The sequence below is a fragment of the Phacochoerus africanus genome, chromosome 6 (genome assembly GCF_016906955.1).
Source record: "Phacochoerus africanus isolate WHEZ1 chromosome 6, ROS_Pafr_v1, whole genome shotgun sequence".
Classification (NCBI taxonomy): domain Eukaryota; kingdom Metazoa; phylum Chordata; class Mammalia; order Artiodactyla; family Suidae; genus Phacochoerus; species Phacochoerus africanus.
In genome coordinates this window covers 98187430-98256654 of record NC_062549.1, presented here as the reverse complement: position 1 = coordinate 98256654, position 69225 = coordinate 98187430, and the positions used below count along the sequence as shown (strand labels likewise).

The 69225-nt window shown below is 49.0% G+C and overlaps 3 protein-coding genes across 12 annotated transcripts; 1 reads left to right on the top strand and 2 right to left on the bottom strand.

The window, feature by feature from the left end:
* The first annotated feature begins 9932 nt into the window (after positions 1 to 9932).
* Positions 9933 to 18685, top strand: ZNF687 (zinc finger protein 687). Of its 3 annotated transcripts, none has more exons than XM_047784664.1 (9): positions 9933 to 10075; positions 13088 to 15216; positions 15364 to 15542; positions 15940 to 16116; positions 16212 to 16374; positions 16526 to 16858; positions 16986 to 17098; positions 17310 to 17451; positions 17592 to 18685. In XM_047784664.1, the coding sequence occupies exons 2-9, from the start codon at positions 13105 to 13107 to the stop codon at positions 18087 to 18089; spliced, it is 3717 nt and encodes a 1238-aa protein (XP_047640620.1). In that variant the 5' UTR covers positions 9933 to 10075; positions 13088 to 13104; the 3' UTR covers positions 18090 to 18685. The 3 variants fall into 3 exon arrangements, with proteins under 3 accessions (XP_047640620.1, XP_047640619.1, XP_047640621.1); XM_047784663.1 differs by having other exon boundaries at positions 13085 to 15216; XM_047784665.1 differs by lacking the exon at positions 9933 to 10075 and adding an exon at positions 12956 to 12980.
* Positions 18686 to 18915: 230 nt separating this feature from the next.
* Positions 18916 to 50495, bottom strand: PI4KB (phosphatidylinositol 4-kinase beta). Of its 7 annotated transcripts, none has more exons than XM_047784669.1 (13): positions 50093 to 50495; positions 37818 to 38754; positions 32991 to 33035; positions 30302 to 30529; positions 29183 to 29410; positions 27203 to 27312; positions 26517 to 26621; positions 26247 to 26370; positions 24947 to 25212; positions 21267 to 21399; positions 20886 to 21006; positions 20192 to 20254; positions 18916 to 19789 (listed from the first exon to the last, which is right to left on the bottom strand). In XM_047784669.1, the coding sequence occupies exons 2-13, from the start codon at positions 38724 to 38726 to the stop codon at positions 19608 to 19610; spliced, it is 2514 nt and encodes an 837-aa protein (XP_047640625.1). In that variant the 5' UTR covers positions 38727 to 38754; positions 50093 to 50495; the 3' UTR covers positions 18916 to 19607. The 7 variants fall into 7 exon arrangements, with proteins under 7 accessions (XP_047640625.1, XP_047640622.1, XP_047640627.1 ...); XM_047784666.1 differs by lacking the exon at positions 50093 to 50495 and adding an exon at positions 47440 to 48068; XM_047784671.1 differs by lacking the exons at positions 29183 to 29410; positions 50093 to 50495 and adding an exon at positions 47440 to 48085.
* Positions 50496 to 60151: 9656 nt separating this feature from the next.
* On the bottom strand, positions 60152 to 66470 carry RFX5 (regulatory factor X5). 2 transcript variants are annotated; one of them, XM_047784660.1, is made up of 10 exons: positions 66319 to 66470; positions 65314 to 65442; positions 65031 to 65064; positions 64507 to 64589; positions 64126 to 64245; positions 63842 to 63961; positions 63623 to 63704; positions 63116 to 63317; positions 62785 to 62885; positions 60152 to 62635 (listed from the first exon to the last, which is right to left on the bottom strand). In XM_047784660.1, the coding sequence occupies exons 1-10, from the start codon at positions 66450 to 66452 to the stop codon at positions 61634 to 61636; spliced, it is 2007 nt and encodes a 668-aa protein (XP_047640616.1). In that variant the 5' UTR covers positions 66453 to 66470; the 3' UTR covers positions 60152 to 61633. The 2 variants fall into 2 exon arrangements, with proteins under 2 accessions (XP_047640616.1, XP_047640617.1); XM_047784661.1 differs by having other exon boundaries at positions 66259 to 66341.
* Between the last annotated feature and the right edge of the window lie 2755 nt (positions 66471 to 69225).

Sequence of the window (69225 nt, the reverse complement as noted above, 5' to 3'; positions counted from 1 at the left end):
TTGGAAGGGACTGTAGGAGAAGGCTCTACTCTGGGCTTCCATGAATGATTCTCAGAAGATGTCAGAACTAGACTACCTGTGAGGCTGCTATCTTTGCCGTGATCAGAAAGTTGGGAGGCTGACAGGAGGTTACTGCAACCATCCAGTTGAAGAACAGATACTACTCCATTGCCGCTCAGTCAGGGAAAGGATGGTCTTTTCAATAAATGATAAATATCCCTATGAAAGGGAAGATGAACTTTGATCCCTAAACTCACACCCTATACAAACATTAATTCATAATCGATGATGAACATAAAAGTGAAAAGTAAAACAAACAAGACTGCTAGAAAAAAAAAATCTCCTTGACTTTAACCAGGATACGAAAAGCACTAACCATAAAAGAAAGGTTGATAAATTGTACTTTATTAAAATTAAGAACTTCTGGAGTTCCCGTAGTGGCTCAGTGGTTAACGAATCCGATTAGGAACCATGAGGTTGCAGGTTCGATCCCTGGCCTTGCTCAGAGAGTTAAGGATCTATCATTGCCATGAGCTGTGGTGTAGGTTGCAGACATGGCTCGGATCTTGTGTTGCTGTGGCTGTGGTGTAGGCCGGCAGCTACAGCTCTGATTAGACCCCTAGCTTAGGAACCTCCATATACCACAGGAGCAGCCCCAGAAAAGACCAAAAAATAAAAAATAAAAAATAAATAAATAAAATAAAATTAAGAACTTCTTTGATCAATACGGAAAACATGCTAAGTGAAAGAAGCCAGACATAAAAGGTCATATATTATGTGATTCCATTTTTATGAAGTACCCAGGTAGTTAAATCTGTAGAACCAGAACAGAGGTTGGTGTTTCCCAGGGGCTGGCAGGGTGGGGAATGGGAGCAAATGCTTAATGCGTATAGTTTCCTTCTGGAGTGATGAAAATGTGTTGAAACTCGATAGACATGGTGGTTACACAACAATGGGAATATACTAAATGCCACTCCATTGTTCACTTTAAAATGTTAATTTTATGTTATGTGAAGTTGACCACAATAAAGAAAATTAAGGGAATTCCCAGGTGGCTTCATGGGTAAGGATCCCGTGGTGTCACTGTGGCAGCTCAGGTCACTGCTGTGGTGCAGGTTCAGTCCCTGGCCTGGGAATTTCTGTAGGCCATGGGCACAGCCAAAAACAAAAACAAAGCACCAAAAAAACCAAAAACAAAAATGAAAACAAAAAATATATATAGTATGTTTTAATTCATAAGAAGTTCAAAAACAAACAAAACAAGTCAACGGTGATAGAAGTAGTATAATAGTCATAATTGTGTGAAAAGGCTAAGAGGGTGCCTTTGGGGAACTAGAAATGCGTGTGTGCGCGCGCGCATGTGCGTGTGCACACACACACACACACACACGTTTATACCTCCCACCACCTTTCCTTGTTGCAGCCATCTGCTGCCCCCACCTCATTCTGTCACTCTCTCCTACACGACTCCTATTATAATTCTTGATTTCAATATCCTTGAGAGTGGGCCTTCCACCCCGCTGGCTGCTCAGTCTCCCAGTCCATTCCTCTCTCCTGAATGCCTGTTTCCTACCTTCTCCCTCCTCAAACCCTAGCTCCTTCATCTTCCTCATTCAGGGAATGATCTCATTTCTTTCTTTCTTTTTTTTTTTTTGTCTTTTGTCTTTTTTAGGGCCTCATCCCTGGCATATGGAGGTTCCCAGGCTAGGGGTCCAATTGGAGCTGTAGCTGCCAGCCTATGCCAGAGCCACAGCAACGCCAGATCTGAGTCCTATCTGTAACCTACACCACAGCTCACGGCAACACCAAGGATCCTTAACCCACTGAGCCCACTGAGCGAGCCCAGGGATCGAACCTGCAACCTCATGGTTCCTGGTCGGATTCGTTAACCACTGAGCCACGATGGGAACTCCCTCATTTCTTGCACTGTGACAGTAGAAGCAGCCAAAGAGACCTTCCCCTGCTCCCTCAAGGAGTCCACTTACTCTGCCTTCTCTCCTGTTGTTATGGTAAACTATCCATGTCCCTCTGTGAGCTTGATCCTACACTTTGCCTTTTGAAAGCACTTGGCTCCAGGGACTTTTCTCTGTCTCTCTGCTGCAACATCAGTTTTTCCCATATACTAACATGCTGCACTTTCTTCGTCTTTCCTGACCCCTCTTTCCCCTCCAGTCACCACCACATTTCACACCTTCCCTCCTTTGAAAGTATTATCTATAATCACTGTTTCCTTTTTTTCTTTTTTCTAGGGCCGTACCCACAACATATGGAGGTTCCCAGGCTAGGGGTCCAATTGGAGCTGTAGCCACCGGCCTACGCCACAGCCACAGCCACAGCCACAGCAATGCCGGATCAGAGCCGCGTCTGCGATCTACACCACAGCTCATGGCAATGCTGGATCCTTAACCTCCTGAGCCAGGCCAGGGATTGAACCCATGTCCTCATGGATGCTAGTTGGGTTCATTGACCACTGAGTCACGACGGTGCTCCACTCCTTCTGACTTACTTTGCTTAGTATGGTAATCTCTGGTTGTATCTTTGTTGTTGCAAATGGCATTACTTCATTCTTATTATGGCTAAGTAGTAATCCACTGTGTGTGTGTGTGTGTGTGTGTGTGTGTGTTACCACCTCTTCTTTATCCAATGGACATTTAGGTTGCTTCCACATCTTTGCCATTATAAATTGTGCTGCTATGAACACTGGGGTGCGTGTATCTTTTCAAATTATAGTTTTGTTCAAAAAAATTATAGTTTTGTTCAGTTATATGCCCAAGAGTGAGACTGATGGATCATATGGCAACTCTATTTTTAGTTTTGAGGAACCTCCATAATGTTCTCCATGGTGGCTGCACCAATTTACATTTCCACCAGCAGTGTAGGAGGGTTTCCTTTTCTCCACACTCTCCCCAGCATTTGTTATATAGACTTAAAATTTTTTTTATTAAAGTATAATTGATTCTCAATGTTGTGCTAATTCCTACTATAAAGCAAAGTGACTTTGTTATACACATGCATACATTCTTTTTAAAAATTTTTATTTATTTATTTATTTATTTATTTATTTATTTATTTATTTATTTATGTCTTTTTGCCATTTTCTTGGGCCACTCTCGTGGCATATGGAGGTTCCCAGGCTAGGGGTCGAATTGGAGCTGTAGCCGCTGGCCTACACCAGAGCCACAGCAACACCAGATCCTTAACCCACTGAGCAAGGCCAGGGATTGAACCTGCAACCTCATGGCTCCTAGTTGGATTTGTTAACCACTGCGCCACGACGGGAACTCCAATACATTCTTTTTTTTAAAATTCCTTTCTATGATGGTATTTCTCAGAAGACTTGATATAGTTCCCTGTGCTATACAGTAGGAACCTGTTGTCTATCCCTTCTAAATGTAATAGTTTGCATCTACTAACCCCAAATTCCCAGTATATACCCCCCCCCATCAACCACAAGTCTATTCTTATCTTTTTTCTTTTCTTTTCATTTCTTTTTGCTTTTTAGGGCCACACATGTGGCATATGGGAGTTCCCAGGCTAGGGGTCGAATCATAGATGTATCTGCTGGCCTACACACAGCCACAGCAACACAGGATCTGAGTAACGTCTACAACCTACACCACAGCTCACAGCAAAGCCGGATCCTTAACCCACTGAACAAGACCAGGGATTGAACCTCATCTTCATGAATACTAGTCGGGTTCTTAACCTGCTGAGCCACAGCAGTTATCTGTAGACTTATTAATGATGGCCAGTCTGACTGGTGTGAGGTGGTACCTCATTATCATTTTGATTTGCATTTCTCTAATAATTAGTAATGTTAAGCATCTTTTCATGTGCCTAGTGGCCATCTGTTTGTCTTCTTTGGAGAAATGTTTATTTCTTCTGCTGATTTTTGGTTGGGTTGTTTGTATTTTTGTTGTTGAGTTGTATGAGTTGTTTGTGTGTTTTGGAGATTAAGTCATTATATCATTTGCAAATATTTTCTCCCAGTCTGCATGTTGTCTTTTCGTGGGTTTTTTTTTTTTTAATGGTTTCCTTTGCTGTATGAAAGCTTGCAAGTTTAAGTCCCATTTGTTTATTTTTATTTTTATTTATTTATTTATTTATTATTAGGGCCATACCCGTAGCATATGGAAGTTCCTGGGCTAGGGGTTGAATTGGAGCTGCAGCTGCCAACTTTATCCACAGACACAACAATGTGGGATCTGAGCCACATCTGCCACCTATGTTGCAACTTGCAGCAATGCCAGATCCTTAACCTACTGAGGGAGGCCAGGGATCAAGCCTGCATCCTCATGGATACTGGTCAAGTTCTTAACCTGCTGAACCACAACCAGGACTCCCCACTTGTTTATTTTTGTTTTATTTCTATTGCCTTGGGAGACTGACCTAAGAAAACATTGGTATGATTTATGTCATGTCTTATATTTAAGTCTTTAAGACATTTGACTTTATTTTTGTGTATGTCATGAGGGTGTGTTCTAACTTTGTTGATTTATATGCAGCCGTCCAACTTTCCCAGGACCACTTGCTGAAGAAACTGTCTTTTCTCCACTGTATATTCTTGCCTCCTTTGTTGAAGATTAATTGACCATAGGTGAGTGGGTTTACTTCTGGGCTCTCTATTCTGTTCCATTGATCCATATGTCTGTCTTTGTGCCAGTATCATACTGTTTTGATTTCTGTAGCTTTGTAGTATTGTCTGAAGTCTGGGAGGGTTATGTCTCCAGCTTTGTTCTTTTTCCTCAGGATTGCTTTGGCAATTCTGGGTCTTTTATGGTTCCATAAAAATTTTAGGATTATTTGCTCTAGTTCTGTGAAAAATGTCATGAGTAATTTAATAGGGATCATATTATATCTGTAGGCTGCTTTGAGTAGTATGGCCATATTAACAATATTAATTCTTCTAATCCATGAGCATCTTTCCATTTCTTTGAGTTCTCTTCAATTTCCTTTATCAATGTTTTATAGTTCTCAGCATATGGCTTTTGGCTCCTTGGTCAGGCTTATTCCTAAGTATTTAATTTTTTTTTTTGCTACATCCATGGCATTTGGAAGTTTCCCAGGCCAGGGATTGAATCTGCCCCAGAGCAGCTCTCTAAGCCGCTGCAGTGAAAATGCTGGATCCTTAATCCACTGTGAATTCCAGTATTTAATTTTTTTGATGAAACTTAAAAATGGATTGGTTTTTTACTTTCTCTTTTTGATATTTCATTGTTAGTGTAAAGACCCAGATTTTAAATACTATCTATAAGCTGATGACACTCAAATTTACATCTCCCAAGTATGCATGTATGAGTGTGTGTATGTTTGTGTGTGCGTTGAGCTGCTGACCTTACCCCAGAACCTGCTTCTCCTGTAGCCTTTCAGCTCAGAAAATGTCAGTATCATTCTTCTACTTCCTCAGGCCCCAAATGTTTGAGTTTCAAGTTTCTTTTTTTCAGACCCCAGATCCAACCCTTTTAAAAGGTAAGTCAGGCCACCATGGCATTTGTTTCCTTCCCATCCCACTTTAAGGAAAAGCCAAAGTCCTCCCAGTAGTCCCCAAAGCATCTCATGATCTCATCCCCTCCTCCCTTCCCACTTACTTCTTTGGAAGACACTACCACCTCAAAACCTCGAATTTGTTCCCTCTTTCTGGTATGTTCTACCACCAGCTAGGTGCAGGCCTTACTCGCCAACCTTCAGCCTACACCTAAAGGCTATCTCCTCACAAAGGCCTTCACCGTTCACCTGATCTACAATTGCAACCCTTCCCACACTTCCTGTCCTCTTTCCCTGCTTTGCTTTTTCACATTTTTTTTTTAAATTGATAGACTTTATTTCTTAGAGCAGTTTTAGGTTTACAGAAAAACTGAGCAGAAATTAAAAGGGAGTTTCCATACACTTTCTTTTCTCCTAGTTTCTCCTGTTATTAACATCTTGTATTAGTGAGGTACATTTGTTACGATTAATGAACCAATATTGATACAGCATTATTTTTTAAATTTTTATTTATTTTGAATGATTTTTATTTTTTCCATTATAGTTGGTTTACAGTGTTGTGTCAGTTTTTTTTTACAGTGTTCTGTCAGTGTTCTGTCAATTTTCTACTGTACAGCAAAATGACCCAGTCACACATGTATACGTATATATATACACATACATGTATACACATATACCTTCTTTTTCTCACATTTTGCTCCATCACAAGTGGCTAGATATAGTTCCCAGTGCTATATAGAAGGATCTCATTGCTTATTCATTCCAAATGCAATAGTTTGCATCTATTAACCCCAGATTCCCAGTCCATCCCACTCCCTCCCCCTCCCCTGATACAGTATTATTAACTAAAGTCCATACCTTACTCTAGGGTTTTTGACAAATGTAAAATGTCATATATCCACTATTACAGTATCATAAAGAATAGTTTCACTACCCATTCAACGTGTGTTCCACCCATTCAAACTTCCCTTCATCTAACATTTAGCAACCACCTATCTTTTATTGTTTCCATCGTTTTGTCTTTCCCAGAATGTCACAACTTGGAATCATGCAGTACATAGCCCTTTCAGTTAGCAATGTCCATTTAAAGTTCTTCCATGTATTTTCATGGCTTGATAGCTTTGCTTTATTTTTCTCCTCAGCAATGAACAGTTCTAGCATGCTTCTATATGTTTCACTTATATATCATGTTTATTGTCTTCTCCACAGGAATGTAAGTGTCATGAGGATAGGGGTTCCTGTCTGCTTTGTTCACTGCTGTATCCCCAGTGCCCACAACAGTGTTTTACTTATTTGAAAGCAATTTTTTTTTTCTTTTTAGGGCTGCACTTGAGGCATATGGAAGTTCCCAGGCTGGGAGCTGAATCGGACCTGCAGCTTGCAGGCCTACAGCACAGCCACAGCAACACAGGATCTGAGACTTCTGCAACCGACACCATAGCTCATGGCAATGCTGGATTCTTAATCTACTGAGTGAGGCCAGGGATTGAACCTGCATCCTCATGGATGCTAGTTGGGTTCATTACTGCTGAGTCACAATAGGAACTCCCAATATTTCTTAAATACAGTTAGGGTATCTAACTGAAGAACAAACCTATCTAGAACCTTCCTAGCAAGGGAATATGTGAAAAACTAGTTAGCTTTCTGCTTTTTTTTTGGTCTTTTCTAGGGCCACTCCCTCGGCATAAGGAGGTTCCCAGGCTAGGGGTCTAATTGGAGCTGCAGCCGTTGGCCTACACCAGAGCCACAGCAATGCAGGATCTGAGCCTCGTCTGCAACCTACGCCACAGCTCACGGCAACGCCAGATCCTTAACCCAATGAGCAAGGCCAGGGATCGAACCTGCAACCTCATGATTCCTAGTCAGATTTGTTAACCGCTGTGCCACGACTGCAACTCCCTTAGCTTTCTGCTTTTTAGGGCCACACCTGCAGCATATGGAAGTTCCCAGGATAGGGGTTGAATTGGAGCTACAGCTGCCAGACTACACCACAGCCACAGCAACGTGGGATCAGAGATGCATCTGTAACCTACACCACAGCTCACATCAACCCCAGATCCTAAGCCCACTGAGTGAGGCCAGGGATTGAACCCTCATCCTCATGGGTACTAGTCGAGTGTGTTAACCACTGAGCCACGACGGGAACTCCCAGTATTTCTTAGTTAGGGTATCTAACTGAAGAACAAACCTATCTAGAACCTTCCTGGCAAAGGAATATGTGAAAAACTGTTTAGCTTCCTGGATTCTAAAAATCTGAACTCCACTGCCTTTAACCTTGGGCAAGTCACCAAACATAACCTGTCTGTGCCAGTTTCCTTCTCAGTGAAGTGGAGATAATAATAGTACTTTGGGGAGTTCCCGTGGTGGCGTAGTGGTTAATGAATCCGACTAGGAACCATGAGGTTGCGGGTTCGATCCCCGGCCTTGCTCAGTGGGTTAAGGATCTGGCGTTGCTGTGAGCTGTGGTGTAGGTCACAGACGTGGCTCAGATCCCATGTTGCTGTGGCTCTGGCATAGGCCTGTGGCTACAGCTCCGATTAGACCCCTAGCCTGGGAACCTCCATGTGCCACAGGAGCAGCCCTAGAAAAAGGCAAAAAGACAAAAAACAAAACAAAACAAAAACAAAAAAAAACAATAATAGTACTTTGGCAGTTCCTTGGTGGGTGAGTGGTAGGATCCAGTGTTGACACAGCTGTGGCTTGTGTTCCATTCCGGGCGGGGGGATTTTGCATGCCTCAGGTGTGGCCAAAAAAAAAGTACTTCCCTCTCAGTGTTTTGCTAAGTATTAAATGAGTTAACATGCATAAATTCTTGTAATAGGTCCCACACATAGTATGCATATATGAGTAGTAATTATGGTTCCATACAGGAGGACTCAGAGAGGGAGATGAGAATGGAATACCGGTTGACTACATCCAATATGCAATTTTAGTTAGTTGTTCAGAGATGAACGAGGCCCTGTGAACTTGAGCAACCACAGGCAACCTAGAGAAAGATGTGGTGAGAGGGGCACTAATCTCACTTGCCCATCACTTTACAAAGCGCTTTTACATTCTAAAGGTTTTTAATCCTTAGAAAAACACTCATGTCAGGTGGGCATTATAATCTCAGTATTACCCATGAGAAAAATGGTTCTGGGAGGTTGAGTAACTTGCCCCATGGAACCATAAGGTAAGTGGTGGCCCCAATATTCCTATCCAGAGGTTCTGATTTACACCTCAATACAGTCGCTATTGCCCATGCAAACTCTAAGGGTGCGCTGGAGAGTCCTGGGTCCAGGGGTTCAGGGACCCCTGGACAAGGTAGCAGAACCGCTTAAATAACTTCGTTCAGGTTCTCAGCAGCTGCAATCAAGGCAGGATGCGCAGGCTCGCCGGCATACTCGGGTGCGCGCAAGGTGGCGGCAAACTGGGTTTGCAAAAGAATTCTGCAAGGTCTTGATGATTAGAGAGTATGAAGAGAATTCATTTTCTGAGCATCCCTCCCCTTCCCCCGCCTCCAGGGGGCGGGGCAACAAAGCGCGGGAAAACCGGCCTGGGCTCCACCCCCATCCCGTGCTGGGGGCGGGGAACAGGAGCACTCTTAAATGGGAAATGGACACGGGGCACGTTTCCCCCCCCCCTGTGCTTAGGAAGCGTACCATAATGCTGTTTTAAGATACCTTTGGAAATGGCCCAGGCCACGCCAGCAGCCTAACGTCACCTCTTCCCTACTTCCGGTCTGCAAGCCCGTCCCAGGATTCAGGTGCTTGTTCCTTCCAAACTCCAAATCCCGCCCCGGCTACAAGCCCTCCTGCAGAGGGAGAGTAGTGGGTGACGCCATCGCCCAGGAACTAGCCTGTGCGAGGACCTCAACGGTACAGGTTATATGACTAGACACTGGGGAAAACCGTGAGGAAATGGTCAACTCGATGACGTAATGTTTTCGGTGACGTCTCTTCTGTGACTTCTGCATGGCATGACTGACATTGGGGTTTAGCTTGAGAAGCGAGCACAAATGGATCTACATACCCGGGCTCCACTCAGAGCCAAAGAGGTTCTCCTCAACGTGCCCACCAAATAAAAGCAGAGTTCTTTAAATTTGCATAAGTGAATTGCAGGCTTCAAAGATCGCGGCCAATAGGGAGTGAGGGGGCGGAGACGTACCTGGGATAGTCACCTCCTCCAGTAGGAAAGGAGGGAACCAGATTGGCTTTTTTCTAAGCGACAGTATCAGAGGCCAATCATGTATGAGATGCTCAGTGCAGGTGGGTCCCTGCGCAACCAATGGGGAGAAGCATCTCCAGAAGGACTAGGCTCCTTGCCCAATGAAGCCGGGAAGGCTGTGCAGACCTGGTTCCGAGCGGCAGTACTTAAGGCCAACCCAGTGCGGAGCTGGGCGGGGCGCAGTACTGAACGACAAGGGTGTTTACCAATGGCGAGTGCGAAAGCGGGCAGCCCAGACCGGGAACGCGAAGAGAGCTGAGGGAGGGGGAGGCTGAACGGGAGAGAAGCAGGAAGTAGCGGCGGTCGCGGGGAGGGCGGCGGCGGCGGCAGTGGCCGGAGTAGGGGAGAGACCGTCGGGTCTCGGCCCTCACTGGGAGCGGAACAGGTAAGCGTGCCCGGGGTAAATACCCGCCTTTGGCCCCGCCCCTGGGGGGGCGGGTAAATACCCCCGCCCCTCCCCCCACTTGGCTAACTAACCCCCTCCCCGCGCCGCCCCCCGGGATGGCTTCTTGGAGGGCCCTGAAGCCGCCCCCATTCTTTGGGGCGGATGGGCGAAAGTCCCTGCCTGTTGAAAGCACAGTCCCTAGAAGGGTAAACGTGTTGGGAGGGTCGGGGTCCCCAACTCCTGGCGCCCCCAGCCAGAGAGGCGTCCGGAGCGCGGCCAGGGGACTGGAAGCTGCGGGATGTCGCGACCTAAAATGGTGTCCGTGTCCGGGGGTGGGGGCGGGGGACCTGGGCCAGGCCGGAGCGGAGCCTGCACCCCGACTGGGCGCGGGTCAGCGTCCGGGCCCGGACGGGACTCAGGCTCGCGCTCCCGGCCTCCGTGCGCCCTCCGACCCCTCCCCAGTCTCGAGAGAGCCTCGGGAGTCCGAGGGGGAGGAGGCTGCGCTGCGCAGGGAGGGGAAGCGGGGAGGTCGGAGTTGGGACGGACCCCGCCTGGAGAGCTGCGAGTCTGGCAAAGACTGTCCCTTCCCCACTCCTCTCTTTCCACGCCCCCCCTTACTCCCCTGTAGCCCAGGGCCGGGAGGTGCTGCGCGGCAGCTCCCCAAGGGCCTGGCCTGGCCGAGGCCCGTCCTTCCCTTGGCACGCTGGTGAGAGCTAGAGAAGCGCGGCGCTCCTCAGTTTCCCCTCTGGCTTCTTCTGTGTACACCCCGCCCCCTCCCCGCTACCCTGGACCTGCTCCCCGCGCCGGTCCTCGGCAGATGGCAGGGACTTAATTCCGCCCGCTGCCCAGCTCGGCGGCAGCCTAATCGCCCCCGGCCGCCGGCCCCTCGCCCTCCTCTGCGCAGCAGGCCCCGGGCCAGGGAAAGGGACGCAGAGCCCCCACCCAGCCCCGGTGAACCCAGGCTGGTTCACCCTCTTCCTGTTCAGCCCCTTCCTTTGGCTTTTGGGGAAGAACAGAAGGAAGGAGGGGGCTGGAGGCCAAGAGACAGGGCGGCAGCAGCCGCAGAAAGGCCTGGGCCGTGGGGCGGGGGAAGCCTCTTCGGCCTTGAGCCCTGCTGCTTGATACTGTCTGCTCCTGGCCATCCGATGACCTCTAAGTCACTTGGATGCCAAAGGGGGAGTTGCTTGGGGGAGACGAGTTGGCAGATGTTTTCTCATAGTCTCCACTGATCTGTGCTCCACCAGCCCACTTTTCTGAGGGCCTGAGTGGAAGGTAGCTCAGGCCTCTCCAGGTGGGGAGAGAGCCAGGCAGGGGAGGGCCCTAGCCATACACCAGGGCAGAAGCAAGGGGTGGAGGGCTTTGTTTAAACCCAGAGTCTGCAGAATTAAGTAGAGGGGGAGAGGGAAGGACTCCCCTTTCTTCCTCTAGTTGGTACCCTCTCCCTCCACCCCCACCTTGGTCCCAGCATTGCCAGCTGCCACCTGCTGGGACTATCTCCAGTTACACTCTAAAGGCTGGAAGGAGGTGAGGGAATTGGCGCTGGGAAATGGCTTGCATCCTGGGCAGGGAGTGTGTAAGGGCAGAGTTGCTTCTTCCTAGATATAGAGACGCTTGTGGGGAGAAACAGGTAGGGAACTGACCTGGGTCCCCCGCAAGCTCTAGGCTGGCCTTCTTGTTGGTTTAGTGCCACATAAGACTTGTGGGACTTTTTTTTTTTTTTGCACTGGGACAGGTAGGGGGTTGGGTGAGGCTTCCTGGGCTACTGTTGCCAAGGGAAAATGAAAAGGGCCAGGAGTGTGAGTTGGGGATAAACCAGGGTGAGGAGCTCAGAGCAGAAGTGACAGGGGTGAGGGGCCTGGCTTTTCCCCATTGTGGCAGCTGTGCTGGATAAGCCCATACCCTGGAGTTTTAGCCCTGAGAGAGCAAGATGCGGAGGGAGGGAGGAAGGGGGGGAGGAGGGGCTGGCTTGGGGAGGGCCAGGCACTCTTGGGAAGGTAGGTGAGCGAGCAGCAGGTGTTTATGACAGGAGAAGCCTAGGCTGGGGCCCTTGTGACCAGGCTGCCGTCATGGTTTTCCCCTCTGGTTCTTCTCTTTGTCTCTTTCTGTTCCTGGGTCTTATTCTTCCCACCTCAGTCTCTTGGGCAACTTCCCCAAGTCCACGTCTCCCTGTTTACCAAACTAGATCTCCAGGTGTCAGTGATGTCCCCAGGTGGCACAGACTTGACTTTACATGACCCTTGACTCTGTCTCTGACCCCGGCCCTAGATTTCCAGTGCTTATTCCTTCCCAGCTCCTTCTTGGCCTGGCATGTCCTTGTTGTCCTGGCTGCAGTCTGGGTTCTGACTCTGTGATTCATATTATGCTCAGAACAACTCTGATGTATAGATTACTTGCCCCCTCTTTCAGACAGCAAGAATAAGACAGTGAAGTAACGTGCTTATGTAGCAGGCCATTGATAAAAGGTGAAACTAGAATCAGTTCTTACCTTTTGGCTTACGTCACTGCCCCTTTAGACACATGGCTTTTTAGATCTCTGTGGACCGCCCCCCCGAAGATCCATGAAGAACGTGAATGGATCCCATGTTGCCATGAATGAGCCCTTAAACCTAGAGCATCCTGTCCATCCTCCTCCTTGATAGGAGCATTGATTTGTTGACTGATTCTGTGCCGGGCACAGGAGGGGCTGAGGTGGTTTCAACCAAGATACTCACTGAACTCCTTCCATCTCTATTACCTGTATCTCTTACCTGTATTTCTGAGAAGTCTCTTTGCTTGCTCTGCATCTTGGTGTCCCTCCCTGGAATGTACAAACTACTTTCCTTTCGAATTTATGGTTTGGCCAAACAGGTGCCTCTACCAGCTTTCTAGGATTTGCCCTATGATGGAGGGGTCCCCAAATCAGAAGGTGCGTGGGTTTTGAGACGGGGTGAATGGGGAGATCCTGAGGGAGGAGGTCCAGGGTTCCTGCTTCTATAGGTCTCAGCTTCTCCCCCCTTTTACTGTTTTCAGCAGGTCTGGGACCTGTTGCCATGGGGGACATGAAGACCCCTGATTTTGACGACCTCCTTGCTGCCTTTGACATCCCTGACATTGATGCAAATGAAGCCATCCACTCTGGACCAGAAGAAAATGAGGGGCCAGGAGGCTCAGGGAAGCCAGAACCCAGTGTAGGGGGTGAATCTAGAGAAGCAACAACAGCAACTGCCGGAGATGGTCCAGGGGTTCCTGCCCAGGCCTCTGACCATGGCCAGCCACCATCAGACATCTCAGCAGTCAGCGTCATTGTCAAGAACACTGTGTGTCCTGAGCAGTCGGAGTCCCTGGCTGGGAATTCTGGAGGCGAAGGGGCCCGGGCCGGGGGAATGACTAAGGAAGGACCTATGGGACCTCGTCTGATGCAGAATGGTTTTGGGGGCCCTGAGCCATCCCTCCCAGGAACCCCTCACTCTCCAGCTCCTCCTCCCAGTGGGGGTACCTGGAAAGAAAAATCCCTGGAAGGCAAAGCTCCCCTGGATCTCTTTGCTCATTTTGGGCCTGAGCCAGGAGAACACCCTGATCCCCTGCCTCCCTCTGCACCCTCCCCGCCTCGGGAAGGGGCCATGACCCCACCTCCTTTCCCTTCTCCCTTTGAGCTGGCACGGGAGAATGGCCCAGCCCTGCTGCCTCCCACTTCTCCACCCCTGGGGGCCTTGAAGCAGGAGAGCTGCAGCAGCCCTCTTCGTCCCCAGAGCCTAGCCCGGCCAGGCTCAGTCTCTAGCCCTGAGGCCGCAGGCGTCCCTGCCAGCGTCTCACCTCCCCGGGTTGCTGGGGTGCCCTTCTTCAAGCAGTCTCCAGGGCACCAGAGCCCACTTGCCTCCCCTAAACTACCCAGCTGTCAGCCCCTAAAGGAAGAAGAGGATGAGCGGCCAGTGGACAAGTCTCCCCCAGGAAGTCCTCAGAGTCCCTCTAGTGGAGCTGAGGCTGCAGATGAAGACAGCAATGACTCCCCTGCCTCCTCCAGCTCCTCTAGGCCCCTCAAGGTGCGGATCAAGACCATTAAGACATCCTGCGGGAATATCACAAGGACTGTAACCCGGGTCCCCTCAGACCCTGATCCTCCAGCTCCCTTGGCCGAGGGGGGCTTCCTGGCGGAGACTAGCCTCCTGAAGCTGTCCCCTGCAACGCCGACCCCTGAGGGTCCAAAGGTGGTGAGTGTCCAGCTGGGTGATGGCACGAGGCTCAAGGGCACTGTGCTGCCTGTGGCCACCATCCAGAATGCAAGTACTGCCATGCTGATGGCAGCCAGCGTGGCCCGCAAAGCGGTGGTTCTGCCCGGGGGCACTGCCACCAGCCCAAAAACAATGGCTAAGAATGTGCTGGGTCTGGTACCGCAAGCCTTGCCCAAGGCCGACGGGCGGCCAGGGCTGGGGACAGGAGGGCAGAAGGTGAATGGTGCCTCGGTGGTGATGGTGCAGCCTTCTAAGCCGGCCACCGGGCCAGGGGCAGCAGGCGGCACGGTGATCTCACGGACCCAGTCCAGCCTGGTGGAGGCCTTCAACAAGATCCTCAACAGCAAGAACCTGCTGCCTGCCTACCGGCCGAACCTGAGTCCGCCGGCCGAGGCCGGCCTGGCCCTGCCGCCCACAGGCTACCGCTGCCTCGAGTGTGGGGACGCCTTCTCCTTGGAGAAGAGCCTGGCACGCCACTACGACCGCCGGAGCATGCGCATCGAGGTCACGTGCAACCACTGCGCCCGCCGCCTGGTTTTCTTCAACAAGTGCAGCCTCTTGCTGCACGCCCGCGAGCACAAGGACAAGGGGCTCGTCATGCAGTGCTCGCACCTGGTCATGAGGCCGGTGGCCCTTGACCAGATGGTGGGTCAGCCGGACATCACGCCCCTGCTGGCGGTCCCACCTGCCCTCGGACCTCCAGCCTTGCCTGCCTTGGGCAAGGGTGACGGGGCCGTCACCTCAGTCGCCGTTACTGCAGTTGCTGCTGAGGCCCCTGTGCTGCCACTCTCCTCCGAGCCGCCTGCTGCCCCGGCCACCTCTGCTTACACGTGCTTCCGCTGCCTGGAGTGCAAGGAGCAGTGCCGGGACAAGGCTGGTATGGCCGCCCACTTCCAGCAGCTCGGACCACCTGCCCCTGGGGCCACCAGCAATGTGAGTTGCTTTTCGCAGCCCCTCCCTGGGAAGGGGACAGTCGGGTGCCATGGGGATGGGATCTCGGAAGGTGTTGGCCAGGTTAGGAGAAGGGAAGGGGGACAGGTCTCTTCCCACCTACTCACCTTGTTTCATCCTCCTCGACAGGTGTGCCCAACCTGCCCCATGATGCTCCCCAATCGCTGCAGCTTCGGCGCACACCAGCGCATGCATAAGAACCGACCTCCCCACGTCTGCCCTGAGTGTGGGGGCAACTTTCTGCAAGCCAACTTTCAGACCCACCTCCGGGAGGCCTGTCTGCATTTCTCTCGCCGCGTAGGATACAGGTGCCTCCCACCTCCTCCCCATGTCTCCCTTCCCCCTGCTCGCTAAGGTCTCATGGCGCCTGGTACAGCCTTGTAGCTGGCTTCACAGGGAGAGCCCCATCTTTCATGCGGAATCCCTCGGGCCTGGTGTGCTGGCAGATGCAGCCTGAGATCTCCCTGCCTTTCCATCATCCCCACGGAGAGGGAGCGAGCAGGGCCACCTCTGGAGCACCAGCTCTGCCTCTGCAGGCCTCCCGTGGGGAACTGGGTCCTGCAGCTCCTTCCTTTTTCCACTTGCTCGTATTCTACCACTGATAACCCCTCAGAGTCCACCCAGTCCCCGAGAATGAGAGTGGGGTTGGTGGGTGGCCGTTGAGACTCCCCCACCTCACCACAGTGCCTCCCCTTCTTCCCCAAGGTGCCCCAGCTGTGCCGTGGTGTTTGGGGGTGTGAACTCCATCAAGTCCCACATCCAGACGTCACACTGCGAGGTTTTCCACAAGTGCCCCATCTGCCCCATGGCCTTCAAGTCTGCACCCAGCGCCCACGCCCACCTGTACACCCAGCATCCCAGCTTCCACACGCAGCAGGCCAAGTGAGACCCGGGGATGGAGCATGAGGAGGGGCTGGCTGGAGCGGGCGCGGGTGTGATGGGGCCGGGTGTCTGCACTGTCCTCTCCTCCTGCACAGGATGATCTACAAGTGCGCCATGTGTGACACGGTCTTCACTCACAAACCCCTCCTCTCCTCACACTTCGACCAGCACTTGCTGCCCCAGCGTGTCAGCGTCTTTAAGTGCCCATCGTGTCCTTTGCTTTTTGCCCAAAAAAGGACCATGCTGGAACATCTCAAGGTACAGGAGTCAAGGGATGGAGGCGGGGTGCTCAGCCTTGTAGCCTGGGGTCATCCCTCGGGAAGTGGGGGCAGGGGAGAACCAAGACTCTGGCGAAGCCGGCCCGTCCCCCACAACAGCCTCCCCACCCCGCCTTGTCTCCCTCTCACAGAACACCCATCAGTCTGGGCGTGCAGGGGAGGAGACTGCTGGGAAAGGGGCTGGGGGTGCCCTCTTGACCCCCAAGACTGAGCCTGAGGAGCTGTCTGTGTCTCGGGGAGGAGCAGCTGCTCCTACTGAGGAATCGTCTTCATCCTCTGAAGAGGAAGAGCTGCCCAGCTCCCCCGAACCCCCTCGCCCAACCAAACGGACCCGACGAGAGCTGGGGAGCAAAGGCATCAAGGGTGGGGGCGGGGGCTCTGGAGGCTGGACCTGTGGCCTTTGTCACTCCTGGTTCCCTGAGCGTGACGAGTATGTGGGCCACATGAAGAAGGAGCATGGCAAGGTGAGTGGGGCGCCGCCAGTGGAGCGAGGTGGCTGGAGGGGCAGCATTGGGAGTGACCTGTGTGGCAGTGCGGGTGGGGTCCTGGATGGAGCCTGGCCCTGAGATTCCCCACCCTCTGCTCTCCTAGTCGGTGAAAAAGTTTCCCTGTCGCCTCTGCGAGCGCTCCTTCTGTTCCGCCCCCAGCCTGCGGCGCCACGTCAGAGTCAATCACGAGGGTATCAAGCGAGTTTACCCATGCAGGTAACCTTCACCCCCTCGCCCCTTCTTCTTTTTTCGTCCAGCAGGGCTCCGCGCCCCACCCTGGTTCCCCCAGATACCTGCCTCCCCCCCCTCAGGTGGGAGCGGACTGCAGGTTGAGGCCTTCCTCTGCTCTGGTAGCCGCTCTGCTTGAGCCACAAGCCTTGGCCTCGGGCTGTGCCCCGGCGCCCACCCGGCCTGCTCTCCCCTTTAGGTATTGCACGGAGGGAAAGCGCACCTTCAGCAGCCGCCTGATCCTGGAGAAGCACGTCCAGGTCCGGCACGGCCTGCCGCTCGGGGCCCAGTCCCCTGGCCGGGGGAGCACCCTGGTTCGGGGCCCCGGTGCCAGAGCCCAGGTAGGCAGAGGCCCAGCCTTCTGTATGAGCGCCGTGGGAGCGGGGGCCTGTGCGGTTGTAGACCTGGTCTCAGGAAGCGGGGCGGGGTGCCAGGGAGAGGGGGGTGCCGGGAGACCCAGCTCCTTCACGCTCTCCCCCAGGGGCCGGGACGGAAACGCCGCCAGTCGTCTGACTCCTGCAGCGAGGAGCCTGACAGCACGACACCTCCAGCCAAGTCCCCCAGGGGTGGACCTGGGTCGGGAGGCCACGGACCCCTGCGCTACCGGAGCAGTGGCTCAGTGGAGCCGAGCCTCATGGTGGGGTTGAGGGTAGATGGCGGTGCCCAGCAGTGCCTCGACTGTGGCTTGTGCTTTGCGTCCCCTGGCTCCCTGAGCCGGCACCGTTTCATCAGCCACAAGAAGAAGCGGGGTGTGAGTAGTGCCAGTGCCCTGGGCCTGGGGGATGGGGAGGAAGAGGCCCCCCCACCTTCCAGGTCTGACCCAGAAGGTGGAGATTCACCCTCGCCTGCTTCTGGAGGCCCACTGACCTGTAAGGTCTGTGGCAAGAGCTGCGACAGTCCACTCAACCTCAAGACCCATTTCCGCACACACGGCATGGCGTTTATCAGGGCTCGGCAAGGGGGCAGTGGGGACAACTAGGGTTCAGGCCAGACTGACTAGTTAGCCCCCTCCTTCTTCCCCGGGAGCCTGGGTCACTGCTGCTGCCTGGTCCCTGGGCCGGGGAGGTCCATTCGGGTTCATGGTTGGTTCAGTTCCTCGCCCCGGGCCCCCAGGGACAACAAGCTTTTGAGGATGGTAGTTGTTTGCAGTCCCCCTTGGGTCTGGCCCTTGGGTCCTAGTAGAGTGGGCCTTCCATTTCTCCTTTCTGAGCCCAACACTAATTATTCTCTTGCTGCAGCCCCCGCCCCCCCCCCTCGTGGGATGGGGGGCAGGAAGGCTCAATGCGGGGGCACGCTCCTCAGCCCCTGTGGCCACAGATGGCAGCCCTGGCTCTGCCCTCGTGCCCCCTCAGACTCCCTGGCACTCAAGCCCCCCATCCCTGCAGTGCCTTTCACTTGTCTTTTTTTTTTCCCCAGAAATCCAGGGGGGGGTTGGTGGGGACGAGTCCTGTCAAGGGGGTCCCAGGGAGAGGAGGGGACAGGCTCTCAGGAATCCCTTATTGTTGTAGTAATAATACTAACCGTGGGGGAAAGGGGAGGGAGAAAACCAGACTATTAAAACTGCTTGTGGTTTAATCCCCGTTCAGGCTTCTCTTTTTATGTGATTTAGACAATGTGGACGTGTCTGGGAGGGGGGCGAGAGTCAAAAGTGGGGAGGGAGGCCCGTCTCAGGGAAGAGGTGGTATTAACCGCAAGAAGCAGGGAAAGGCAGTCTTCCTCCACCTCGTTCCGTGTGGTGCCTTGTGTATTGGACACTAAGGCATCTGTTCACTCCCCACCCTGAAAAAAAAAATACAACTCAGAAATGACACAGATGGCTAACTAAGGACTTTATTTCAAACAAAAATTAAAAATAAAAAATTGAGAGCTATTTCCCTGGGTGTGGGGAAGGGATCAGGGCAAGGAATTCCCCCGCGGCTGGGCCAGTACCCTCAGACTGGAGGGGCTGTGATAATTCCCTTCCTCAGCAAGTGCAGGACCCTATGCCAGAGCCCACCTACCAAGGGGAACTCGGGCCAGGGCCAGTCCCCGGGCAGGGACAGTTGGGCAGCAGCATGGCCAAAGGCCAACCACAGGATCAAGTCCTAAGTACCAAGAACCTACTCTTCGCTGCTTCCTGGGACCCAGAACAGATTAAGAGGATGGCTGTGGGAAGAACCTCTTGGACCCTGGTGAGAAGAAAGGCCCCAGTGTCCTCACACTTATCACTTCTGTTCTCTGGAGGGCAGCGAGTCCTGGAGTCTGTCAGGTGATAATACTGACACAGGTGGGGGCGGGGGTGCCAGGAAGCCCCGGCACGCCTAGACCCCCCACAGCTGGCTCTCCCATCCCCTGGCACCCTCCACAGTTACCACATGATCCTTCGTACTTCTTGCCTTCCATTTCCCTTGGTGGATGGGTGGGTGGGTGGGGCGTCCTGGTTTAGGGTTTCTCCAAGGGCCTTCCCAGGGAGGGTCCCCTGACTCCCCCACTGCTCTGGGGCCAGAGAAGGAGGGTGTCACATGATGCCGTTGGTGAGGTACTGGAAGCCGTCGTAGAGTTTGGTGGTGATGGACCGCATGCTGCCGTCCACCATCTGCTCCACCAGCAGCTGCAGCTGCTCCTCCGTCATGCTCATGTGGAACCTCTCCTTGAGGTTGCGGATGGTGCTGGAGCCATGGAAGCAAGGAAGCTGAGAACCTGGGGGCAGCAGGCAGAGGGAAGAGTCACGGATGGAAAGGAGGGAGTGGCAGTGGGAAGGGCCGTGTCCCTGAGGAGCCCCTTCCCTCCCACCTCAGAGAGCGCCCTGACGGTGTGGCTGTGGCTGCAGTGCTGTTTGGGCAGAGAGGGAAGTGGTGCGAGGCCCTGTGTCAAGCCCTCCTTCATCCCACACTCCTAAGCCCCTCTAGGCAAGGCCCCTCTAGGCAAGGGGGCGAGGGCAGAGGAGGGAAGCGGGTCAACACCGCACTGGCCCCAGTAAGGGCTGAGGGAGCAGTCTCAGGACCCAGAGGGGTGGCTGGGAAAAGGTTCTAGGGAAGGAATGGGCCCTGAGCTGGGCACTTATCTGGTCGCAGGCCTCTGCCTACTACGACTGACACTCACAGATGACCTGGGCCACCGTCATCACGGGGCCAGACGGGGATGCTCCTGAGCAACGGCGACAACCTGTGGGGCAGGGGCAGGGAGGGGAGGAGGAGACTGGCAGCTCAGACCGGGTGGGCACCACAGTCTTGAGGAAGACATGGGGATGAGGGCCCAGTGGAGCCAGGGAAGGAAGGCGTCTAGACAAAGACTGTACACGGCGAAGTCGGGAGGAAGGAGCATGAGGGCGGACAGAGATGAGAGGGATCCCCAGAGCAGGAAGCGGGAGCACTGGGACAAGAGCGGGCGGAGGACAAGGCAGGCAGAAGTCAAAGGCCAATGGCGAGGCAGGTGGGTGACCGAAAACCTCCGAGTAAGTGAGGAGCCAGGCGATGGGAGACAGAAACTCTGAGCTGGACGAGGGACAGGGAGCTGGGACTGCTCTGGGCCTGAGTGTGTGCACCTAGGAGGTAGCTTCTGCTGCCTCCTCCCTCCCACTTGCAGGACCAGCTGTCAGGAATCAGGAAGAAAGTGCTGAAGGGGACACAGGGCACTGGAGCAGAGCTGGAAACCCTCTGGAAACCCCCGCCCTCGATCCCGAGGTGGAATCAACTTTCCGGAAGTTCCATGCCCCAGAGCCCCAACCTAAATGGGAATCCTGAGGTGCTCTGGGTGCCGCCCTATCTGCAAACACCAGCGTTCTCCCCAGCCCCACCTTGCTGCATGATCTCCACGATCTGCACCACCTTATCCATGTGTTTCCGAGCAGCAATCAGCCCCTGCAGCATCAGCATCTTGTAGTAGTTGAACATGTCACCATCCAGGCCGCCCATCACCTGGGAGGAGAGCAGAGTGCCAGGTGTGCAAGGGAGCTCAGAGTCTACGAGCCGGCCTGAGCTGCCCCCCTTGCACAAATGTGTCAGACTCCGTTACTTCCCCACCTCTTCCCAGGCAAGGAAGCCCCTCAGGACATCTGGCCTCAGCCTGACGTATTGCTATTTCTGTTCTGCTCGTCCTCAACTTGGGGGGAGCCCATGAGCTCCCCGTCCCATGACAGAGAAAGAATGCAGTGAAGCACCCCTCCTCCCCAACTCACATCCACAAACTCTGTGGTGAGTTTAAAGGCTGATGTCTCAAAGCCTAAGTTTCGAGGTGAGCTGGACAGGATGAAGCCAAAGTCGATGTGGATGATGTGGCCTTCCGCGTCCAACAGGATGTTGCCATTGTGCCTGAGGAGGCGGCAGAGGAGAAGAGGCAGGAGTAAGTCCGAGGGAGGAAGGAACTTCAAGCTGCAACACGCTGGCCCCATGGCAGCAGCGACACCCCTGGCTTGGTGTCTATAATGGTGGGTCCAACCTCCTCGAACCCAAAGCTAGCAGCAGGAAGAAAGGAAATCAGAAAAGTATCAGCTAACGAAGGCTGTGGGGTCTGATTCGCTATCATTTACACTTTAACAGCTTGGAAGATTATCCTGATTTTCTAATAATTACACTGCTAAGCACCTAAACAAACCCCAATCTAGTAAAGAACTAGTGGAGATGCAGGGCAAGAAGGCTGTCATGGAGGCCACGCACTCGGCTCAGTGGAGGCCTCCGGTCAGAAGCAGTTTACCTGTGTTTTATTTGTAAATCCTACAGTCCACTACAGAAGGGAGCCGTGGTCCCAGGCTGAGTGCAGTTTAAGTGTAAAACAGTGTCTTTGAGGAGTAAGATTTAACTACCTGGTAAAACCACTTATGCTAAAAAAAAAAAAAAAAAAATCTCAGGAGGCAATTCCTACAAGCTCGCTGTAGGAAGAAGAGTTCAGGGGCGATAAATCCCAGGTCTTTGTGATTCCCACATGAATGGCCAGTGGGAGGAGCAATTAACATGCTAAGCATGTGAAGCTGGGCCATTCAGCATAACGGACCTCCTCAGTGTCAATAGAGGCTTTGTTAGGCTAAGAACTCACAGTCTGAGGCCACCTTCTCTGGGGTTGGTCTGATTGGCCAAAAAGATGGGGAACAGAGGGAGAACTTAGTCTCACCTGCATCCTTCCCGCTATGGCAAAGCACGAATTTAGCAATACACACAGTCTTGAAAGCCAGAGAGTTCTAGACGGCCTGGGCCAGCTTCTCATTTCACAGGTGGGGAAACAGAGGCCCTGAGAAAACTGACTCACTAGCCAAGGTCCCAAGCCAGTGAGGGGCAGTTTCTTTCCCTTAACCGTCGGGAATTAGCTCCAGCCACAAAGCTACGTGGCACTCAATCGGAAGCGGTTAAAGACCTTCAACTGCTTCCAGTCTGGGGCTTCATTTACTGCTGCCACTTCTCTCCAGTGATGATTCCGTTCATGGCTTGACTACTATGTATTCTTTTTTGAGTTATTATGAAAGGTTTATCAGCTGCCTGTCCCCTCTCTCCCTTTTAAAAGGTAGACTCTCATCTTCAGTATGTAATCTAATTTAGGAGACATACCTTCAACTGTGTTCATTTCCTAAAGAAAAGCCCAAAGGCCTGACTAGCACCTGCTTCCCTGACCCCACTTACTCAACCCAGGGGCTTAGGCTCTAGGGCTTCCTGGGCCCTGGTTCTAAATCCCGACTCTTCAGGAACAGTCTAAAGCTTGCAACCAGCTTCCTCGTAAATAATGACATTTCCCTTCAGCTCGCAAGTGCAAAGCCTCTGCTGGCTTCATCTGCAAGGCTGGCAGAGTGGAAGGAACACAGGTTCTGAAAGTTTGCTGACCTTTATTTCCCTTGTGAGGAAACACCTGTTTGAAACCATTTTCATTTGGTTTCAATATAAGACTGTCTGGCCAAACAGGCATGTGAAATGCCTAGTATTGCTAATTACTAGAGAACTGCAAATCAGGACCACAATGAGGTATCACCTCATACCAGTCAGAATGGTCAGAATTGAAAAGTTTACGAGTAACGAATGCTGGAGGGTATGGAGGAAAGGAACCCTCCTACACTGTTGGTGGGAATGTAAATTGGTGCAGCCACTATGGAAAACAGTGTGGAGATTCCTTAAAAAAAAAAAAACTAAAAATAGAATTACCATATGATACAGCAATCCTACTCCTGGGCATATATCCAGAAAAGATAAAATCTCTAAAAAAATACATGTACCTCAATGCACTATTTACAACAGCCAAGACATGGAAGCAGCCTAAGTGTCCCTCAACAGACAATGGATAAAGACGATGTGGTACATATATACAATGGAGCATACCTAGCCATAAAAAGGATAAAATAATGCCATCTGTAGCATCACAGATGGACCTAGAGACCATCACACTAAGTAAATCAAAGACAAATATCATATGATATCACTTCTATGTGGAATCTAAAAAAATAGAGTTCCTGTCATGGCTCAGAAGTTAATGAAACCGACCAGCATCCATGAGGACTCGGGTTCTATCCCTGACCTCGCTCAGTGGGTTAAGGATCCCATGCTGCTGTGGCGTAGGCCGGTGGCTACAGCTCTGACTGGACCCCTAGCCGAGGAACCTCCATATGCCATGGGTTCGGCCCTAAAAAGACAAAAAAAAAAAAAAAAGTGTCAGGCCATAGCAAGTACTTAATAGATGCTAGAGTTCTGATTAAGAGGATCTGTTAGCTAATTTTATTTTTTCTTTTTAGGGCTGCACTTGGGGCATACGCAAGGTCCCAGGCTAGGAGTTGAATCAGAGCTACAGCTGTCAGCCTATACCACAGCCACAGCACAAGGGGTCCAAGCTGCATCTGCGACCTACACTACCGCTCACCGCAACGCCAGATCCATGAACCCACTAAGCAAGGCCACAGATTAAACCCATGTCCTCTTGGATACTATTCGGGTTCAGTACTGCTGAGCCACAACAGGAACACCCCCATTAGCTAATCTTCATGTGCTGCTATATATCACCGGGAACCTGGAAGCACAGGCCACTGAACGAGTGCTTTCCCAGGACAGCTGCCCTATACCCTGTGAGTGGCACAGCTCACAGAAGCATTCCGGGTATTGACCCTGAGTCACTGTCTGGAGACAGTCCTAAAAAGCAGGGCCTCAGGGGGTGTAATTATCTTTGTACGACATGCTGTTCACCTATATGTAAGCTGAGCTTCATAAAGGTCACATGACAGCGGGAGAAAAGACAGCTCTGGGCAAAACAGCAGCTGCTTAAGTCTTGGAAATCATATGTTGGAACAAGGAGATTTCAGGGCTAGGAGTTTCAGCTTTGTGTTCACCATGTCTCTCATATCCAGCTGCTCCTTTCTGCTTTCAGCCTGTAGAACTACCCTTGGGCCAGGCTCTTGCTTCACTGCAAAGGGCCCACTTATATCCAACCTCACGCACAGTGCCATTGGGTGCATTCACTCAAAAGACTAGATCTTGCCATTCCCTATCTCCTGCAGAATAAAACTCCTCAGCCTCATAACGAAGGCCCTACTAATCCAGCCTCAACCCACCTGACGTCCCCACTACTACTGTGCCAGGCTGTGTGGCCCAAGCTTTAATCACCTCGAGTTGTTTCCTCTGCCTGGAGCGTCTTTCCCCCATGGCTTCTCTGTCCTCCTCTTTCGTCCTTCAAGACCCTGCTTGCTCAATCCCTGCTCCCTGCACAAACCCTGCCCTTCACTCCTTACCCTGGTAGCCTCCTTGCTTTAAGGCACGTGAACACATCTGTCTCTGCTTAAAGTAGGTTGTTTCATCTTATATCTTGGCAACTGATGAATAAATCCGACTACACATGAAGGGAAAGAGGGAACCCTGGAGAAAAGGTTAGGATGAGGGACAGGAATTCACCTACCTGTCCTTGACTTGCAGCAGGTAGCAGACCAAGCAGTAGCCAGCACAGCTTTGCACAAAATTGCGCTGGGCACTGAGGAAAGCCTCAGTGGTGTAACTGCCATGCTCCTGCAGGAAGTAATCGAGCAAGGAGAGCTGTGACTGTTTCTTCACCTGGTGGATGGACACAGCGTTGACCACTGGTTCAATCATGCCACTGTCAGCCGAAATCACAAGAATCTTGTATGGCTTGATCCACAGGGGTACTCGCTCCTGTTCCCAAATGGACTGTGAGGAGACAGAGAGGCAATGAAACTTACCCTCTCCAAACTGAGGGAGGAGGCTAAAACCCCCTCTGTGCCTAGCCTTGGACAGTTCCTATCCCTTGGTGGCCTTGGATTCTAGGCCATCACTTGATTAAAACACCCTGATCCCACTGAGGACCACGGAGTTCTGAAAGGAAGTCCAAGGCCTGACAAGACACAAGGAGCCATGTGGAAAAAGATTTTTATTTATTTATTTTTTTTTGTCTTTTTTTTTTTTTTTTTTTTTTGCTATTTCCCTGGGCCGCTTCCGCGGCATGTGGAGGTTCCCAGGCTAGGGGTCTAATCGGAGCTGTAGCCACCGGCCTACACCGGAGCCACAGCAATGCTGGATCCGAGCCGCGTCTGCAACCTACACCACAGCTCACGGCAACGCTGGATCATCAACCCACTGAGCAAGGGCAGGGACCGAACCCGAAACCTCATGGTTCCTAGTCGGATTCGTTAACCACTGTGCCACGACGGGAACTCCCTGGAAAAAGATTTTTATAAACAGAAGTCCAAAAAAGGGAGAGAGAGCAGGAAACCTCACCATCAGCTCGCAAGCAGGGTGAGTGGAAGCTATTAATCCAAGTTCAAAGGATGGAGAAAAAGACCAAAAAAGATTTAGGCTCAGAGAAAGCTGCTCTAGAAAATGAATTATATAAAGAACTGATTAAACAGATGAACTCACTTGTAGGCAACCAACCCGGGGGCTCAGGAATCGACATCTCAGCACACTGCAACCCACGTGTTGCAAATCAGCTGGGAATTTTTATTTAAAGGACAAACTCAGCACCCAGTGATAAGAACAGGTGCCGGTCACAAAAGGGCCACAAGAGGTCGCTGTGGAGCTGCCCCTGCAGCTATACTTCCTGGGGAGAAGCAGCAGCTGAGTTTAAGTCCAATGCAGATCTGGGCAGGAGGCTGGTCCCCTGCAGCTCTCCACAGACCTGATGATCACCTCAGGTGGGCTGCACACGAACTGAGTTTCCCTTCTTTCTCCCTCTCTTCTCTTACCTGCAGTTGCTTCAACACCTGGAAGGCCAGCAACTCCTGTCGAAGATCATCCCCACACTTGACAATGACTGACAGGAGCCGCCAATTGGGGAGATGGCCATAGGGGGAGCCCTCTCTGATGCGCCTGTTAAAAAAAAAAAAAAGCAAAGGCTGTTGAAAGCGATGCCAGGCTGAGGACAGAGACACAGCTTCTGCCAAAACCCCAAATCAAACTCCACATGCAGTAAGGACTCAGAGAGCCTGGAGATGGCAGCTCCCTGCCCAACTCACCGCACTTTCTCCTGCCAGGGCTCTTTGAGGGCCACTGCAGAAGGGTCTTCTGGGTCTCGTCTGAAGGCCGTGGGGGTGTGAGCCAGCTGCTCCGAAAGGCGCCGTCTAGCAGGAAGAAACTATATTATTTGCTTGGAGGAGTTACCCCAGAGCCTCACGTCCCCGCCTATGCCGGCATTTCCTGTTCTGTTTCCTTGATTCTGGACTCACAGAGACAGAGACCTGGGCTGAGGGAGACTCACGGAAGGAAACACACCACGGACACCTTTTTGCTAACCTGCTGGTTTGTAATCATGTTAAATGCAGACTACAGACCCTCCCCACTCTGCAGCCAAGATTTTAAATTCAGAACAGGTGTGGCTCTAGTATCTGGCTTTCCAACAAGATCTTTTCTGTCTCCCTTGACTCTGACATGTGTGGTTCTCAGACCTAACCTGGGCAACGCTGCTCTAACTCCCTCCTCTGGTGCTTTCATTCCTTTGGAGTCCTTTTGAAATTTAATTTTTCTGTAGCCCAGGAATTCCTCAGCCCACACCCTCACTGGCCTCAAGTCTGGTGGCCTCAGGACAAGGAGAGAGTAAGGACAAAGAGGGGAAGAAACACGCTGACAAAGAGAAAGGAGACAAAGAGATAGGCAGTGCCTTAGAGGCGGCTGCAAAATGAGAGGCAGCATAGCCTGGCCATACCGGATGTCACCTGCTGCAATGAACACAGGCTCCTTGCTCTCTTGGCTGGTGATGCTGTCCACGGAGAACTGGGAGATGTTGTCACAGCTGTTGGTGTGCATTTCAGGGAGCTGAGGAGAGCAGGGGACTGCAGGTCAGAAGCGCTAAGCACAGGTGTCGCTTCTTTCACCTCAGGCCACTCTGGCTGCTGCTTCCACATCATGATCAGCTCTCAAGCCCTTCCAAACTCTGCTCCAAAAAGTCTCTCCTGGTTATGCAGCATCCTGACTACCTGGACCCCAAACAGATCCTCTAGCAGTGGTTTTCAACGTGTCAGCTCACTTGCATCAGAAACACAGGGAATGCCGCTAAAACACAAACTCCCAACCAACGCCCCCCCGCCCCCCCCGCCAATCATTCTGAACTAGAATTTCTGGGAATGAGATCTGAAGGTCTGAATTTCTAACAAGTTCTCCAAAAGCCTTCCGTATACTCAAGTTTACAAACCGCTGCTATGACCATCACAGAAAGCCTTATACTGAAAACCTCCTTAGGCCAGGGAAGCATTCTCCCTCAGGGGCCAGAACAGACCCTCTCCAGGCTAGGTTCCTCTGAGGATTTCTTTAACCTAAGCTATTCAATCTGTTTTGTTTTGTTTTCTTCTTAAGGCCACACCCATGGCATATGGAAATTCCCAGGTTAGGGGTGGAATCAGAGCTGCAGCTGCCAGCCTACGCCATGGCCACAGCAACGCTGGATCCAAGCCACGTCTGTGACCTACACCACAGCTCACAGCAACGCCAGATTCTTAACCCACTGATGAGTGAGGCCAGGGATTGAATCTGCATCCTCATGGATACTAGTTGGGTTCTTAAACCCGCTGAGCCACAATGGGAACTCCATAAGCTATTCAATCTTACCTACCCATCTTTAGCTATAAAATATTCTACCAGATCCCAAGGCTCACATCAAGTCCCTTTTCTCCTTCCTTTGTACCAGATCATTTTCCCTTAACTCCATTCATCACTTTCTGCACATTGCCTTGTAGTGTATCTAATAATAGATTTTTTTCCCTTAAATGTTTGCATCCAGCCTCCCCAGTTGGACTGTAAGCTCAGGTACAGAGAGTCAGCCTTTTCACACAATGAAAATCTGGTTGTGTCACAACTCTAATAAAATCCTGTTCTAGATCCTTACCACCACAGAACAAAATCCAAGTTTCTTTCCACAGTTTACAGGATCCTTCTTACAATTTGGCCCATGCCAGCCTCTCCAGCCTCATTCTTCATGACTCATCTCACACCCACCAAAAGTTTCTTTCAGTTCTTAAAACGGGCCAAGCTCTCTTGTGTCTTCCTGACTTTGCACATGCTATTCCCCCTGCGTGGAATACAGCTAATTCCTACCTTCAGGCCTCAAGTGAAACAGAACTTCCTCCAGAAAATCTGTGGGGGCAGGTTCAACCCAAGTCTGGAATGTTACCCCCACCCTCAGGTGCTCCCATGACACGCCAACCTCTCCAGCACAACCTGGGTCAAACCACACCACAACTGACTGACCTTGGTCTCTTTCCCATTAGGTCATAAGCTCCTTGCAAGCAGGGGCCAAGCCTTGTTTACCAGCACACCGCACTCAGGGCTGGCACCAAGAAAGCCCTTCATAAACACTCCTTGAATGAATGTATGACTTTTTCTTCTCTGCTTTCCTAAGAATTTCTATATCAGGTGTTCAATATATTGATGAAATTTTCCCTACTCTCTGGGCTTTGAAGTTCCTCCTTTTAGCCTAAATTCTTGCAGGAAGATGAGCTCCACCAGAATCTAGCCCAGCCGAGCCTGTTCAGAGCACCCCCCTTGCATACCCAGCCCATCACTCCCCGCCCCACTTCTTTGGGCGCTTGCTTCAGCCTGCCTCCATGTGTGTTGCCTTGTCTCAAATATACTGAAAGCTCCCGAAGCATAGAAGCTGGGCCTCAGTATTACCTCCCTGGAGTTCCCTCACCTCCACCTGCAGCTCGCCTATGTCATCCACGGACCAGGCCTCGTCATCGTTGTCATAGTTGGGCACCGTGCTGAAGCTGCCTGCCCGCTGCTCGTGGGTGATGCCGCACTCGGGCAGATTCTCTACAGACCGGGTGCTCCGAATTCGGTTCTCGGGGATCCGGGCGGGGACATTGGTGGTGTCGAAGTTTTCACATTCGAGGACTTCCACATAGATCAGGTAGGGAGCCTGGCGGGGGCGTGAGAACAGCATTTGCCACTCACCTCCACCTCTGTTCCCCCCAAACCTCAACTCTGCTAACACGGTTCTTTCTGCTGCTCACTCCGACTCCAGCCTGCATCCACCAGTCAGTCCCCTTACACCAGGAATGCCATATTTAGGGCAGGAACTTAACCTATGAACAGCTGTATAAAGAATTTGGATGAGAGAGTATGTAGGTCTTCAAAATGTTTCAGCTAAGCTTCAAAATGTAAAGATGACGCACCTGGACAAAACCATTCCAAACTGTCAATTACCACCCATGAGGGGCCTGAAAGCCCCTGTGGGCTCGTCCTAAAAATAGACAAAAAAGACCAGGAAAAAGCTAGGCACTGTTCCAAACACAATTCTAGTCTTCAATACATCTTCTGGGAAAAAAAAAATCTGAACCATCAGTACTCATTTCAACTAGCAGACAAATTTAGCTAATTCTCTCCAAACAATGTGAATCGGCACCCTTTGCTCCTTCTCCCTACCCACTGCGATCAGAAAAGGTCTTAGAAACAAAGATTTCTCTACTCTCATTGTTGCTATACCTGGAGAGCCTAAGCGTTATAGAAGGGCTGGAGAAGAGCTCCTGTAAGGACTGTGAGGAAAAGAGAAGAGCGGCTCTCTCCTGAGACACGGCAAGAAGCACGCCAAAAAGACCTGGCCTCTTTGGCCCAGAAACACACAGCCCAAAGCGGGGGACCGGAGGGCTCACAGAATCACAACAGCACCGAGTGATGTCAAAGGCCGACACGTGCACGGGGGCCACGGAGGGAGTCCAGGACGCTGGTGGGGCGTCCCTGGGCACCTACCCTGGGCAGCTGGGGGAGCGGAGTCAGATAAGGGGTACAGTTTGGGCCAGAGGCCACCTACCTTGTCCTTAGAGTTGAGGACAACAGCCTGGGTGTGGGGCACGCGGACCACGTGGTGGTCAAAGCCGGCAGTGGGCAGCCAGACGCGGGCAGGGAGCTTATGGTTGAGCAGGGAGAGCTCTGAGATCAGTCGCTGGGTTTTCTGCTCCTTGGTGGGGAGCGTGGCCAGCCGCTTGCCAATCGCCATCAGGGACTTGATGAATTCCCGCTCAGGAGCCAGTCTGACGGGCTACAGGGAGTAAAAGATGGTGAAGAAACCATAGGAAAAATGCAGCCCACCCACTCAAGTCACTCCTGGCTGTGAGGCCAGGGATCCCGGGGCTCCAGAACGCCAGGGCAGGAGCTGCGCTTTCGGCCTCTTAGGAGACCTCGCTCCCCATCAACTTGAATTGGGAACAGGTGGAAGAGCCAGCGCATTCCTTCTCCACAGGCTGTTCTTGAGGTAAGGTGGGGGAGGTGTGTGAACCCAAGTCACTGGGGTGCACCCCTCTTCTCTTGGACTTGAGTTCTTGAGGAACTGCCCCAAGGCTTCAAGACAGCTGGGAGGGTGACGTCCAGAGATGTTAGCCAGGGACCCAGAGAGAGACGAGCTGCTCACACATGAAGCGCTTCACCCATCTCGAGAGCAAGGCAGCCCCTCTCCCCACATGGATCCTTGGGCCGGGTCCAGGACCCACAAGGCTAGGGAGGGGAGCTGCCCGTCAGTACATCCCCTTTCCCAGGAGGACTCAATCAGTGACTTCTGTTGCTTTCCATGGCATCCCCCATCTGCCCTATAATCACTCACAAAGGGTCAATGCACATGCAGGGGATGAGGGAAGGATGAGCAGACTCTGCACTAATGAGGGAACAATCAATGGGGAAAGTAAAAGCAGATGAGGGAGGGAGGGAGGGAGGGAGGGAGGTGGGAGTGGGCGGGTGGAGAAAACCACAGCTCCTTTCAGCCCCTGAGGAGAGCCCTGAAGGCCTGTCTCTTCCAGGGATTCCTCCTTGGATCCTCTGCCCCTACCTCACGGGGACTAGGCTCCCCATAAGAGCACCCTCCTGTGAGCGAGGTTCCTCAAGTTGGGCACTTCCGTCATTCCCAGAAAGGGCAAAGTCAGTCTGGGGAGTAAGGGGGGTGAGGAAAAGATGGACTCAGCTAGACCTGAAGAAGGCTCTTTCCCAGCCTAAATCCTTCTACCATAAGGGACATTTTATCAAGACGGCCTCCCCACACCCTCAGCTAGGTAACAGTATCTTTTCCTCTTATAGAAATAGTCTTTCACTCACCAGGCTTGTGTGTGTGTGTGTGTGTGTGTGTGTGTGTGTGTGTGCGCGCGCGTGCGCACGCGCTGCTTAGTTCCCTGAGTGAGAATTTCTACCCTCACTCCCTCACACTGCAAAAAAGAGCTTCTTTGGAAAACTAGGCGGTACCAGGCTCACCTCTGCATGTGCACAGAGCCAGTGTTCAAAGGAACAGCTCATCTCTCAGCCTCTACCCCATAGGGGGCTGGCTCTGGGGCCCCATACAATATGAAAAACAGGGTGAATCAGTCAGAAATGCTTTGGGAGGCAGGGTTGAGAAGAGATAATAAAGACAAGACAGGAGACCTAGACCTTTGTGGTCCCTGGAAATATCCCAGGGGCCTAGTAGAGAAAGAAAGGAAGAGGAAATTAAGAGACTCACTCCTTCATCCTGATCCCTAATCCATCCACTCAGGTGGCAAATGGTCACCATCCCAAGGACCCTCCACCCCAACCAATTCTTAGTTATCTCAGGTTAGAAACAACAGAATTCTTTCCCATCCTCAATTCGGCATTTGGGTCAGGGGCCCTTAAATTGCGTCAACATGTTGGAACTGTGACCCAGGCCTCAAAAGAGAGGCACTGCCACATGGGAGGAGATAGGAATCATGACTGAAAGGGGATCAGCACAGAACAGAGAAAACTGATTGGGCAGACAAATCAAAAAGAAAATGTAAAAAAAATCATCCAAACTCCCAGAGGGTCCAGCATTTCCTCTCACGTCTTTACCCAGCAACAAGGTCCAAGACCCTGTGGGACCAGAGGGTCAGGGGTTAGTCCAGAGGGAACAAGAAAGGAGAATGAGGATTAAGGAGCATCCTGGGCGGTGAGCTGGGAAAGGGAAGAACTCAGACCTGGAAGAAATGTGGTTGAAGTTAAAAGAACACCAGCTGTGGGGAGGTAAAACTTTCCTTCAGGCCAAATCCTGTTTGCTTTTCGAGTCAGCTCACCCAGCACAGGGCCTGGCATTTAGAAGACACGGAATAAGTATTTGATGGTCTAATGGCAGAAACCATGGGAAAAGGGTTCTTGGGGTGGGAGAAACAGGATCCTGGGGGTTTCTGCCAAGCAGTTCTTGGCTCCAATCCAGGGGAAAATTCTACCTCTCTCCCAGCTGTTTGCTCTAGAGACCCAGGAGCTGGAGGCTGAGTTGCACTGCATCCCAGCTGTCTCTGGGAGAAGGATCAACTGAGCCCCACTCAGCCTGGGCTCAGAACAATAGTAACAAAGGGTAGGGGGCTCCTCCAGGCCTGGGAGGGCCGGGGAGGGAGGGACGGGTCTCCCAGGAAGAACAGGCACTTTTAACTCTAGCCTCGGCCTGGGGACTCAGAAGATCTGGGGACGGAGAGGAAATGCGGCCATGGGGGGAGCCTGCCACCCAGTCCCAGCCTGGCCCCACTTACGGAACTGAATGAATTATCAATACTCTCGGTGCTGGAGGAGAGCTCCTGGGAAAGGGCCAGAGGGCAAGGGGAGAAGGAGGGGGCAGGGAGGGAAGGGAGAGAGACAAAGGCAAAGAATTTAGCTCCAACTTGGATCATAACTACTTCTCTACCTTTCTGCTTTAACGCAAGGAGGTCAACCCAGAAATGCCACGTGCCCAGATTCTTGACACTTGTGGGAGATGCTAGAAGGCTAGCTCAGACCTTGAGGTCAACAACGTTCAAGAGAGGGTGGCCTCTGCTTTTCACTTTCTTCCCTTCTATTTTTGCCTGCACAAGTCCTTCTTCTAGGACAAAATCCCAAAACTGCATCCCTTAGGGAGGTACTCTGCGCTGCCAAGCTTCCCTTTCTTTTTACCACTCACCTGCTTTCAACCAACCCCTTCTCCATGGAGGCCACCATCAAGGGATTGAATTTAGCAAGCTGCATGGCCCCCATACTGGAAACCCCATGTTCCTCCAGCTTCTTGGAAATGTCAAGGAGGAAGCAGAAGAGCTAAACTTTCAGTGTCAGGTACCTCTCCTCTCTAATCAGCCTCATCAACACTTTGGGAACCCAATCCCAACCCTGAATCATGTGACAAGGGATGCCACAGATTCATGAGCATGAAACCTCTGGGCTAGATCCTGCTGGAAGTTAAGGATGAATAACTCTCTTACATACCAAACTTCTGTAGGCTTCTTACCAGGCTATTTCACATAACAATTTTTTTTTTTGCTTTTTTTAGGGCCACACCCACGGCAGCATACGGAGGTTCCCAGGCTAGGGGGTTGAATCGGAGCTACAGCTGTCAGCCACAGCCACATCAGATCCAAGCCACGTCTGCAACCTACACCACAGCTCATGGCAGTGCCAGATTCTTAACCCACTGAAGGAGGCCAGGGATCAAACCCGCAACAACCTCAAGGTTCCTATCCGATTCGTTTCTGCTGTGCCACAATGGGAACTCCCAAAGCTCAGCTTTTTGACATAAACTGGGGAGCCAGGTCACAGCTGAATCCATCTGAGAGGGCTAAGTAGCTGAGGAGCAGCAGCTGTTCTGGTCCCAGCCCAGGGGATTTCGCTAAACCTCACCCCATTCCTATGTCTTATTAGTGCCTGAGCAAAACAGAGGAAAGGGTTGGTGGTCAAACTCATTCAGCGGCTCTGCCGCGGCTCAAACACAGGCCTATCCTGGGTTCTGTCCACCAAGGTCCCCCACGACAGGGAGAAGGGGCAATACAATACGTGTGCACAAACGTGCAGGAAGGGAGGGACCTGGGCTTAAGAGACAAAGTCCTTAGGGGGGCAGGAGGGCGGTGGTCACTGAGCTACTCTGCAATCAGCGTTTCAGGCATTTGCTTCACTTCTGTAGCCTAAGTTCTATTCTAGCTGGAGGCCCTGGTCCTACACTCAGGCCTTCCCTTGAAGAATCTGGGGAGAGGGGCGCTTAGAGAGAAAAGCCAAGCCGAACACTCTCCCAAGGCAACAGCTCTACTGCTTTAGGCAGAGGTGGGAGGGAGAATCGAGGCCGTGAGGATGCCCAAGTCTATTATGACTTAGTTCAATTTTCACTCATGAGCTGGTTGGAGAAGGAACAGCAGGCAGGATATTGGTTCCATGAGCCAGGCCCCAGCTGATTCTCCCACAGACAGGACGGTCCTGTCTGACTCATTAACAGCCTTGGGGGAAGGGAGGTATAGCATGATCTGCTCCTCTCTCCTACTCTAGAGGCTTGAGTCACTCAAACTGAGTCAGCTCCAAGGAGAAAAGCTTTGAGTCCAAGAAGCTGACATCACACTCTTATCAGGCTGTAAGGCTCACTGGAGCTTCCAGTGGGATACGCAGCAGATTTCTCCATACAAAGGTTACAGTCCTGAAAAGACAAAGCTGATGTACAAGTGTCATTGTGTGGGGCAGGGTGTGGGGGGAGGATGGTACCTACACTACTCTCTGCTCCTTGAACCCCCACCCTATGCCAAAATATTTACCGTTTGGTTACAACTGGAAAGGACAACTGCCTGAGCAGAGTTCCCTGATCAGGTTGATAGAAACTGCTTTGAAGGGTGGGCTCTGAGGGGTAGGGAATGGTGGGAGATGGGAGAAAGCAGTGCTAGAGTCCTTTGATTGTAGGGGAGGGTGTCAAGGATTCCTCATGAAAAGAAAACCCACCCTCTGTGAGATCTGGGCAGAGAAGAACACTGCAGGGAGACTCCAGGCAGGAAGAGACTATCCAAGTGCCTGGGCTTCTTCTCTGAGGCCTCACTTTGCCCTCCAGAGCTTCTCTATGGGTGACAGGAGCGAAGGAATAAACTTGCACAGGGGAAATCAAGAGATGGGAAGCAGTGTGTCTCTCTGCTAACCTTACATAATTATGTGCCTTGTTTCAGTAAGTTGTATACTTCCTCCTTGTGTGCAGGAATCAACATTTCAAGAGAGACAAATTCCACCAAAAAACTGTTAGAACTAATAAATTTAGTAGAGTTTTAGGATACAAAATCAAGAGTCACAAATGAAATAGCTCCCTAGATAGCAGGAGCTCCACAGTACCTCAGAAGTCTCCGAACGGAAGGACACCATTATATCCTACATCCTTCACTGCCTTGAGCTCTGGGCTTTGCACAGCTGTACAAGTTCAGGAACTATTTGTTGAGTCAATAAATGTTGCATGACAGGGGAGAAGTAGGAGTAGAAGAAAATCAATTCCCTGGGTATTTGGGAGACAAAAGCCTTCAAAGATACATCCTCAAAATGCCAAAGGGCTTTAGTGAGACCTTTGTGCAGAAGATTCCAATGCTTAGCCCCCTGGAGCCTCTCTCACTCTCATATTTCCTGAGGAGCCACAGTGGATTCAGGTGTCTCATTCTGCCAGCATCAGATAACCTGGGAGTGCCTGGGGACGTGGTATCTCCTTTCTGGATCTACTGACCCAAGATCAAGGAGCCAGGCTGGGAAGAATGGCAGCTGGAGAAGCCATCCCGAGGATTTAAGCACTCACAGAATAAGTGTGTCTCAGCATCACCCCAAATCCCATCCTGAACAGGAGTCAGATACAAGGAAGAGGGACTGAAGACCAACACAGAGTAAGAAAAGGCTGGGGCCTCAGCTATTCCAGTCATGAGAACTGCAAAATGCCTGCAGAGAAAAGCCAAGAGGCACCTGACAAGAGACACCAAGGGATTCACTTCCAGCTGCTCGAACTCATACTGCTACAGGCTTGACCCCAAGTGGAGGAGTTCCCAACCCTTCATGACCTTAGTCCCACTAGCTCTGATGATTCTTGCTCTACAACAGCCTCCCTTCAAGACCCTGGGCTGCCCTGTCAAGCTCAACTAGAAATGAAAATGGTCCATTTCAGTTCTGAGATCAGCTGGCCTCTGCCTGTGCATGGATGTGGAAACCTTGATGGCCAGGGCCTAGGCTGTTCTTCCTCATACGGACTCTGACAGCTGAGGCCTGGCCTGATCCGTACTGGCGGAGACACTGGAGGCAAAACACCTAACCTCGCTAAGCCTGTTTCCTCAGTGAAGTAACAGTCTCTTAGGGTTGTTGTGAGGACTAAATGTAAAGTACCTGGCATGATGTTTGGCATGTAAGTGCTCAATAAATGTTATCTTTTTTAGTTTCACTATTATCACAACTAAATGCCAAATTTCCAGAGGGACCAGGCTCTGCAGTCTCCCTCCTCTGCCTCTTCCCTCCCCTAGCCACTCTGATCTCTCCCTAGTTGAAAGAAGTCCCATTGTATCAAAAACGTGGGTGGGTTATGTGCCCCACAGAGGCAGATGCCAGCACCATGGCTACATGCGCTTTCCAACAAGTGCAAGTTCCTCGTTCTTTTCTCCTTTCGTTTCTAGGATAGGCTGGCAGTCAGGATGGGAGACAGGCTGGTGGTGAGACAGGGGTGAGGCGGGGCCTAGGGCACCATTGTCTGGCTGGGACATCAAGTCAGTGATACTTGGTTGGCCATTGGGCAACTTCCCCTACTATCTACAGATGTGGAATGAAAGGTGGGCATATAACCTAGCAATGTGCTCGCCTCGTCTCTGCTTGTATCCTAAATGGAATACCCCCCACTGCTGCTTTCTCTTCTTAGGCTTCAGGCCCTCGACGAGACAGTGGGTATACCCGAGATTTACTCTATACCAGGACTGCTTTTCTCTTCCCTTGGTGCTTCTCCCAAATGATATGGGAAAGATACCAGCAAGGCATCCCTTCCCCCAAGGAAAGGCAGGCAGGAGGGCTTTCTGCAGATGCCTCAGTGATAGGGAAAGAACTGAACCCTTATGTCAACAAAGAGCAGGCTCTTCAGGGAGCTGGGGGAAGGGATTATGAGGAGGAGTGGACAAGAGAAGGAAGCTGAGGTTCTACTACACATCCCCCCTCCCTCTGCACACACGGAACTCACACAGAGTCCCTTTCCTCCCCTACGGTTGCTGCTCTGAGAGGTCCTGCTGGTACCCCAGATTCAAGTCAGGGTGAGGAAGGCTCTGCCACAGTTCTCAGTAAGTAGTTAACAAAATGGCAGTGCAGTCGAGTAAAAACACTGGACAGAGTCAGGAGCATCAGGCCTGCTATTTGCTACATGACCCGAGGCAGGTCACTTGATCTCTCTGGGTCTCCGTTCCTGAGAAAAATGAGGCAGTTGGAATACATGAATTCTAAGGCCTTTTTCCATTCTAACATTCCATGCTTTTATCGGTGAAATGAAACAGAGGGAAGGAGAGAAAAGGACAGAGTAACCTTATGTCAGACATCCTGTCTCCACGCCACTTTGCCTGCCCCTCTGGCACTCCCAGGAATTTTACCTCATCCTCGTTCTCCACTTTAGGGTTGCTGGCTGTTCGTTTCAGGTTGCTGCTGAGACTTATGCTGGCGGTGGCATCTGACTTAGAGCGCTGGTGAGTCCTTTTAGAGGGAGACAGCCCTGTGTCGGGGGCTGGGCTCAAGGAGGGCAGCTCCCTCTTTCGGTGAGCTGGCTTCAGCTCATCGGAGAGGATCAGCTTCCGTAGCTTGGTCCCACGGGAGTGTCGCTGAGTGGAAATGTGCATGTCTGAAGAGTAGGCCCCGAGCAACAGGGCACACTGGAGGGAAAAGTTAATGCTCTGGCGGCAACGGTGGACGATGTAGGGCTTGATGGCATCACCCACGTCCTCATCCATGTGGATATACATGTTAAGCAACTGTGGCAGGTAGAAGTCCACGTCCTCATTACGAAAGCAGAAGAGCCGGTTGCCGATGTAGGCTTGCACCCCAGGCTCCTTGGAGTTATACAGGTATGAAATGGCCATGGAGATGTCAAACAGTTTTGACTCAAACAGCCTCAGCAGCCAAGACTGTTTGGCTGAGTTGTTCTGCCGCCGCCTTCTTGTTCCCTTGGCTGTGCCGGAGGCCACTGCGGCCCCCATCTCATCTTCCTCCTCCCTTATCTGGGTGGGTGGATCGTCCAGGCAACGGATCTCACTGTCCACACCATCCCCATTGACCAACTCCAGTGGGGTGCCTTTGCCACAAACAGCCGTGCCTCCATGCAAAAGCTTGACTTTCTCCAGCACCTCCTGGCAGGCCTTCTGGGCCACCTCAGGGTCAATCACCGATAGTTCCCCGACCCCCTCCGTGATGACACTTAACAAGGAGCCCCCATTATTCCCTGGTGGGCCAGGAATGGGCTCAGAAGTTGGCTTCAGGAGGACAGGCTCCACTACCGTGTCTCCCATGGCCACAGCCAGACTTCGAGCTTCCAAGCTACACAGGGAAGGGGGGACAAAGAACAGAAAGGGAGACACATACACACAGTGGTTAGTGGGGCCATCGTCAGGTCTCCTTTTGTCATGAAACCATCCCAGGCACCACCTCTTTTTGTCTTCCTGAACTCCTTCAAGATCAGATGAAAAGTCATCTCCCTAGAAGCTTCCTCTGATTATCTCCGCTTCACTACCTTACTCTTCGTTCCTTCTGTGCTTACTCAGTTGTGCCTCTCTTCTTAGCTTGTATTTGCAAAATGCTGCTTTATATGTGTTACACTTAGACAGGTTTACAAATTCTTCAGGTAGACCGAGAAGCAATTCTGGTCTTACTTCCCTTGTCCCCAACTCTTCGAATGCTTTCCTATCTCCATGCTCTTCCCATATCTCCCTTTAAATGCCTGCCCATAAATTCTTCCTTTGCCTCTTCTAATTTCCTTATTTATGTAATGCTCCATACACAGACCTGAGCATCTCATCTTTATTTATTTGTTTGTTTAGGACCGAAGCCTTGGCACACGGAGGTTCCCAGGCTAGGGGTTGAATTGGAGCTGCAGCAACAGGCGTACACCACAGCCACAGCAACACCAGATCTGAGCTACCTCTGCGACCTACACCATAGCTCATGGCAACATCAGATCCTTAACCCAGGATCCTTAACTCACTGAGCGAGGCCAGGGATCGAACCTAAGTCCTCATGGATGCCAATCGGGCTCGTTAACCACTGAGCCATGAAGAGAACTCCTCACCTTTATTTAGTATTAAAACCTTGATGGATTTTTCTAGTTAAAGACTTTTTTTTTGTCCTTTTGCCATTTCTTGGGCCGCTCCCTCAGCATATGGAGGTTCCCAGACTAGGGGTCTAATTGGAGCTGTAGCTGCCAGCCTACACCGGATCCTTAACCCACTGAGCAAGGGCAGGGATCGAACCCGCAACCTCATGGTTCCTAGTCGGATTCGTTAACCACTGTGCCACGAGGGGAACTCTGTTAAATACTTTCTTACCTTCCCTTTTAGACTCAACGCTCCCAAGAAATAAGGGCCAGTAAATACCACATCGGGCTTCACTAAGAAAACATCAATTCTGCTTAAGAGTGCTGTTTTTCTTTTTTTTCTCTTCTTTTTAGGGCCACACTTGAGGCATATGGAGGTTCCCAGGCTTGGGGTCTAATCAGAGCTACAGCTACTGGCCTACACCACAGCCACAGCAATGCCAGATCTGAGCTGTGTCTGCAACTTACACCACAGCTCAAAGCAACGCCGGATCCTTAACCCACTGAGTAAGGCCAGGGATCGAACCTGCAACTGCATGGTTCTTAGTTGGATTCGTTTTCACTGCACCATGACAGGAACTCCAAGAGTGCCATTTTTCTGCTTGTCTGACTTCATGACATCATTCTCTCTTTCTCCAGCGCTGTGACAGCTGAAGGATAGTGGAAAGACTCCTGAACGTGGAGTCAAATAAGCTGAGGTTCAAAATCCTGGCTCTGCCATTATGAAATGTGTAAACTTTTGCAAACCATATACCTTCTGATTTTCAGTTTCCTCAACTGCAAAATGGGAAAAATGTATCTACTTCTCATTGTTATTGAGTGGAAAAAATAACTTTACGTGTACAAAAGGAAGTAGCACAGTTCCTGGCATACAGTAGTACTCAACAAATGCTAACTGAATCCTAATCACCTAAAAAGTTAGTAAACAGTGTGTGTGCACACGCACATATGTTGTTTACAAAGGAAGTGAACTATAGTTAACACTCGTTATTTGAGACTCTTCCAAAACATTACTGTCAGTCCCCTCCTATCCCAACACTACTGTCCCCATTCTCATACACATACTCCAAGAACTGGAGGCGCTGTGAGAAAGCAAAAAGAAATCAGGCTGGAACTCATGTCTGTGGAATGTCCACAGTACAGGGAGGAATGGGAATCAAATAACCAAGAATCCCTCTCTGGAGGGACTGGCAGAAGGATAGACAATGAGAGAACATTGCTGACAAAAGCCACTGCCTTCCTAGAACAATTCACCAAATCCAGATCGGGAGAATCAGTGCCACAGAACAGGAGGAAATGTCCAAGCAAGGACTGGGAGAGGCCGGCTGCTAGCCTCAGATCAACCCGGCTCCAGAGTCTGGCTGTAGTCGGCAATGGGCTCAGAGGCCTCGTCACAAAAATACAAGTAGAGTGAATCTAAGACTCACTCAATGGCGTCAGCAAGAGGAAGGCAGAGGCTACTGTGGAGTTGGAATGCAGGTAATTTCTAACTAATAGTGATATCACCTTTGACACTAGTGAACATGGGTGCATGTACTCTGGGTAAGTGGAAAGAGGCTCAAGGTACAGATTCTCAAAGTTCCCTGATGGCCCAGCGGGTTAAGGATTCGGCATTGTCACTGCTGTGGCTCTGGTTACCGCTGTGGTGCAGGTTTGATCCCTGGCCTGGGAACTTCCACATGCCACAAGCGTAGCCAAAAAAAAAAAAAAAAAAGATACAGATTCTCTAGTCACTCTGGAAAGCCTCATTTTCCACTGCCACTTTTCTAGTGCCTCTTCTTGCACCTCTGAAATGTTAAGAGTCAAGGTTAATGGAGTTCCTATGGTGGTGCAGTAGTAACGAACCCAACTAGTATCCATGAGGACACAGGTTTGAGCCCCTGAACTCGCTCAGTGGGTTAAGGATCTGGTGTTGCCATGAGCTGTGGTGTAGGTCGCAGACACAGCTCAGATCCTGCATTGCTGTGCCTGTGGTATAGGCCAGCAGCTGCAGCTCTAATTCAACCCCTAGCCTGGGAACTTCTATATGCCGCAGCTGCCGCCCTAAAAAGCAAAAAAAAAGAAAGGGTTACCTTGATCTGCTCAATATTTTACAGTCCAGCTTCCTGCCTCCCAGCAGTCACCACTAAAGTTTGTTTTTTTTTGTTTGTTTGTTTGTTTGTTTTGTCTTTTTTGCTATTTCTTGGGCCGCTCCCGCAGCATATGGAGGTTCCCAGGCTAGGGGTCCAATCGGAGCTATAGCCACTGGCCTACGCTAGAGCCACAGCAACGCGGGATCCGAGCCACATCTGCAACTTACACCACAGCTCACAGCAACGCCGGATCGTTAACCCACTGAGCAAGGGCAGGGATGGAGCCCGCAACCTCATGGTTCCTAGTCGGATTCGTTAACCACTGCGCCACGACGGGAACTCCACCACTAAAGTTTTATAGGAACACAGATGGAACTCTTGTTCTTAGAGCACATCAAAAAGGCTACTTCAGTTATCTTTCTCCCAACTCTGTCAAGCAAGAATTTCTCTGATGCAGTTTGAGCTTGGTATCAGTAAAAAGGTGGCAACTCCTGGAGTTCTTCTTGTGGTTCAGTGGGTTAAGAACCCGACTAGTGGAGTTCCCGTTGTGGCTTAGCACTAATAAACCTGACTAGTATCCACGAGGATGTGGGTTCGATCCCTGGCCTCCCTCAGTGGGTTAAGGATCCAGCATTGCCATGAGCTATGGCGTGAGTTGCAAATGTGACTAAGATGTGGCATTGCTGTGGCTGTGGTATAGGCCAGCAGCTATAGCTCCGATTTGACCCTTAGCTTGGGAACTTCCATATGCCATAAGGTGCGGCCCTAAAAAGAAAAAAAAAAAAAAAAGTGGCAACTCTCTCACTATGCTCTCTCCCAAATTAGGCAGTGCCCTCTGAGCAGTAGAACCAGCATGGCTGCCTGTGTGGATATGTCTCTACTTGCAACAATGGGCTGCACAGGAATGATAATAAGGGAGCTTTAACCATGCCCTGCCGTACCTCTGTCCGGGACTCTGCACCAAAGGATCACTCAAATTCAACTGGGACCACTACCTTTTAGGTCTGCTTAGAAACTCACACAACAGCCTCAATCATTTTATATAACCAACTCTTTTTTTCTCTCAATCTCTATGCTTGGCACATTTTTCTGTTTTCTTCTATGCCACAGACCAAGAAGTCACCAAAGGCTCCTAAAAGTCTACTTTTCAAAACTTCCAAGGGGGAGTTCCCTGGTGGCTCAGCAAGTTAAGGAGCTGGCGCTGTCACTGCTGTGGCACAGGTTCGATTCCTGCCCCAGGAAACTTCCCCATCCTGTGGACATAGCCACCCCACCTCCCCAAAAAATATATAAAATAAACAAAAACTTCCCAGGGAAATGAAATTCAGACATTTTTCCATACACAGTATCTGAGACTTCGCTAGGAAATGCAGATCTGGAAATGATCACCCTTGAGATTAGTACCGGCACTAGGAACAGCAGAAAAGAGACCATCGGTTCTTTTATCCCAGCTGGGACTTCCCCACTGAACAGAAGCGATCCCCCATTCAGAAGCCTTTACTCCCCAGGGAACAGGCGATGTCAAGAGGTGAAGGAAAACCAAACTCCTCTCCTATAGAGGCAGCTCTGCCACTAGAAACTTCCAAACTGGCACTGGGCCTCCCTCCTGGCCTTTCTGAGTCTTAGGAACCGCCTGCATTTGAAGGAAGACATGGAGGGAAGGAGACGCTGATGGAAATTTAGGTTGTTTTGGTGATTTTAGACAATAAGAAATACGAAATGGATTTTCTAAAACCTAAATTCAAATGAGGTCCTCAACATCAATTCATTCATTTTCAAAGGCAGAGAAAATACAGCTTTGATAAGTAACCATTCTAAAGAGAGTGAAAGGACTAGAAAGAGAAAAAGGAAGACAGTTTTTGTATTTACCACCCTTCCCCTTCTAAGTCAGAAAACAAGAAAATCATGACAGAAAAAAGTCCAAACCTGGGAGTTCCCGTCGTGGCACAGCGGAAATGAATCCGACTAGGAACCATGAGGTTGCAGGTTCGATCCCTGGCCTCGCTCAGTGGGTTAAGGATCCGGCGTTGCCATGAGCTGTGGTGTAGGTGGCGGACGTGGCTAGGATCCTACGTTGCTGTGGCTGTAGCGTAGGCCGGCAGCTGCAGCTCCGATTAGACCCCTAGCCTGGGAACCTCCATAGTTGCAGCCCTAAAAAGCCAAAAACAGAAACAAGAAAAAAAAAGAAAGTCCAAACCTTCAATATTAAATGACTCCTATGGCTCTCAAGGACATTCAAACAACCAAGCCTCCACATTTCACAGTGGGAGCCTAAACTAGCCTTCCAGTCAGACTGGAAGGGAAATGAAGAGGCCTATCCTGCCCCAGCCTAGCAGCTGGCTTCTAGGAAAGGGAGGTGTGAGTGAGGGCATGCTGAGAACTGACCAGGCTCCATACCTTATGTCTGGGCAACATAAAGAATCTTCACCTGAGCATAAGAAGGTTGTTCAGGGCAAAGCAGAGAAGAGGAGCAGTGGTAGAGGGTGTATATGCATGTATTCTGTGACAGAGCATTTAAGTCAATGTCTGCAGAAGACTCTAGGGGGAGGGAATGCCATCCCTCAACCCAGCTTCCTGCTTCTCATTACCTCAAAAGAGTCCAGGCAAACAACCCTCAGTGGGCCTCCATTAAAGACTTAGTGGACTGGTCTCTGCTGGAACAAGATGTAAAGAACCCCAAATCAATTTCCTTACCCAGCTAATCACCATTCCCTTCTTGAAATTTTCTCTATGAACTAGATAAATAAAGACTGGTTCAGGAGTTCCTGTCATGGCTCAGTGGTTAACAAATCCGACTAGGAACCATGAGGTTGAGGGTTTGATCCCTGGCCTTGCTCAGTGGGTCAAGGATCCGCGTTGCCGTGTGCTGTGGTGTAGGTTGCCGACACGGCTTGGATCCTGTGTTGCTGTGGCTCTGGCGTAGGCCGGTGGCTACAGCTCTGATTCAACCCCTAGCCTGGGAACCTCCATATGCTGCAGGAGCGGCCCAAGAAATGGCCAAAAAGACTAAATAAATAAATAAATAAAGATTGGTTCAGCTGAATCCTCATAGCTTTTTTTTTTTTTTTCCTTTTTAGGGCCCAACCCATGGCACATGAAGTTCCCAGGCTAGGGGTTGAATCAGAGCTACAGCTGCCAGCCTGTACCATAGCCAGAGCAACTCAGGATCCCAAATCGTGTCTGCAACCTACACCATAGCTCACAGGAATGCGTGGTCCCCGACCCACTGAGGCCAGGGATCGAACCCACATCCTCATGGATACTAGTGGATTCATTTCTACTGTGCCACAACGGGAACTCCCTCATGTTTTTATATGTTCCTGAATTTTCACAGAATGGCCCTTAAGAGATCACCTAATTTAGTGCTCTGTCTCCAAGCAGATAGGTGAGCTCAATTTTCCACCTTCTTTTAAAAGATCCTTTTGGAAAAAAAAAAAAAATCCCTTTGAGATGGATCATGTGAATTGGAAAAAAGAGTAATGGAGCCAATATCTTCATCCTACAAGGTGGGTGGTTAAGAGAGGCTGTTAAAAGTTAATGGAAAGTTGGAGTTCCTGTCGTGGCTCAGTGGTTAATGAACCTGACTAGCATCCATGAGGACTTAGGTTTGGTCCCTGGCCTTGCTCAGTGGGTTAAGGATCTGGCATTGCCTCGAGCTGTGGTATAGGTCACAGACGCAGCTCAGATCATAGTGTTGCGGCTATGGTGTAGGCTGGTAGCTGTAGCTCCAATCTGACCCCTAGCCTGGGAACCTCCATATGCCATGGGTGTAGCCCTAAAAATAAAAAAGAAAAAAAAAGTTACTGTAAAGTTAATGGAAAAATAAGAATGAATGAAATAATGTCATTTGCAGCAACATGGATGGACCTAGAGATGATCATACTAAGTGAAGTAAGTCAGGGGAAGACAAATATCATATAACCTATATGTAGAATCTAATAAAAAATGATACAAAAGAACTTATCATTTGTAAAACAAAAACAAAGTCACAGATTTCAAAAATAACTTATGGTTATCATGAATGAAACCATGGTGGGGAGGGATAAATTATAATGGGAATAACATATACATGTTACTGTATATAAAACAGATAAATTAACATGGACCTACTGTATAGCACAGGGAAATCTACTCAATAGTCTACAATAACCTATGTGGCAAAAAAGAATGGATATATGTATGTGTATAACTGATTCACTTTGGTGTACACATGAAACTGACAAAACATTGTTCAGGCAACTACACACTGATAAAATTTTTAAAAAAGTTAATGGAAAGAAAAGGAAGTTCAAATATGTTATTTAAAGTTACACAGGCTTCCAGTAGAAATAAAAATGACATAATTATATAAACAAAAGTTATGAATCTTCTAAAGCTTAATTCTCTTTTGCTATAATTAGGAAACAAAAAAAATATGGAGTTCCCATCATGGCACAGCAGAACAAATCCGACTAGGAACCATGAGGTCACGGGTTTGATCCCTGGCCTCGCTCAGTGGGTCAAGGATTTGGTGTTGCCATGAGCTGTGGTGTAGGTCAGAGACATGGCTTGGATCTGGCGTGGCTGTGGCTGTGGCTGTGGCTGTAGCTGGTGGCTACACCCCTGATTACGGCCTCTATATGCTGCAAGTGCAGCCCTAAAAAGTAAAAAAGACAAAAAAAAAAAGAAAAACCAACAAATAGAGGCATAAACATTTTATCTAAAGCTATGCCAATAACTGTTAGAGAGAAACACTGAAATAATTAAGAGGTTTAACTCTAGGAGTAGGGATGAAGAGAAAGGGACTGCTGATTTTAGGCATAAACTTTTTTTTTATCTTTTTGCCTTTTCTAGGCTAGGGGTCGAATTGGAGCTGTAACTGCCGGCCAGAGCCAGAGCCAGAGCCACAGCAACGCGGGATCCGAGCCGCGTCTGCAACCTACACCACAGCTCACGGCAACACCGGATCCTTAACCCACTGAGCAAGGCCAGGGATTGAACCCACAACCTCATGGTTCCTAGTCGGATTCGTTAACCACTATGCCACGACGGGAACTCCAGGAATAAACTCTTAAGTACCACTGGATTTGCTACCAAATGCACTGTGAATCTAATAATAATTTTTTAAAAGTTGCTTTTTAGAGTTTCCTGGTGCTCAGCAGGTTAAGGATCTGGCATTGTTGTCACTGCTCTGGTTCAGGTCACTGCTGTGATGCAGGTTCGGTCCCTGGCCTGGGATCTTCCACCAAAAAAAAAGAATTTGCTCTTCAAAAGAGACTCCTTGGGGAGTTCCCGTGCTGGCTCAGCAGAAACGAATCTGACTAGTATCCATGAAGACACAGGTTCGATCCCTGGCCTTGCTCAGTGGGTTAAGGATATGGCCTTGCCATGAGCTGTGGTGTAGGTGGTAGGGCAGCTCGGATCTGGCGTTGCTGTGGCTATGGTGTAGACCAGAGGCTATAGCTCTAATTCGACCCCTAGCCTGGGAACCTCCATATGCCACGGGAGCAGCCCTATAAAGGCAAAAAAAAAAAAAAACAGAGAGAGAGACTCCTAGGAAGTTCGCCAGTGGTCTAGTGATTAGGATTCAGTGCTTTCACTACTGCAGCCCAAGTTCAATTCTGGTCTGGAAACTGAGACCCCATATCAAAAAAAGAGGGACTCCTAACCATCCTAAGCTGCCTGTTCTGCTGTTGAGAATTTCCTCTTTATGTTTCAAGGTCTAACTCAAACCTTAGTTCAACTTTCTCCCTTAACCTCCATGGTAAAGATGCAGATTGAGTACTACCTTTTCCTTCTAGAAACACAAAGGTGAGACATTAAACAGACTCAAGCCCTACTAGAAACCAGGTAAATGCTTACCTAAGGCCCCAAGGCAGGCTGGCATCAAGGGGAGAGGGCATTCTCAAGCTATCAGCAGGACGGTAGGGAGGACAGTGGTCTCAGGGTAGTTAGGTCAATATTGAATCAGGCTGAGAACTCTGTTCAGGGCTACAGAGCTGGTATAAACAGATTCCAGCCAGACAGCCCAAGCCAGCTCTGGGAGCCCCTGCAGTAACAGACAAATAGCAAAGCAAGCGACCTGTACGCTCACCTCTCTCTAAACTGTTCCTCCTGGCTGCAAGCTCCAAATGCACTTTAACTAGGCCTTCTCTTGTCTCATGCCAGTTACTGAAAGGTCTCTCTCAAATCTTTTCCCCAAATCATAGATTCTCAATTTGCTGCTTTGGATGGTATTCAGCAAACATGTTCTCATGCACTGTGGCTGCAGCTCTGAGAAGGAATAGAAGCAGGGAAACCAGGGGAAATACAATTTCTTTCTGGAGGTGTTTTCAAGGAGTGAAGCTGCTCCTTAAAAGGGAAATCATGAGACTGGACACTGGCTAACAAGGAGGGAGACAAAGGGAGAAGTGGGATGAGGTAGCACGATTACTTTCAAACAGGCCTAGAGGAAGCCGAGCAGAACTTCATGTGCCCTCTTCGCTACTGCAGGCTACAGCATACAAGGGAGCAACTAGTTTCCTAAGTCCCATCTCACTCCAAGTTTTTTTTTTTTGGTCTTTTTTTGCCATTTTCTTGGGCCGCTCCTGCGGCATGTGGAGGTTCCCAGGCTAGGGGTCGAATCGGAGCTGTAGCCACCGGCCTGCGCCAGAGCCACAGCAACGCGGGATCCGAGCCGCGTCTGCAACCTACACCACAGCTCACGGCAACGCCGGATCGTTAACCCACTGAGCAAGGGAAGGGACCGAACCCGCAACCTCATGGTTCCTAGTCGGATTCGTTAACCACTGCGCCACGACGGGAACTCTCACCAAGTTTTCTTTTCTAGCCAGTTTCCTCAAAGGGGTTACCCACAAACATACTTTCCACCTACAGAAGAATCTAGAGTAATGGCTCAAGTACAAGAGGAACAGCAGAGGTGATCAGCAACTTAAAGCAGGAAGGCAAAAAATCAAGGCAGATCAAAGAAGTGGGCCTAGAGCTTGTCCTTCAGCTGATTTACTCCCACTGCTGTAGACTAGAAAGGCCCGACAGACCAGAAAGAAGGAAAATTCTCAGAACTAAATCAATACTAATAACTACCGTGTGTCTGAAGAATCCAGAATGTTTTGTAAAAAAATACTTAAGTCTAATTTTTCTCCCAACTCACATCCTATTAGCCTGTTTCTGCACTGATGCCTACGGAATGACCCGTTTTCCCAATAAAGGGCACTCTAAAGGTCAAGTGAGGAAGTCACATGTGAACCCAGGAGTCCTAATTCTGATGTATAAGCTCTTTCCATTGTCTCATGTTCCTTTTCCCAGTTGCCACCCTCCTCAACCCCACTCCAGGCCTAAGGTCTTATGGAATCAACCAAAACCATTTTAGTAAAGCTACAGACTGTGAACTGATTCCTCTTAGGAGAGATCTATTCTGTGATCCCTTTAAGACGAGCCTAAAAGTAAATAATCCAATACAAAATTTCTCACAATCTCCTTCAGCGTCCATGCAGGCCTGTTCATCCCTCCCACAAAAATGTAATCTGATAGGAACTTCAAACTTGCTCCATCCTTCTGTCCGAGAAAAGCCTGAGACAGCTGAGGTTCTCCCTCCTCCCAACACATTTTCTTCTTAGTTCAAGGTTAAGCTGATCCTGCAATCAGTGGTATGCAAAGGTAAAGAGTATGACAGAGAACACATAAAGACCACAGGGAAAGCAGAACCAAGTGTCACAAGGATCAGCAAAACCCTTGAAACTCAAGGGAGGTGTCAAACTTACAAATCCTCAATGGGAAGGGGCACTGTCAGATCTTTCTTCTACAGGAATAAACCTCCGAGGTTGGGGTATTGAGTAAGGGGAGAGGGAAGCTAAAGAAAGTTACAGGAATCATAAAGCTCTCCAGAGAAGGGTAAGGATTAAGGTCAAAGTAGAATGTAAATGGTGCTTTGGGAATGATGATGAGCGCCTGAGATCCCTTAAGGAAAATCTTGGAAGCCAGGAACTGGGTGGGTGGGTGGCAATGAGGTAATGGAATAAGAAGTAGCAGAAGAAGAGAGGGCTACAATCTTTAGCTCAGGGAAACGGGAACCCAGCGCCTGGGTTGCAGGGACATCGGAGTAAAGGGGCAAAACGGGAAAAGGGCTAAAGCCGGAGCCCATAAGAAAGATTCGGGGCTGGAGGACAGACAACGAGGAAAGACAAGCAAGGATGGACGATATAAAAGGCATCGTGATGTGGGAAGGGCTGACGACTTAAGAGAAAATAATTCGCGACGGAGGCGACAGGGATAAGAGTGAGGGAGGGGGGAATCCCCGGGGCAGAGGGAGGAGCTAAACAGAAGAGGAAGCCAAAAAGCAGAGGACCCCAGGCTTGGGAAAAAAAGGTGGAAAAGGAACCTGGTGCAGCAGCCATCAGGAGGGCAGTTTTGTGGCCGAACCGAGGTGTGGGGGCGGGGGAGGCTGTGCGGGACAGGGTGGGAGAGAGACCCTTCCACACACAGGGCAAGGGGCACTCACGGGGTAGGAGTCGCTTACCTCCGGGGGACCCCCGCGGAGGGGGTGCGGGCGGTCGGGGTCGGACTGCCGACACCGCCGCCTCAGCAGCAGCGGCCGCTCCCGGGTTCCATTGGCCGCCTGCGCTCCCTGACAGCGGTCGCGGCGGCTGCACCAGGCCCCGGCTGCCGGGCTGCCCTCGGCGCCGCCTGAGGGGGCCTTCGCAGTGCCTTGCGTTCGACCGGGCCTCACAACCTTTTTTTCCTCCTTCGCACAACCAAGACCAAAGAAAAAAATCCCAGCAGATCTTGCTGCTTCTTCTGAGTTCAGGCCCTTCTTCTTGGGCTATGCTTTCCTGCTTCTCTGAGGCTCAGGACCCTACCGAACCCATAGTAATCTAAGGTGTCGAGTGAGCTGTCTGGAACACGCCTGTTCAGAAATGGAGAAGGGGGCGGGGAAGAGATATTTGGAAGCTGGGGAGGGAGGAGCGGACGTAGGGAGGAGCTTATGGGCGGGAGGAGGGGCCAGTCTTTGGGAGGCGGACCTGAGATGCAGCTACTGCGAGGCTAAGGAAGCCGAAAGGGAAGTAAAATTTGCAGGATAAGGGGCAGAGGCTCCCGGCCTAGAGCAGAGATCAGGAGGAGGGTCGGCGTGCGTGGATACGGTCTTAGAGAAGTACATACTTCTGTAAGCATACTCCAGTAAGCACAGGAACATGCAAATTATATGTAAATGAGCCCATTCAAGTCAGCAACCAAGTTACCGTAATTGCAATCAGTGCCTCTCTCCCCTCCACTATTCCACACAACTCCCTTAGTAAATCAGGTCGGGAGATGGACGCTTGGGGTCCAGCTGGATAGCAGAAAGAAAAAGGGCCGGCGGGGAATATAGTCACCCTCACTATCCTTTTCCTACTCATCTTTAAGGACGACGTTAAGATTACGTCCCTTATTACTTGAGAAATGGCGCGGTCCAACCGCGTCAATCTTTCGCCGTTAGGGGCGCGACTCGAGGCCACGGTTCTGCCCTCGAGGTCACCACCTGCCTGGGCAGCCTTTGGCCTCAGGAGGCCTCCGGCTTGCGGACCTCGATCCATCCAGGAGGGGCTGGACAAGCCCGGGTTGGGAGAGGTGAGTGAAGTGACAAAAGCTTGGAGGGCATCATCACTGCTTTCAAAACCAAACCGTAGAAAACTAAACAAATAAGCAAAAATGCGCCCCGCTAATGGCCTTCTGGTGTTAATTTTGTGTGTTTGTCAGTTAGCCTATTGAGTGAGAGCCTTTACTGTCAAAATCTCTATCCCAACCCTCATTGGGCCTTATTTAATACTCTACATTAAGGCTAGTTGTTTGAGCCCAGATCCTGGATACTAGCTTCTCTGCCACTTAAGGGCTGTTTGATTTGGAATGACTTTTTTAACCTCTGTGAATTTCCGTTTCTATGTCTGCGGAGTGGATCCAGGAATATTAAGACTTTACAGGCTTTTGTGAGGATTAAAAGAAAGTACAGATTATTACTATCCATATTACTATTTTGGGGACAATAATATAGATGATAGATGATGAGAGAAAAGAGGGTCACTGCTTCAGTGTTTGGAAGGCAGAATAAAGAGTAATAGTCTGAAAATACTTATGTAAAACGTGCAGTATGTACAAAAGTAGAATAAATGGGGTACCTGATTGCTGAAAGAACATGTGGTTAATTAACATAGAAGGCCACTCAGTAGACGATGAATGAATGGAAGGCTTCTCAAAAATATCGTGAGATACTGGAAATGACCCAGCTGAGCAAAAAAGAGGAGAGAACATTCTGAAGGGAATTTGCTTATATCATGAGAGAGCAAGCTGATAAGCTAGGTTAAAGCAGGAGTAATGAAAGATGACCAGAGAAAGAGGCCAAGAGTGCCAAAGATAGTTTAAATTTGTCACCACTGGTCCAGAGTGGGAAATCACCAGTCCATCTGTCAGCCCCAGCAGCCTTGGCCAGCTCCCAATCAGCTGCCAGGCAAGCATAGAGAGGTGATGACCCTGATTCATCCCCTCAAAGGATAGGAATCTCGAAAAGCTATAAGAGGAGCCTTTCGAGAAACACTGTAAAAAGTAGTTCCCATTGTGGCACAGCAGATATGAATCCGACTAGTACCCATGAGGATGCGGCTATGCTCAGTGGGTCTGGGATCTATAATCTATCGTTGCTGTGGCTGTGGTGTAGGCTGGCAGCTGTAGCTCTGATTCGCCCTCTAGCCTGGGAACCTCCATATGCCGTGGGTGTGACCCTTAAAAGTAAAAGGAAAAAAAAAAGGAAAAAGAGGTGTGACAGCCTTATTTTTTAATAGTAGGGAGTTTTTTATTTTCCAGTAACAAAACCTGCACAAGATTCCAGGAGCATCTGTTCAAACTTTAAATAGGAACTTTCTGTAGCTACAGCAGTTCTAACTCCTTTATTAACCAAGTGAGACCCCCTATCCCCCCCACACACACATACAGAATATTATTTTTTTTGCCCACACATGAGGCATGTGGAAATTCCTGGCAGGGACTGAACCCAAGTCACGGCAGTGGACCTAAGCTGCAAGAGTGAAAGCAGATTTTTTTTTTTTTTTGTCTTTTAGGGCCATACCAGTGGAATATGGAGGTTCCCAGGCTAGGGGTCGAATTGGAGCTGTAGCCAATGTCCTAAGCTAGAGCCACTGAAAGCAGGTTCTTAATCAGCTGGCCCACAAGGGAACACCCGCGATATTCTTAAGTAGATTTTGTTTCAAGTTTTCTGTATTTACAACTCTCAGGGCTCTCATGTGTAAATTTCTTTGCGTCTCTTTATTACTTTTGTCTTTCCACCTTCTTTTGGAGTTTTCTTTGGTTCCCTCTCTTTCTGGGTCTCCAGCCCCCTCTAGTCTGAGCTCCTCAAGGCAGGAAAGGATTTGCATCCTAGCTATATCCTTCGTTTCTACCACAGGAAAAAAATGTTTATATTTGTTGATATAGCAACAGATTGAATGCAAAAGCAGATATGAGAATCCAGTCAGGCATTAAAGAGCAAAAATGCAGAGCAGTGCCAATTGTCTGATTTTTATTATCATTGTTGTTTTGGGAAAATAGTTATTTTTCATAAATGAATTCATAAAATAAAAAAATATTTACAAATACATATTTTACCTAAATTATTTTTTCTCCCCCTTCCTATTTGCTTTGCTTTTCTCCTCAGTCTCCTTACTTGTCAAATTATAAAAGAGAATCCTGTTGTTTCTCACATTCAATTTAAAACCATAACATTTATAATTTTCTCTAAAATGCTTCACCACACAAACTATATTTTAGATTCACTTATGATAGAAAAAATACCCTTTACCTCTATCTTAGGTCCCAGGGAGCCACTACAGGTATAGATGGTTTACTTGGATGACTCATGACCCTACTGGAGCCCATACTGTCCAGTATGCATGTGATGCCTCTTACTTTGGTGGGAAAGACGTATGCATGTGGCACCTTGGGGTGTGAAGGCAGGAAAGTAGCACCAGGGTCAAGTAATGACATTTATTTAAATGTCACCAAAATTGGGGAAAGAAGTTGGCTTTTCATCAACAGTTGGTAAAACTGAACACACTGAGAACAAAATCCAGTCTTCTGGGATAGACCATGATGGAAAAGAATATAAAAAAGAATGTATAGGAGTTCCTGCTGTGGTGCAGCAGGTTAAGGAACCAGCATTGTGCCTGCAGTGGCTGGGATTGCTGCTGAGCCGTGGGTTCAGTTCCTGGCCTGGGAACCTCCATATGCCATGGGTGAGGTAAAAAAAAAAAGAATGTATACACAGTGTATATATATATATATATGAGTCACTTAGCTGTACAGCAGAAATTGGCACATTATAAATCAACCATACTTTAATTTAAAAATACAAAACGGTAAAATTAGAGAACCCAGGTCATAATACAGCTCCAGTTGTATTTTTATTTTTATTTTTTTGCTTTTTAGGGCCACACCCACGGCATATGGGAGTTCCCAAGCTAGGGACTGAACCAGAGCTTTAGCCATCAGCCACAGCAACTCGGGGTCCGAGCCACATCTGTGACCTACACCACAGCTCACCACAACACCGGATCCCCAAATCACTGACAAGGTCAGGGATCAAACCCGCATCCTCACAGATACTAGTCAGATTCATTTCCCCTGAGCCACAATGGGAACTCCCCAGTTGTATTTTTAAATGGTTAAAGAAAGTATAAAGAGTAATTTTTTTTCCTGAACCATAGATATTATGGGCTTTTTTTTCAGACAAAAGAAAAAGAAGCTACTAGCATTTATTTCTCAAGCTTCTGTGTACCAAAAAATGTTACTTAATTTATTCCTCACTAAAACCCTATGAAATATTTTATCTCATTTTATGGAGACTGAGCTTCAGGATTTTATTTTTTTAATGTATCTTTTTCTTCCTTTTTTTTTGCTTTTTAGGGCCACACTTGAGGGATATGGAAGTTCCCAGGATAGGGGCCGAACCAGAGCTGTAGCAACAGCCACAGCAACTCGGGATCTGAATTGCATCTGCGACCTGCACCACAGCTCATGGCAATGCTGGATCCTTAACCCACTGAACGAGGCCAGGGATCAAACCCACATCCCCATGGATCCTAGTCAGATTCATTAACCACTGAGCCATGAAGGGAACACCTAATGTAACTTCTTGGTGTAATGGTATTTAAAAAATTTTTTTTAATTTGATTTATAACGTTCTGTCAATTTCTGCTGTACAGCAAAGTGACCCAGGTATACACATATATACATTCTTTTTCTCATATTATCCTCTATCATCTTCTACCACAAGTGATTGGATATAGTTCCCTGTGCTATACAGCAGGACTAAGTCATTATTTTTTGAAATTGTTTTACTTCAACCCACGATAAGAAATAAATTTAATGGAGTTTCTGTTGTGGTTCAGTGGTTAACGAATCTGACTAGGAACCATGAGGTTGCGGGTTCAATCCCTGGCCTTGCTCAGTGGGTTAAGGACCCGGCGTTGCTGTGAGCTGTGGTGCAGGTTGCAGACGTGGCTCAGCTCTGGCGTTGCCATGGCTCTGGCGCAGGCCGGCGTTAATAGCTCCCATTAGACCCCTGGCCTGGGAACCTCCATATGCGGTGGGAGCCGCCCTAAAAAAAAAAAAAGACAAAAGACAAAAAAAAAGAAAGAAAGAAATTTTATAATCGTGACCACTGAAGAAGACATAGACATGTTTTCACTGAAATTAGTGAAACATTATCCTTACTATACGCAATGCATGCTGATATTTTCTGTTTTACTTCACTTTTTAAAAACAGTTTTACAGCCTGCTAAATCATTTTCACAACCTTTGAATGAGTTGAAATCTATTTATTAATCCAGTTTGAAAAAGTGGATTAAAGTCATATGGAAAGTGGTAAAGGTAAGATTTGAAACAAATTCATGCTTTTTTTTTTTTTTTTTGGTCTTTTTGCCTTTTTTAGGGCCGCTCCCACAGCATATGGAGGTTCCCAGGCCAGGGGTCTAATCAGAGCTGTAGCCACGGGCCTACGCCAAAGCCACAGCAATGCGGGATCTGAGCCGCGTCTGCAACCTACACCAGAGCTCACGGTAATGCCAGATCCTTAGCCCACTGAGCAAGGCCAGGGATTGAACCCGCAACTCCATGGTTCCTAGTCGGATTCGTTAACCACTGAGCCACGACAGGAACTCTGACAAATTCATGCTCTTTCCAGTAAATAAATGCCTTTTCATGAACATTTCTTAAGAAACACTGCATTATAGGGGAGTTCCTGAAAAGACAAAAAGATATAAAAAAAAGACAAAAAAAATGAACTACTGCATTATATATATGTGTATACATAGATATACATTATATATATATACACATTATATATATATGCATTATATATATACACACACATTATATATATATGCATTATATATATATACACACATTATATATATATATATGCATTATATATATACACACACATTATATATATATATGCATTATATATATATATATGAATTAACTTTACCTCATAAGATAGAGCTAGCAGAATGACCCTAGTCAAAGAAGGAATATGCCTTCTGATAAACCATGAAACAAACACTTAGACAAATATATAATGACATCAATTCCCCCATTTAGCATGTGAGTCAACGTGGTATTTGCTTTGTTTTTGTTTTGTCTTTTGTCTTTTCAGGGTTGCACCCTCAGCACATGGAGGTTCCCAGGCTAGGGGTCTAATCGGAGCTACAGCTGCCGGCCTATGCCACAGCCACAGCAACGCCAGATCCGAGCCTCGTCTGCCACCTACACCACAGCTCAGGGCAACGCTGGATCCTTAACCCACTGAGCAAGGCCAGGGATCGGACCCACAACCTCATGGTTTGTTAACCACTGAGCCACGACGGGAACTCCTGCTTTGTTTTTTTTTTTTTTTTTTTTAAGAAAACTGATTGTTGCCCACAAAAATAATAAATTCATTTATTTGAGGCCATAGACTAGACATCTAGAGTTTGTCTTAGTTTAACATCAAAAGATTATTTCAGATTTTAGTAAATTATAAATGATCATTAATTTATGATAGAGCTAAAATGAAAAAAGACAACAATTGAAGCGGGGAGCAGGGTACTGGGGAGAGAGTAAGGCACGTAGAGAAGAAGCGGGCAGTCCTCAAAACCATGGTTTAGCCCTACCAAGGTTTAGGCTAACCTTGGTAAGCTGAAGATTGTCTGAACTGAAGAAGGATAACTTGTTTCCTATTAGGTTTTTAAATTAGGGTGACATTTTTAAATAGGTGACTTAAAAATCCCATACCATTCATGTAAATGTCAAAATTATCCAGTGGCCAGATCTCCCAAAGTGAACACATCTCCAAACCCACTCATGGTAAGGGCAATATTTCCTTGGATGCTTCGATCTATTCTATCATCAGTGGTTTTTTTTTTAATGTGCCTATCACCTCTCATGTGTCAGCAGCCTGATCCAGTCCCTCATCTCCCACGTGGATAATAGCAACAGCTGTCTGGCTGGTTCCTTTTGACTTCTGTTCCTTCAGCCTCTAATGCAAACTTCATGCCTTTCATTCATTCATTTGATCAATGGATAACTATAATGGTTGTGTGTTCTTCTTCCAGTTTATTTCTCACTATTGTTCATACACATCCCTTCTGTCTGATGGGGCTCTTTCCTGGGTTGTACTGCCATGACTTATGCACACCCGAATCCCCAAACCCTGCTTTTCCTGGAGTGCCCTCCTCTTTTCCACCTATGTAAGCTCTACTTACCTCAAAGGCTTAACTCAAGCCTACCTTTTCTATGAAGCCTTCCCAAGTTACTCGGTCTCTTTTGATTTTACAGCTCTTTTGCAGCAGAATGAGTATCATGAGTTAGCTGGTTTTACCATATGTCTTCTGTTGTTCTGTCCTTGCCTTGAGTTAGTTAGACTTGTCCTGCTCATCTCTACCAGGAGGTCATTTCTGATCCCTGTCTGACCTATATGCTGTTCCTCTGGGCTCCCACAGCTCCTTGCGCTTACTGCGAACATAACTCACACTGTGCTTGATCATTATTGACTTGGAGACAGTGCCTAAGTCAACTAGCTTCTAACAAGTGCCTCACTCTTAAAAAACAAGAAGCGAAATGTCAAAACCACAGTAATGGACTCCTACTTCTGGCAGCATGGATAAGAGGAAAGGGCTCTTCCACTAGAATACAACTAGATCCTGGAGAAATGACAGGAAACATATTTACCACATTGCTGGGCTCATCAGAAAGTAGAAGAGATCACTAAAGGAAGGAAAAATACCATTGAGCTTATGAAGGATGAGTCATAACATTACAACCTCAACCTTATGAAGGATGAGTAACGTAACAGAAGCAGGCTTGCCGTGGGGACAAAGGCCAATATTAGTACTGTGAACAGAGGCTAAATCTGTGATCAGAGACAAGGAAAAAACCTGGGGCTCCTGAGCTAAACTGGGACTCTTGAAGAGGCGAACACAGTCCCAGATCAGGAACACACTTTGTTTCCTGGCAAAAGCAAATGCAAATCCTCTCTGGGGGAAAGTACCCCCAATTTAGGCCCTCTGGATTCCCTTAGATTAAGTTCAACAAAATAACAACTCCAAATTCAAAAATACAAAATATACAAGGAAACAAGCTGACATGGGCAGGAGTCAGCAGAAAACAACAAAACAGATTTAGACATCCAGGTTTAAGTTACAGAATATAAAACAACAATTCCAAGAGTTCTCTTGTGGTGCAGCAGGTTAAGGATCCAGTGTTGTCACTACAGTGGCTTGGGCTGCTGCTGTGGCACAGGTTCGATCCCTGGGCTGTGAACTTCCACATGCTGCACGAGTGGCAAAAACAAACAAAGACAAAAAAGAATCCCAAAAAATTTCAAAGAGTATCATAGAGACCACATTTACTAAGCACCAATGATTAGGCTGTAAATCAGTATCAAAAGAGTAAATTTTTAAATATCCAGGCATTTGGAAATTTATAAAACTTTTCTAAATAATTCGTCAATCAAAAAGCTCATAAAGGTAATTTAAATATTCTTAGAACTAACAACTTAAATACTTTAAACAGAAAAGTTTGGAGAATCCAGGGAGGTGGGTCCTTAAAAACTTACAATAGAAAAAAAAAAAAGATAGCCTGAAAATTAATCAGATTAAAATTAAGATGCTATAAAAGAACATAAAATTAAATCTAAAGAAAGCAGAAGGAAAAACTATAGATAAGACCCATAATTATTTTAAGTGGAAAATAAGTATATAAGGGAGAGGATCAATAAAACTCAAAGTAGCATCTAAGGAGATATGAGTAAAATAAATTTCTGGTAGAGATGGTCAAGAGGGAAAAAGACAAGGCACAAGTAAAGAGTAGAACTGAAAAGGCAGACACGACTACCCAGGGAGCAGAGGCAAAAAAGGAAATGGAAGAAATATCATTTTTAAAACATAATGTCAAATGCTCAAAATTTTAGAACACTTTACCCAAATTGACTCAAAAAGAAATAAAAAGCCCAAATAGCCTATAACTATTAAAGAGACTGAATTAAACATTTCCCACAAAGAAACGCTAGGTTCCGGTGGCTTACCAGGTGAGTTTTACCACACTTTTAAGGGATAGTTTATTTTTTAATTTTTTATTTCTTTTGTCTTTTGTCTTTTTAGGGCTGCACCCATGGCATATGGAGGTTCCCAGGCTAGGGGTCGAATCCGAGCTGTTGCTGCTGGCCTACGCCACAGCCACAGCAACAGCGGATCCAAGCCGTGTCTGCCACATATACCACAGCTCACAGCAATGCCGGATCCTTAACCCACTGAGCAAGGCTAGGGATCGAACCTGCAACCTCATGGTTCCTAGTCAGATTTGTTTCTGCTGCGCCAAGACTGGAACTCCAGGGATGGTCTATTTCAATCTGATGTAAACTCTTTTATAGAATGAGACAAGAGGGAATAATCCCAGCTCATAGGGTCTATGGACCAAAGGAGCTACCTTAGCAAGCTTCTTAGAAATCTTACTGAAAACAGAGGCACTAAAATGTACAAGCATGTTCCCAGTAGCATTATCTGTAACAGCAAAAAACAAAAAACCAAAAACTGGGAACAATCCAAATGTCCATTGATTGGTGGATGGATAAATAAATTGCAGTTTATGCACCTGAAATATTATACCCATGACAATGAACAAACCATAGGTATCTACAGCAACGTGGATGAGTCAGAAATAATGTTAAATGAAAAAACAAGTAAACTGCAGGAGACTTAGAGAATAAAAATTCGTAAAGCTAAAAAGCAAAACTGAACAGTACATTATTAAAGGATATATACTTATATGGAAACATATGTACATAAGGTAATTAATAAACTTATATGGAAATATATATCAGGCAATTAACAAACTTACACGGAAATATATATATATATATATATATATATATATATATCAGGTAATTGATAAATACAAAATTAAGGACAGTGATTACCTCTAGGAAGAGGCAGGAAGATAGGATAGGGGAAGAGCACAAGAAATTCAATGACATTTCTAATGTTTTAATGTACAAATTGGGTGATGAGTCATTTAATTATTATGCTTCATAATTTATTCAATGTTAAATATATTCTTTATAGATATCAAACATTACATAGTATAATTTTTAAAAATCTGCAATGGTGGAAATAAATGAACACATGAACAAAGGCTCCCTGAAAGAAAAGTGAGACTCCCTGAAAGAAGCTACCCTACATAGAAGACAAAGTAGGTCCTCAATAAATATTGGCTGGTTTACTGCTTTTCTCTAATATATACCTGGAGGGGCTGGATTCCTTCCACTGGTGCTCCCTGATATGCAGAGCTATCTCCTTCCAAACACAGCTTTCTAAACCCCACAATCCTGGCTAAGTCTTGACACGTGTATGACAAGAGACTGACACCTGGTGGATACAGAATGAATTTAATAACTAGGGAGTAAATCTTTTCACTTTATTGGTCAGAGGCAGTAGGGTGGGGGATAGGGAAGCAGGAATGAGAAAACTAAAATTCAGAAACAGGAAAAGGAAGAATATCCATCTCTAAGATGTAGGTTAAAAAAGGGGGGGAGGGGATTGTCATCTAAATGAGACTAAAGAGATAGTCCCTAAAGGAGAATGGCTTTCCTCTCATTCCTTCTGAGACTAAAACAAGAGGTAAGAGACTCCTGCTGCAGTAAGGAAAAATCCTAGAGCATGAGGGAAAAAGGCAGCAGGCAGAGTTGCTCTTAGCCTGGCAAGCTAAAACCACGTGTACTTCATTGCAGTGGCCAGGTGTCAGCTGCCTCTCCAGGAGTTGCCCACTCCCAGTTTCCATTTAAGGATCTATGTGATTCTAAAGAGGCTGATTCTGCCCTCTTCGAAAAGTGCAGCCCACGGGTACAATAAATAAGCAGATTAGCATTTACCAATCTCCTGGCCACAGTGATTAGTTAGGTGTAGGCATGTGACCCAGGCCGGCCTGACCAGAGTGAATCTTAGGGCTTTTGCTAGGACTCCTGGCACAGAGATGCCCTGCTCTTTCTGGCTGGACATAAATGAGGAAACATGTAATCCTAGGAGCGCTGGCAGCCACAAGGAGCCCTGGGCTTCAGATGATCCTACAGAAGGTAGAGCAGCGGGGGGAAAAACAGTCTGGTATTTAGAGACATACTGAGCCACTGAATCAGTTTTACCTGGAGCCAGCACTACCTCTGGACTTTTCCAGTTCCACAAGCCAAAAAATCTTTTAAGTCGGTTGGAGTTAGGTTTTCTATGATTTAAAAGGGAAAGATTCCTCCTCTATATGTTTATCATATTCCGTCCCTATAGTTCCATAGGTTAGTGCAGGGATCCAGGAGAGATGGTCACTACAGGTTTATTAGCGACTCTAAAGCCAAGGGTACTGAGCTGGAAAGGCAAGAGGCTAGAACCAGGCACTGTGTAAGACAAGGTGCCTCAGCTGTCTATGCAGGATAGAATGAAGAGCCAGGTGAGAAGCAAGTGCAGAGACCGGCAGAGTTAACACGGGGATATAAACACTCTTCCTTGCATACCTATCACGGGGGTGTGGCTTTGGGGTCTTTCCGCTCCAGGGGTAAGGAGCTTTGAAGCACGTGTCCCTTTAAGTCTTTATTACCCTGTGCCGCTGTGTCTACCTCTCCCTTAACCAAATGAAGAGCCTCCTTTTGGCTTCTACTGCCCCTGATAACACTCACTTTCGGGGCGACAGGAGGAATTTTATCTTCTGCTTCTTTGGCATGCCGGGAACTGGGGCCCCTTCCTCCTCGGGAAACAGCACCACCCTCCTGACCTTGGGCAAGCACCCCCTTCTCAGCCTCTCCCCCTAGCCCTGGCCTCTCTGAATTGCTTTCCCCTCCAGAGGCCCACGTCTCCGGTGGTAACCTTGAGGGCTGGGCAGCGTCCACGGCATCTGCTGACTTGTCAGGGGTAGAGTTCCTTTCCCTACTTCCACCTGATTTTTTTCGAGGGCGCCCCCGTTTTCTTTTGGCGTCACTTCCTGTATCCTCTACATCCTGCTTTGTTGCTTTGGCTGGTGGGTCCTGCCCACTGGCCTCACTCACAGGTACTTCAGCTGTCCTCTTGACACCCTTGTCATGGGGTCCCGGGTCACCACCTATGCTCACTTCCCTGTTCTCTGTGCCCCTCGGCTGAGTGAGCCCCCCAGGTGGAGCTTGACCAGGCCCAGGCCCGGGTCCAGGTCCGGGTCCGGGTCCGGGTCCAGGCAAAGCAGGAACAGTTGGTAAGATCATGTTAAAGATGGGCACAGCTGCTTGGGGTCCACCACCCCTACTGGGAAGAGGCAGTGTAGCCATTTTCAGAGCGCCTGAAGAAAGCTTGGGGGCCAGAATGGATGGAGAGACTCGGATTGGTGGAATAGGTGAGGGAGGGGCCCGGGGGAGGAGCAGAGGCAGCCTGGCCACTAGGGCATTAACCTGAGGGTTACTGGGTGCTGGCACCGGGGTCTCTACTACACTCTTCTTCCGCTCTCCACGTGCTGGGGGGCCAGCCCCAGCCCGGGCTTCCAGCTCCTTAGGAGGCTAAAGAGTAAAGAGAGGAGCACAGTAAGTGAGAACACTGGAAAATGGAGGGAATGTGGGAACAGCAGGTGAAAAATACTGGACCCACTGTGGGAAGACTATACTAAATTCCTAGCCCAGGGGAGCAAGGTCAAGGCCAGGTTCCTTACCTGGGCCTGTCTCTCTGGTCTCTTATGGGCTCCACCTTCCAGATTCTCTACGCCATTCTTGGATTTAGACGACCGCTCCCGAGGGGCATGCTCATCCTCTTCTGCAGAGGTGCCAGAAAAGGTAACCAGGTGAAGAGGAAAGAGAATGGAGGAGTGAGGCACCTCTGACTGCCTGGCGGAGGCAGAGAGAAGGTGGTCTAAGACATGTTCTAGAAGGGTCTCTAGGAATGACAGAAGGCAAATCCAAGGTGTCTCTATCCTAGTACGTGGGAGGGACTGCGAGGTTCAAAGTGGCTGAGGACACTCAGGATATGAGAGGGGGTCCACCCACCAGCAAGCCCCATGGCCTTGAGCACATGGGCATGTGCAGATCGGGCAGAGATAAGATGCTGCTGCAGCAGGAAGCGGGCGACCTCGACAATGGAACTGAAGGACCGTTTCAGGATCCGTTCTGCCCAGTCACAGGTCAGGGCACAGGCTGCTTCGACCAGCTCATCCCGAGGTGCTGGGGTTACTTCTGGGCCCATTTCTGGCTGCGGGGGGTGTGGAGAAGGATACAACCAATCACACTCTGAAGAAAGGGCCCTCCACCCCTCTCAGACACCGATGTTGACCATATGTAAGCTCAGACTGGGGATGGGAGTAGCCTCTATCATCTCCTCCCAGAAACCTACAAATTCTCTTCCTCCTCTGCCTCAGCCACAGGGTGGGCAGAAGGGCCTATCCTATACACTCAGAAACTGTGCAGAGTGACCTAGGCTGTGTCAGCCTTCGGAACATGTCCCAAAGTCCTCGGACTTGGAGAGAGAGTTCGGTCAGAGGGTTGGCTGTTACTTACACTCTCAGAGCCCTTTAGGTCAAGTCCAGGCAAGGGTGGCATAGATACCAAGGTCTTCCTTCGTATGCCACTGTAGCAATATCTGCCAAAAGTTAAGGAGCCACCAACACGTGGGCATCTCCCAGCCCCTTAGGAAAGCTGGGCTGTTTCCACTCCTGGCTCTTCACATCCTGTTTTCCTCCCCAGGTCCTTTAGCCCAACCTTTTCAATCAAGGATACTTGGACTGGCCCCGGCCACCAAGCCTTCGGGCCTTGATGTCAGGGAAGATCTCTCTGATGATTTTGCCAAAGTTGGCTGTGCTGAGTGGGCGGCAGCAGGCAAGGCTTTCACAGTACTTCCTGAGTGTGGGGAGGGGGGCAGAGTGGGAAGACAAAGAGGTCATGGATGGGTTCAGAGGGTCCCTGGGGATCAAGGCTGGGACATTCTTTAAGAAGTCAGGCTCTGTCAAGGCAAGGAGGTCTCCAGGGGTGAGAAGGTGGTCCTATGCCCCCCATCCACCCACCGATAGGCATCATAAACACTTTGTTTTGGCAGACAGGTGTCCGTATGCTCTTCTAGATGGTTGCGGATCCACCTGTAAGCATACATGTACTCCTCATTGCTGAGTGTGCTTGGCTCTGAGCTGCAAGAGAAGTAAGAGAGACAAGTATTACTAACATCCTAACAGTTTCCCTGGTTCTAGCTGGACTATTGCTTCCGTAGGGCTGGACTGAACCAGTTCATCCAGAACCCACCTTCCCCTAGTAAACCAAGGCAGGACAGGGACCTTTCTTCTTGATTAGGGACAGCTGTTATGAGTATTCTTATTCACCTGACCCTTTTCAGGGAGCCCTTCTTTAAGAGTCAGAACCTCTGAGATCCAAGACTCTAGCACCATACCTACCTTTTGTCCCCAGTACTGGGCCCTGAGGGGAGCTGAAGGTAGAGATACAGCTTGTCGTTGTCTGAGAATTTCTGTACATCTTGCTGAGGCAGGGAGGAACAGAGGCGGGAGAAATAATAAGGCCGAGAAGGACCCAAGGTAGGACCCTCTGACCGTCACCCAAAACTCTAGCTGACTTAGTAACTGTCACACGGGAAAAGGACCTCGGAAATGATTTGAGGCTGGGTGCTCACTGTGCCCTGAGGAGCCCTTATGGGCCACTAGGGTGAGAGGGGGAGTGGAGGGGGTCAGCTCTGATTTTATTTCTTTTTTTTTTTGTCTTTTGTCTGATTTTATTTCTATGCGGCTTTTATACAAGAGGTCACACAGATGCTCAAGGGGAAAGTGATGGCAAGTTGCAAAGCCAGTTACTTCTGACAGGGCAGACAACATACCTCTCTCACAGAGAACTTTCCTACTGATAGCCTCACCATCATTCTCCACCAACTGCATCTCTCTATTGCCCTCTTCCCCCAAATACTCACCAGGATTCCCTCTACTTTGTTCTGCACGGCCTTGCTGTGGAGAAGAAGAGAAAGCTGGAGGTCATAAACAAAAATTTTCCCCATCCCTGGGTCTTTCTGCCAGGGAGAGGAAGAGGGCTGAAAAAAACAGCAGGTGCTCAAGAACTGCTATGATGATGAAGACGCTCCCCTGATGGGATACATTTGCTTGGGGAATGGCAGATTGTCGAGAGAGACAGTAAGTGCTTACAGGGGTGGATACCCAGGTCTGGAATGAGGTTTGGAGGTGGTGATGAGTACTTACGAAATGGTACCTCGGAGCCTCTGAAGAAGGGTGGTGGGTTCCCCTGCCTCGGCACTACCTGAGGGGGCCCTTCCCCCTGTCTTTGGGCTTTTAGCATCAGGTTCATCTTCTGCCATCCTGGCATGAGGGCTAGAGGTGAGAGAGACAGGACATGAAGATTTAACTTCCTTTCCCCTCATGGAGGCCCCAGGACCACTCCTCTCCTCTCTACCCAGAAAGAGAGACAAGCAGGAAAAAAAAAGCCTCAGAATTGCTCCAGTGGTCTTTTTTTCTTCCCCACCACTTATCTTTTCCAAACGTTATAAATTCTTCCAGTACTTCTCCAGGCCCATCTATACCCCAAGAGATCTTTGCCATCTCCATTCTATGTGCCCCACCTTTCTGCAGTCTGCTAAAAGTGGAAAACCGTAAAGGAAGAGATGGGGGTTTGGGAATCACGTTAGAAATTTTCCTTTCTGCTTCTGACCCCGCTACTGCCATCCTTCCTTCCCCTCAAAAACAACCACCACAAGACAAAGTTCTTTAATTCTCTAATATAGTCCGCATCACTGAATCGGCCTGGGAGGTTAGAAAGGATACGAACATATTCTGCCTTCCAGGCTTGGAAAAAACTGGGCCCAAGTTCTCATTATTTAATCTCGCCACGGCTTCCCCCGCAGCTCCCCCTCCCCACGTCGCAGGCCCCTACGTCACCTCCCTCAACATCCCATCCTGATGCGCGCCCCCACTTCCCTCCCTTCCCCCTCTATTCAATCCCTCGTTGCAGCAAAGTGGGGGTGGGGTGGGGGAGTTCAGGGCTGCGGAACTCCTGGGCTGGGCGTATGAACCCGGTAGGGAGAACGGGGTCCCAGACTCGGGGCACGTGCACATGGGTGAAGAAGCCGTTGAAAATACAGCCAAAATATTTTTCTGCGCTCCTCCCAACTCATATTGCCCCCTCCCTACCTTTCAACAGTCGCCTTCCAACACAAGCAACATTAAAGGTAAGGGAGAAAGAGAAACTACCTCGTAGCCACCTTCACTCCAGCCCAGCCCCACGGTCCTGGCCCAGCGGGCTCGTGCGTTGCTTTATTTTCTTTTTTCTGAATGGCTGGAACAGCCCCGATCTGCCTAGATACTCGGACTGCCCGCTCTATCATTGGTCGTTGCTGCCACCCGGAGACAGTAGGCGCCGGTCTCGTACCGGCGGCAGCTAAAGTCTGCCTGGTAACAGAATCCGATTGGTCAATAGGGGAGGGAAAATCCAAAGTTGGTCTTATTTGAGTCAAGAGGGGGAAGTCCGGGTTAGGTTTCGGTTAAAACTGGGGTCGGTTGGGACTGCCGGTCCCAAGAGGTTCCTCTCTTAAAGGGACCGCAGGACGAAAGACTTGGCGCTCGGCTTCTTTTGGAGCTTTCTTTTCTCGTGCGTCTTTCAGTTTTGCTTTCGGTGATCGGAGCTACTGGAAGAAAAGACTCAATGGATGATAAAATCACGAGAAAATTATAGGAAGTAGTGATGGAAGTTCGATATGAGCTCACATTACCCCCTTCTGATGAAAAACAAGTTGAACCATTGCCCCCACCACCCAACACAACCAAATAGACACAACAAATCTGCAAACACAGGCTCACATTACTCATTGATGGAGGCCTCCAAACCTCAGCAGCTGTACCACATTAAACTAAAGTGCCCTTAGTGTTCGTAAGTTTCCCCCGTGTGTACTTTATTTTCTTCCAAAGAGTTGTTAATGCCTTTGCATCCCCACAGTTCTGCACTCAGTGAACACTGGAATTTTGACTGACTCCCCCAGAGGGTGCTGGATGCCCACAGGAACTGACCTTTTTCTCCTCAGAGAACATTGTTACTGAAAGGTCATGAGTTCTTAACCCTCTTAGTTAAGGCTTTTTAAGGCCAAGAATCAGATAAATGCAAGGGACTCTCTGGCATGAAAAATGCAGGTACAGACCGAGTGGTGCATCTAAGGTCAGAGGTCACGGGGACTCCAGGTTAGCCACGCTGTGAATGGACAGTATTTTTTTTTTTTTTGCACAGCAGCTATGTTACACACAAAACCATATTTGTAATCCTGACTTATACATTCTCCAGTCTCATCATCACTGTGCTTTTGTAAAGAGGCCGGCAATGTTGCCTGATCTCATTACCATGGCCCATTGGAGCCTCCATTTCCCTACTACCAGCTTCCTGGAGGGAACCCAGAGGATTGATTGCAGAGTTGGGGGAATGATTGCAGAGTTTCGGGAATGAGGATATACTGGAAAGAAGGTTTTCTAGTAACAGCTAAAATGTATTTGGTGGATACTGTGTGCCAGACACCATACCAAATATTAAAGACCTCATTTGGGGAGTTCCCATTGTGGCACAGCAGAAAGGAATCAGAATAGTATCTGTGAGGATGTGGGTTTGATCCCTGGCCTCACTCAGTGGGTTAAGGATCTGGCATGGCAGTGAGCTGTGGGGTAGACTAGTAGCTGTAGCTCCAATTCACCCCCTAGCCATGGGAACTTCCATATGTCTCAGGGGCAGTCCTAAAAAGCAAAAAATAAAAATAAAAAATATAAAGACCTCATTTTGCAGCAAGAACTAGTATTGCCTCCATTTGATAGACAAGGAAACAGATTTGGAGAAGTGAAGGGATTTACTTGTCCAGAGTTACATTATACTAAGTGCTGGAATCAGGATCCAAAGTCAGGCAGTCTGCCTTCAGAGCCCATTCTCTCAAACGCTGCCCTAGACTGCCTATATACAGATTTGAAGATGCTCATATACAAATATGGAAAGATACCCCACTATTTGATATGAAAGGGATACATAGCCCTTTGGAGAAAGAATTTGGGGTAATTAGGCTGTCTTAGGAATTTGCGGGTGGCAGAGAATAACTGGAAGCTTTTAGCAAAGGGAGAAAAAGTAGTATAGGGAGGGAGATTATTTTGACAGCACTGCAAAAAGGCGAGGTTGAGTGGGCAGGCAGGAGAGGAGAGAGATGGGAAAAACAGACAACTAATTATTCACTGATGCCAGGTGTTGTGCTGAGAGCTGGGGACACAAAGCTGAATGAGGGAGTTCCTGCTGTGGCGCAAGGAGATCAGCAGTAGTGTCTCTGGAGCAATGGGATTCAGGTTTGCTCCCCTGCTCAGCACAGTGGGTTAAGGATCCAGCCTTGCAGCAGCTGCAGCATAGGTCACTTGGATCTGATCCCTGGCCTGGGAACTGCATATACTGAGGGGCGGCCCCTAAAAAAGCTGAATGAGGTGTGATGGTCCTTGTCCTGAGAAGTAACAATAAAAATTGTCTGATAAGCATCATCGTAATAACAGCAAACATTTATATAGAGCTTACTCTGTGCTGGGGATTGTTCTAAGGGCCTTAACATATGTTACCTTTTTAATCTCATAGCAACTCTATCAGATGAGCTGAGGCATTGAGAGATTAATACTTTGCCCAATGCTACATAGTAAGTGATGGAGCCAGGACCTGAACTGAGCTGTCTGGATTCAGAATTTGCTCTTAGGCACTATCATACATTACCCATTAATATTGAGAGGGAGTTCCAGTCTTTCTTTCCTCTTCTTCTTCTTCTTCTTTTTTTTTTTTTGATATTTTTAGGGCCATACCCACAGCATATAGAAGTTCCCAGGCTAGAGGTCTAATTGGAGCTTCAGCTGGAACCCAGCCACCATGTTGTGAGGAAGCCAAGCAGCACATGGGAAGGCCATGTGTAGGTCATAGCCCTAGCTGAGGTCTCAGGTGACAGACAACATCAATCAGACTTATTTGATGACATCAGCAAATGATTCCAGCCTCTAGTCTTTAAGCTGCTCTAATTGATACAGAGGGAACAGAAATAAGTTGTTCCCATAGAGCCCTTTCAAAATTACAGATTTGTGAGCAAGAATAATGTTGCCATTGCCTTA

Coding starts and splice junctions, on each gene's coding strand:
- PI4KB (XM_047784666.1), bottom strand. CDS start 47,480: ATGCCCTCTCCCCTTGATGCCAGCCTGCCTTGGGGCCTTAG. Junction 26,371..26,516: donor CCCTGGCAGGAGAAAGTGCG/GTGAGTTGGGCA, acceptor TTTTTTTAACAG/GCGCATCAGAGAGGGCTCCC. Junction 21,007..21,266: donor TCACCACAGAGTTTGTGGAT/GTGAGTTGGGGA, acceptor CTCTCCTCCCAG/GTGATGGGCGGCCTGGATGG.
- RFX5 (XM_047784660.1), bottom strand. CDS start 66,452: ATGATAGAGCGGGCAGTCCGAGTATCTAGGCAGATCGGGGCTGTTCCA. Junction 63,705..63,841: donor GGTGGCCGGGGCCAGTCCAA/GTATCCTTGATT, acceptor AACTTTTGGCAG/ATATTGCTACAGTGGCATAC. Junction 62,636..62,784: donor GACCAGAGAGACAGGCCCAG/GTAAGGAACCTG, acceptor TTTACTCTTTAG/CCTCCTAAGGAGCTGGAAGC.
- ZNF687 (XM_047784664.1), top strand. CDS start 13,105: ATGGGGGACATGAAGACCCCTGATTTTGACGACCTCCTTGCTGCCTTT. Junction 15,217..15,363: donor CCCCTGGGGCCACCAGCAAT/GTGAGTTGCTTT, acceptor CCTCCTCGACAG/GTGTGCCCAACCTGCCCCAT. Junction 17,452..17,591: donor GCCCCGGTGCCAGAGCCCAG/GTAGGCAGAGGC, acceptor GCTCTCCCCCAG/GGGCCGGGACGGAAACGCCG.